Source organism: Coloeus monedula (assembly GCF_965178545.1).
Source record: "Coloeus monedula genome assembly, chromosome: 27".
NCBI classification, from domain to species: domain Eukaryota; kingdom Metazoa; phylum Chordata; class Aves; order Passeriformes; family Corvidae; genus Coloeus; species Coloeus monedula.
This window is the reverse complement of record NC_138807.1, coordinates 1112360-1176427: the sequence shown is the minus strand read 5'-3', so window position 1 is coordinate 1176427 and position 64068 is coordinate 1112360. Positions and strand designations below refer to the sequence as shown.

At 46.3% G+C, this 64068-nt stretch overlaps 3 protein-coding genes across 4 annotated transcripts; 1 reads left to right on the top strand and 2 right to left on the bottom strand.

The window, feature by feature from the left end:
• Nucleotides 1–3685: 3685 nt before the first annotated feature.
• On the top strand, nt 3686–18713 carry TMPRSS9 (transmembrane serine protease 9; the record flags this gene model as incomplete). Its single annotated transcript, XM_082298056.1, has 18 exons — nt 3686–3809; nt 5580–5707; nt 6124–6191; nt 6625–6800; nt 7922–7963; nt 8949–9120; nt 9336–9610; nt 9799–9935; nt 11109–11418; nt 12254–12425; nt 13888–14159; nt 14862–14998; nt 15471–15828; nt 15917–16033; nt 16666–16837; nt 17152–17417; nt 17935–18071; nt 18552–18713. 18 exons carry the CDS (start codon nt 3686–3688, stop codon nt 18711–18713), a joined length of 3225 nt encoding a protein of 1074 aa, XP_082154182.1.
• Nucleotides 18714–19927: 1214 nt separating this feature from the next.
• Nucleotides 19928–21619, bottom strand: TIMM13 (translocase of inner mitochondrial membrane 13). Of its 2 annotated transcripts, none has more exons than XM_082298128.1 (3): nt 21422–21619; nt 21221–21289; nt 19928–21145 (listed from the first exon to the last, which is right to left on the bottom strand). In XM_082298128.1, the coding sequence occupies exons 1-3, from the start codon at nt 21545–21547 to the stop codon at nt 21047–21049; spliced, it is 294 nt and encodes a 97-aa protein (XP_082154254.1). In that variant the 5' UTR covers nt 21548–21619; the 3' UTR covers nt 19928–21046. The 2 variants fall into 2 exon arrangements, with proteins under 2 accessions (XP_082154254.1, XP_082154255.1); XM_082298129.1 differs by having other exon boundaries at nt 19928–21142.
• A 5577-nt stretch (nt 21620–27196) lies between these two features.
• On the bottom strand, nt 27197–60028 carry LMNB2 (lamin B2; the record flags this gene model as incomplete). The annotated part of the gene is made up of 12 exons (XM_082297871.1): nt 27197–28085; nt 29187–29288; nt 30679–30798; nt 31616–31723; nt 32247–32538; nt 33104–33324; nt 33523–33648; nt 36759–36929; nt 39333–39458; nt 40166–40322; nt 51143–51279; nt 59792–60028. The coding sequence occupies 12 exons, from the start codon at nt 60026–60028 to the stop codon at nt 28044–28046; spliced, it is 1839 nt and encodes a 612-aa protein (XP_082153997.1). The 3' UTR covers nt 27197–28043.
• Nucleotides 60029–64068: the final 4040 nt, after the last annotated feature.

The following is a 64068-nucleotide window of genomic DNA, read 5'->3' as shown; positions in this document are numbered from 1 at the left end:
CCAACCTCTCACAGCACCACCTGAGTGGACAGGAAGTGACCAGGTGAGATGTTCCTCAGCAGGACAGATTTTGAACTGAGGAAGGAAGACCTGTTGAGGGTTTAATACTCTTGACACTGTTGATATCAAGCCAGAGTAAGTTTGAGAGGTAATAGTGCCTTGGCAAGGCTTTTCTGGTGTCTCCTGTAAATCTGAGTTTCCCAACAGTTAGAGGTTGAGTCCTCAAAAAACGCACTCTGAAGCTGAGCTCTGGACCCTTGGCCAAGAAGGTTGGACTTCTGTGGATTTCCACTCTGACCACACAATTTTTCTGAGGCAACTTTAGCCTGCCAGCTGGAACAGAAAGATTGTGTGTCTTCCTCCTGCCTGTGAGGGAGAAATAATAATGCAGTAATTTATTACATTTTAGGACCACAGGAAATCAGTGTCCCTCCTTGTCTCATCAAGCTTGCTGCAGATACTAGGCTGTCTGAATGATAGAATAACAGTGGATATTCCAGGCTGGTTTCACTCCTAGTGATACCCAATTGTTGATGATGTGCAAATAAAGGCCAAATACAGTCTGGCTTGTACTAGCAAGACTGCAGACAAAAAAACCCCTAAGATAGATGTTTCTATTTTTGGCATTTTTGAATTCACACTTGGAGCACCATATCCCATCTGGGCATCTTCAGTGCATGGAAAAACATTGACATATTGAAACCAGTCTAGCAAAGGCCAGGAAAAGGTGGAGGCAGGAAAGGTGATGTGAAGGGGCTTTGCTTCTTGTGCAGGACCACTTGAGGTAAAATACTAGAAGCACCAGTGCCAGTGCTGGCCACAGGGAAGGAGAATCTGCTCATCAGGGTAGCAGCATAGCTACAATTAAAGAACATACTAATTGCTCTGCATTACTAGGCATTGGGAGCTCTCAGCTAAATGCTGTAGTGGGCTTTGCCACCAACTGTGATTTTATAATTCATCCAGAATTCCTGCAAAGAATGTGGAATAGCATTGGGCTATATGAAACCTCATCCTGGAATCTGCCTCATAAACAACTATCTTGTTGAGGGTGAGGTTTATTACTTACAGAGTTTTAATCTATATATCATGCACCTTGGGGATACAAGTAGCCTAATGCCAAGACTTCCATAGCCAGGTCAGAATGGTCCAGCAGGAGCAGACAATGATTTCTGATGATTTCAATGCCAATTAGCTCTGGTCCATTCATGAGCCAGATTCCCAGGCAGGTCTCTCTCCACAGCTGTCTATTCAGACTGCAGTTTCATGTTTAAGGATGTGACTGCAGTCTAGTCGTCTTTGCAGACCTATAAGATTACTCTGAGATAAATGTTGAACTTTACAGCTCAACTGTTCTGCCTGTTACTGCAGCTCCATGACTCCTGAGCAGCACCAAAGCATCCGCTAGTGACACTGGCTGGGTTTAGGATCTTCATGAGGGGTGATGTCTAAGACACAAGGAGCAAGCCAAGATGTCAAGCCCCTTGCTACTCGGCCCTTGCTAAGAGCTGAGGTACCTGTTCACCCTGGCATTGTGGGCAGTAGGACCTTGAAACCCTGCTGCTAAGCAGGTAGAGGGTGCTGCTGGGCAGGTTCTGTGCTCCTGGGACACTGGCTAAGCATTCATCCAGAGCCTGTGCAGAACATGGAGATGGAGGCATCAGGCTGGTTCATGCTCACATCAGCCATAGCTGTTGTGAGCATGAACACATTGGACACCACCACTCAGTGGTGGCCTCCTAGGAAGACAGAGAAGGGGAACCAGGCAGGGAGGAGTCACTATGGTTGAAGTGCTCAGGTCCTACAACTTGAATCTGCTGACTGCAGCCTGGGGCATATTCAGAGGACACAGTGTCTATCTACCCTTTCCCTTCTTGTGGCAACGCACTGAGAAATATCTTGGCATAAGGGTCGACCCCTGGACTGGTTTTGCTGATTCAGGTTTATCTGAGAAAATGGAGAATTGGCTCCATCAGATTGGTGATTCACCACTGAAACCTGTTCAGAAAGTCAATATACTGAAGATGTATACCATCCCAAGATTGGTATATCTGGCTGACTACACTGAGGTAGGAGCTGGGCTTCTCAAATCCCTTGACCTATTAGTTAGAATTTCAGTCAAGGAGTGGCTTCACCTACCACCAAATCCATGTGATGCCACCTTGTATTCGAGTTGTAAGGATGGTGGACTAGGTATCATCAAACTGGTGGTGCTTATTCCAAGCATACAAGTGCGAAGACTGCACAGATTGGCTCAGTCTTCAGATGTGGCTTTGGTAATGTTTTTGAGAGGGGAACATCTGGCACTGTTACATGAGAAGTTATGGATGTGAGCCAGGGGGTGAGAAAAAGTCCATCCTGCTGATTTGGGAGCCTATTCCAATGTCAGAAAGTCTTAACGGTGGTGGTGAGGATACATCTGAATGGGAGGCTCCCATTCCCAAAGTCCACTACCCGAGACCTTGTAATTGGCAGAGAGTTTAACAAGTGGAAACAACTGGTTGCCCAAGGCCACAGTATTGAGAACTTTGAGAATGACAACATCAGTAATGGATGGTGAACATGGTATAGAGGCCTACCTCACGGGAAGTTGATAACTGCGTTGCAATTGAGGGCTAATGTCTACCCCACAAAAGAGTTCCTGGCCAGGGGTAGGCATGATGACTCCATCTTGCAGACATTGCGGTGCTGATTATGAGACATCTGCCCACATAATCGGGACCTGTCCAGTTACTCAGGATACCAGGATCAAGAGATGCAACTCCATCTGTGAGACCCTTAGCCGTGAAACTAAGAGAGAGAATTGACTGTGTTCCAGGAACCGCATATAAGGGACGATGGCAATGAACTGTAGAAACCTGATTTGATCGTTGTTAAAGAGGGAAAGGCATTCGTGGTTGACATGACAGTTTGATATGAGCACTCTAACCCGTCACTGAAGGATGCTGCTGTTGAGAAGGCTAGGAAATATCAGTGCCTTCTCAAACAGATTCGAGACCTTACAAATGCAGCAGACATTGAATTCATGGGCTTTCCCATAGGAGCACGGGGGAAGTAGCACGATAAAAATTCTGAGTTGCTGTTGGTCCTAGGTCTCTCTAAGACAAGGCAAGAGAAGACTGCCCAGGCGCTCCTCTCCTCTGTTGGTATTGTACATATGTTTTCTAGCAAAGCCCGTTCGACTGTACCCGCTTAGTAAAATATATCTTGGCTGTTGACATCGCTTGGACAGTGGGTTGGACACATGGGAAGGGTCTGTTCTTTCACTCATACTGTGTTGCCCATCGCCCATATTTGGGTCTAAATTTTCCAATTTGGACTAGGTGGATGTGCCACCTTTACTTAACCCGGAAAAGAAATGTGTAATTTTATATGTTTATTAAGTAGCCAAATGCCTCATCATCTAATTAGTGATGCGCATGAACGGATGAACGAGATTCCCACTGTCCCTACCTACTATCCAGCAAAACCACAGCCAAGGGAATGGGCTTGGTGAAATCAGCAGGGAAAGAAGAGCCTGTGGAGCTTGACTCTAGTCTGGTGCTGTGAAGAGACATGAGAGGTATAGAATAAGTGGGAATATCCTGGGGTAACCTTAGCTGGCATGACAGATTTCATCCCAGTCTTGTAATTTTCCTCCTCTTCTTTTTAATCACAGAACCATCTGTAGAGCTGCTCTAAAAGCATGGACCAGATAAAGCCAGGGCAAGGTACCCAGAGAAGGAGACTGGGGGCCTGCTGCTGGAAGGTAACCGCTGCTGCTGCTGTGGCAGGCAGCGCAACAGCCCTTTGCCTGGGGATCCTGCTGGGTGAGTGTGCAGCCAGGTGCATTCTTTCAGTTTATCAGCTCCAAAAGAGAAGTGGTCTGCGCTGCTTATAGCAAAAATCCTCAAAATCCTCCTACTGAGGACAAAGTGCAGACACCTTTCTGCATGTATGCACAAAAACTGCAAGGGCTGTAGTCAGCTCATGTTCTCAATATGTGACTTTGGAGCACTTTATCTTCAGTGCTTCACGATACATATGCGCTATTCCTTTTCTCCTTGACCGGTCTGATGTCCTTCTATGACAAGATGACCTGCCTAGTGGATGAGGGAAAGGCTCTGAATCTGGTCTACCTCAACTTCAGTAAAGCCTTTGGCACCAGTTCCCATAAACATTTTCTTGAAGAAACTGGCTGCTTATGGCTTGGATGGGTGTGCTCTTCAATGGGTAAAAACTGGCTGAATGACCAGGCCCAGAGAGTGGTGGTGAATGGAGTCCCATCCACCTGGAGACTGGTGACCAGTGGTGTTCCTCAGGGCCACTTTGGGGCCAGCCCTGTTTAATACCTTCTTCAATGATCTGGATGAGGGGATCAAGGGCACCCTCAGTCAGCCCCAAGCTGGGTGGGATGTTGATCTGCTGAAGCAATAGTGTGGCCAGCAGGACCAGGGCAGTGACTGTCCCCCTGTGCTGGGCACTGGTGAGGCATTTCACATCCTGGGTTCAGTTTTAGGCCCCTCATGACAAGTAAGTCATTGAAGGGCTGTACCATGTCCAGTGGAAGGAACAGAGCTGGTGGAGGAGTTGGAGCACAAATCTGATGAGGAGCAGCTGAGGGAGCTGGGAGGGCTCAGCCTGGAGAAAAGGAGGCACAGAGGAGACCTTCTCACTCTCTACAACTCCCTGACAGGAGGGTGCAGCCAGGTGGGGGTCAAGCTCTGCTACCAGGAAACAAGGGACAGGACAGGAGAAAACAGCCTCAAGTTCTTCCAGGGGAGTTTAAGATTGGATATTGGGAAAATATCTTCACTGAAAGGACTGTCCAGCCCTGGCACAGGTTGCCCAGAGCAGTGGTGGAATCCCCATCCCTGCAGTGATTTAAGAAACATGTGGATGTGGCACTTGGGGACATGGGTTAGTGGTGGCCTTGGCAGTGCTGGTGGAATGATTTGACACGATGATCTCAGAGGTCTTTTCCCACCAAAACAATTCCATGATTCTATGATTCTATCCTCTAATCTCTCCCTGTGACTTTGAAATTTCTTGTCACTGGACCTTGCTACCTCTGCCATTTTCTATCACAACCACTTGCAGTCACTGATCACTGCCTGTTTGACTGTCCCACTCCAGAGCATGACCAGCATCTCCTTCCCTCTCCCACCTCTGTCCTGCTGCTTCTGCTGCCCCATGGCCAGATGCCACCTCAGGCCAGCACCCTGGTGAAGACCCCAGCATGACATGAGTGACAGATTCCACAGTCACAGCTTCTGAGCTGGCTTCAGTATCCAGCAGAACTTTACCAAGGCTGTTCCTGCCGCCAACCTCACGTTGCCAGGCTGTATCCATCTGTTCATGAATTTCTGTCTCAGGCTTGACAAAAATCCACTATTTTCAAGTTCAAACAAGTTCACTGCAAAATGCTATTACTGCACATGTGCAGGGTATCCCAGTTCAGTTATGGGGCACCCCTGAGGCAGTGGGGATGGTCAGGGACAGTCAAGTTGCTAAAAACAGGGTTTAAAGGACATGATGAGATCCATGTTGCAAAGCAGTGAGGAAAGCTGCCTCTGACAGACACCTTCCCTCTCTGACAGCCTGCCATTCTGCTGGAGAGGCCAGCTTCGAGCACACAGTGGAGCTGCAAGGAATCATATTCAACAGCAGCTTACAGATGGAGAACTCGGACTACTATAGGGTGCTGACACCTGCTCTTGAGAGGCTGGTGAGTTGATCGGGGCCTTCTGAAAAAAGACTTGTGAAATACTGTGGTGGTAGCACCAGCAGAATCTGTTTGCCAAGTGCAGGAGGAAAACCAGGACTTCTTAAACATCAGCAGGGTACACTGTAGGGCTGAACTGCACTTCGAGAGGCCTTGTCAGGGCCCTGAGAGACATTTGTGGAGTGGGAAATGTGTGTTCAGGCCTATTCCTTGCAAATGAGGTAAGAAGGCACAAAAAAAGGATGCCCTAAAGCCAGGGTGGGAAAAAGGTTACACATGAGCTGGACATGGGTGCTTCTGCTGCCTGCAGAGGCAAGAGACCATGCATCAACAGCTCCAGATTCCAACAAAATCCCAGGTATCATCTATTCCCACCTCCTTGGGGGTCCAGTGTGTTACCATCACTCTCTGCTTTGCAGTTTCTGTCCAGTCTCCAAGAATCCCAGCTGGACTGGAGTTGCACCGGTTGCACCATCCTGGGCTACAGGTGAGTGTAGGCAGCTATCTCTGCAGACCCTGCAGCTCATGTTTCAGGGCATTCTGACAAGCCTCACCAGGAAGATGAACTCTCACCTGCGCTCTTGTTCAAAGCTAGTACAAAGAAAAAATGGTTTTTGGTCAAGGCTGGATTTTCATCTGGGATTGCAACAATGTTCTGGATTCTTTCATTTGGAAATGCAGTCAGAAAGGCAGAGGAAAACAATTTTGTTCAACCACAGCTTTGGGCCAAAGGAAAAAAGAATTCAAATGACCACTTCAACACAGAGCACAACTCCAGAGAAACCTTAAATTATTAAGAGCCAAATTACTGAGAATAGGGTTTGTTTCCTTTGAGTTCCCTGTAGACAGCTAGCACAGGAACCTGTCCCTTGTACTGATCATGAAGCCAAGGTCCCCGTTCATTCTCTGTCTCCCAGTAGGAACGGAAACTCCAGTGTGATCGTCCATTTCCGCCTCCTCTTCACTCCCCAGGATTCCCAACCCCTGAGCTCTACCTTGGAGGAGGAAGCTCTCAGGCATGGGCTGGCGGCTGCCCTGCACAAGCAGGGGCTCTCCCTGGCTGCCTACGGGACCATCTCCTCAGCTTCTCTCACAGGTATGGCCCTCCTGCCACTGCCAGGCAAGCAGAGCAGGGTGCCCTGTGCCGGGGCTGCTGGCACCCAAGCTCACACAGCTAAGGCACCATATGTCTCAGCCAAACTGCTGCAGGGCTTCAGCTCTGGATATCCAGTCAAGGCTTCATGCCCAGCAGCAGTGTTAGAAATGGGGGTGCTGCCAGGCACCCAGCAAACTGATAAAAAGGTCTGCCTGGCTCCCAGCTGCTCCAGCTTCACCAGACAGCAGCAGAAACCAGCCTAGATCTTGGCTGCTGCTTAACAGACATTTGTGGGGTCCCCAAATACCCCTCCAACACTACTGCTGTCCTGCTGCTCTGCCCTGCAAGAGCAGCTTGAGGGGCCACAGCAACAACAGAACCTTAAGCAGAAATTGCAACTGCTTTGGCTTTTCTTGCAGCACCTGGAACCATTCTGAGGGACAGGGGATGAAGCTCCAGGAGGTTAATTGCTGGGTTGTCAGTACCTACCTGTGCACAGCAGCCCTCAGAGCTGTAGCAATAACTACAGCTCAGGTTGCTATTTCTCATACTTGAATTACTCTCTGAAACCACCTGACAAGAAATTCTCCTTTCCTTCTGTGACTGTGGAGTTGTGTGTGACCATAGGACTTCAGGTTCAGCCAATTTAAAAAAACATGTGCCTGGGAAACAAGAAGGTGTGGGCCCCTCTGCAGCTCCCTCCACACCCTCTGCCACAATGGGCAGGATCCCTGGATCTTTGGGAGCCTTGTGGTGCACAAATGGAAGGTGCCTAGAGTCCCCTTGGCTTTAGGCAAACAGCCTTGCATAGCTTCAGGCCCAGAGTCTGCTCCTGAGAGGCAGCTCACTGCCACAGCTTTTGGGAATTTCCCTCTGCATGTGGAGTCACCCCAAAGCCTGCAGGGCTGTAGGAGGTTGCTCCTCCCCTGCCCCATGGCAGAGCACGGGTCCCCAGCAGGGACCTTGGCCCCGCCTCGCACTGGCCAGGGGTGGGCAAAGAGATAGCCTGGCAGGAGAGGAAGATGCTGCAAAGCCTGTGGCAGCCCCAGCCCAGGAACACAGCTCCAGGACCCGAGGCTGGGCTGCCCTTGCTGATCCTGATTCCTTCCTCTTTGTCTCAGGTCCCAACAAGGTTCCTCCCCACAGACCTGGACTGAAGTCAGGTAAGAGCCAGGCAGCAGGAAGAGCCACCTGCACTCTGCAGCCTCCTCCTCCTCCTCTTCCTCACCAGCAGCCTGGATACAGATACAAAAGGTGCTTGGGCCCCATCTTGTTCATAGCCTCGTGGCCCAGGGCCCTGCAAGCTCAAAACAAGCTGCAGCTCTGCTCTCAGCACCATCCTGCAGGGACTCTGGCCCAGACAGGGAGCAGAATGACAAGGATACGGTGGTGGTTGCCCCTGGGGAAGCCAGGGGAGAGCTGCTGTGTGGACTACAGAAGACACGAGTGAGTAAAGCCTCGCTGTCCCCAGGGAGCTGCCCCTGAGACACAGGCAGTCACTTGCTCCCAACATCCAGTATGTGAAAAGAAAGCCCTGAATGTGACAGCCAAACAGCTGATGCCTCTGATGGAAAGGGCTGTGCTGAATCTCTCAAAGCAGGTCTCCTGGATATGGGGGCCAGCCACAACCCACTGCTGCAGACCTTGACAGGTGGGACACCACTGGCTCTCAGGCACTGAAGAGAGCCAAGGATATGGCATGACTTTTCAAGCCAATAGTAAATGGCTGCAACAAGAAAGGGAAACTGTGCCCTGGAAACACCTTGGTCCCACCAGCTGTGATGGGTTGTGACAAGATCCACCTTCCTGGTGGGTTGGCACAATGGACAAGAGCCACATGCCCATGAGCTGCTGGAATCTGATCATGAGGCAGTAGCTGAGCTCGTCATACTAGTCAGGATGCTGCTCTACAGTTTCTCACCCTAAAAGAGTTTCAGGGAGGATGCTGTGGTGGGCCAGTGCTTTGCAGTGCTCTTTCCAAGCCTGCAGGTTAATAGCTGCCCTGTGACATCCCAGGTACCATCCTGCTGTTTGAGCATATGCAGCAGCACCCACAAGCTGAGGCAGCTCTTCCCACTTGCCCCCAAGAACCTGTTGCTGGGGTGCAGTGGCAGGATCCTGATGCACTGGCTTTCTCCTCCCTTTCAGACTGTGGGAGTCGCCCTGCCATGCAGACTGCCAGCAGGATAGTCGGAGGCTCAGAGGCGTCCAGAGGAGAGTTCCCATGGCAAGTCAGCCTGCGAGAGAACAATGAGCACTTTTGTGGTGCTGCAATCCTCACAGAGAAGTGGCTGGTGTCTGCTGCTCACTGCTTTACTGAGTAAGTTTTGGTCACGCCACCTTCCACCCTCCATCCCCATTCCAAAAGCTGCCATGTCTGCTCAAGCTCCCACTGCACCACTCTGCCCCATCAGGGGAGAATGAGGAGTTTCCATCACTCCTGGAGTGGATGGCAGGATGGGCAGGAGGCAGCTTGGGTTTGCAGGACAGTGCTGTGGCTGCAGGCTCACATGGCCCGCACTGTCTCTCCTCCAGGTTTCAGGACCCAGCCATGTGGGCAGCTTACACAGGGACCACCTCCCTCAGAGGCTCTGACAGCAGTGCAGTGAAAATGGACATTTCACAGATCATCCCACACCCCTCTTACAATGCTGACACAGCTGACTATGATGTGGCTGTGCTGGAGTTGAAGAGACCTGTGACCTTCACTAAGTACATCCAGCCTGTGTGCCTGCCAGATGCTGGCCATCACTTCCCCACCAGCAAGAAGTGCCTTATCTCTGGCTGGGGCTACCTCAAGGAGGATTTCTGTAAGCAAAGCATGGCAGCCAGCAGAGGAGACATGCTGGGGTGTGAGCAGGGCAGGAGGCATTGGGGAAGGGAACTTGGACCTTGCTCTGGCCAGCCGGGGTGGGCTGTACCCTGAGCTGCTGATCCTGTGCAGGGCTCCCTGCACTGAGCTCACAGTTGTGAGCTTTCTCACGTCTTTCTCGTTCAGTGGTGAAACCCGAGTTCCTGCAGAAAGCAACAGTGGAGCTCCTGGACCAGAACCTATGTTCCAGTCTCTACAGCCATGCTCTCACAGACAGAATGATGTGTGCTGGCTACCTGGAGGGGAAAGTAGACTCCTGCCAGGTAAGCTTTGCCCAGAGAAGATGGCACAGTTGCCTGCACAAGGCTTTTCCCTCCCAGTATGCACCAAATGACACTTGAAGAAGCAGAACTGACACTATGGTCACTGTTTCCCTTTGATGTTTGAGGCCCTGCCTTGGACACAAGCACAGATCAATGACTGCAGGAGACACAAATGAGGATATGTTCTCTACTGCTTAGAGCAGGGCACTGTTGTTTAAGGGGCTCTTTCAGCTAATTAACTACTTTTCTTCCTGAGCTGTCATCAGGGCTGGCCATACTAATGTTCCACACATGTCTTCAGATCAAAATCCAGATAGGTAAAGGGCAGCAGTGGAAACTAAAACATACACAGCAGTTTTGGTGACCAACAGTGGTTTTTTACTTAGCCTTTATCCAATCTGGAACTGCAAGTGATCAGCTGGTGACAGGCCTGCCTTTCATAGTATGGAGAGAGGAGAACTGTGATATGCGAGGAGGACTGTGATTTCTAGGTCTGTCTCTGTGGTTTGGCAGGACCATTCAACAGAAACCAGCTAAACAAAACAGCACTTTTCTGGTGGTAGTGCTTCATATTTCTGCACCAAATACAGCACAAACACCAGAGAAGGGGCCAAGAATGGAAGATTCAAGGTTGGGTGATGAACATGACCCATCCGGTTATTCATTACTGGTCTAGAGCAGCTTCACAGACACCACATGTCCATCAGTGATAGTCACAGGGCCCCACAGTAACCAGGAACTGACCAGGAAACCGTAGACCAAATCAAGAAAAGCTGATGCAAACATTAATATGGTGTCCCTGGGTTGTGTATCAGGCAATGAACACCCATCATCTGGCTGTGTACAAGCTTCTAGGATTAACCTTTATGAGGTTTAACAAATTATTAAAGCAGTAGAAATGCTAAATCCTAGATTTTACAGATGGTATCCTTTGTTCTTCTGGCATACAAAGGGCACAAGGCTACTGCGTAACAGCAGGACAGTGTTCCCACATGGAGGAACACCCAAAGGCCAGCACAGAAATGCTCCACTCATCACTAGGTTGGAGCAAATATGAAGTGAGTTAGGAAACACAGGGACAGAGAGACCCCAGCTGGCAGAGGGATGCTGAGGGTGGCCAGGGCAAGCTCAGTGCATCCCCAGGGAGATCTCACCATCTGGCTTTTCTTGCAGGGTGACTCTGGTGGGCCCCTGGTTTGCCAAGAACCATCTGGCAGGTTTTTCCTGGCAGGAATTGTGAGTTGGGGTATTGGATGTGCTGAAGCCAGGCGGCCTGGAGTTTACACACGTGTTACCAAACTCAGAGACTGGATCTTGGATGCTATTTCTGCCTTCCCTACCTCCGTAGCCCGTACTGTCCCTCCAGTACACTTCGGTACTAACGTGGTCAGCGCTGAAGAGGTCAACACCATCACCGGAGCAACCCCTACCACCTCACCAGCCCCAGCTGCCAGCAGGCCAGTGACTGCAGCAAGACCACAAGGTATGAGCACCCACAGCAGGTGCACCTTGGCAGGCAGAGTGACAGGTACAGGTCCAAATGTCAGGTTTGTTCCTCTGCTGACCTAAGCTGACCTTCTGTAGGGTGAGCCACACAACTCTGCCTAAATGCTAAGGTACAGGTGATACTATAGGGCTGCCCTGGCTCAGTCCAGAGCAGCCTGGCAAAGTCACTCAGTACCTCTGCAGTTCCATGCGCTCCTTTGCTTATGTGACTGTCTGTGTAATCTTGCCTGTGTAACTGGTCTGCTCTGGCAGGGCCAGAACAGGTCACTGAGGCACAGCAGCATCTGACAGTATTTAATCTGTTGGTTCCTTACTTTTGCTTGCCACCTGAGGAACTCCCAGCAGTTCAAAACTGATGGCTGCCCCTTCACAGCAGCCATGCATCTCTCCCTGAAGGGAAGGAGGCCATGTGTCTGCAGGATGACCTGTCCACTCCAAGGAGCCCTCCCAGCAGCTTTGCAGGGAGATGCAGATGAAGGGTATTTTTCTAAATCTAGAATTAATATTTTATCTGGAATGGCAAGGCTAAGAGGCACAGAGCTGCTGATTACTCTGCCTTCAAGAAGGGCCCAGGATTGATGACTTGCCAAGAGCAAGATGCAGAACAGCAGTTTGTGTGAAAGCCCAGCTGTACATGGCCACCATCAGGCACTGCCACTATCAGCTGGCAGGGCTTGGGTAGATATCTCACACCTCAGCCCTGACCTGTCCCTGCTAAGGCTAACTGGTTAGAGAGAGCAAAGTCTCCCCTTGCTTGGCTTCTGCTATTCTGGTGAGGAATACTCACAAGTCCTGCTTTGACTTTTGTTCAGAGTGTGGAGGACGACCTGGGTTCTCTAAACCCAGCAAGATTGTGGGAGGAACAGATGCTTCCAGAGGAGAGATCCCTTGGCAAGTCAGCCTGAAAGAAGACTCAAGACATTTCTGCGGAGCCACCATCATTGGGGACCACTGGCTGCTGTCAGCAGCTCACTGCTTCAATGAGTAAGAGCCCATCCCTGCCCCTGCTCCAGCTCACCTGCCCAGCGGCACAGAGCTGTGCAGCCAAATCCACACTGCGGCACTGGAGTCAAGAAATGGAAATCAAGAACACATGTGGGACATCAATTTTTGCTATAACTAGACATTCACAGTAAAAAGGAGTTTGTGGGGAGGTTGGAATGAGGCAGAGAAAGGTTAAAGCAGCCTGAGCAGGGAGCAAGGACAACACATCTAAGAGGAGTGGAAAAAGGTGCAAGAAACAAGATTACAAGACAATAAATTTATTAAAGAAATTAAAGAAACAAGAGAGTTTCTTTAATAGATTTAATAAATTTAACCTTAAAAATTGTCTGCAATATATGAAATAGAGATGTGGTCAGCTGGTAAAGGGAAAATGCTCAGTTCAATCCTGCATATTTCTGCTAAACTGCAAGAGCCCAAGCTCAGATTTATAAGTAGCCTAGATAAAGAAATGAGTACCAAGAAGATAATGCTTGTCAAGAATAAATTCCTGAAGGCAGAAAAGGTGGGTGACTAACTCTGAAGGATTTTAAGACAACCTCATGTGTTAAACAGATGGGCAACAAAGCAGCAAGTGAAATGCAAGGTAGACAAGGGTGAAATGAGGCACACACCAAAACCAGCAGTGCTGTCTGTCTGTGAATGAGGATGAGTCTCCATCAGCTGTTGCAATTCAAAACAAGAGGTCAGAAACATGTGGATATTGCCCTGAGAGCAGCAGTCCTGTGGCAGGGGCAGTTAATGAGCACAGGAATGCAGTAAAAAACAAGGGAGATGAGCAGGATGTTGCTGGTAATGCACAGCACACCGACTGCTCCAACATCACAGGGAGGGCGAGAGTAACACTCACTGTGTGAATGTGCACACAAGGCTCAGGGATGAGCTGGGTGTGGAGCAGCATCATAACAAGCACAACAAAATAGATCAGACTAGACCTGGGAAAAAAACCAACTGGTGGGAAGACAGTGTTTGATGGGACTGTACAATAATCAATGGTACAAAGAATTTAGGGAATGCCTTTTGACTGTCTTGTTAAGATAGCAAATAACCACCAAGAGCAGGTGGAAAACAATCAAAAGGAAGCAGTTTTTAATAAATGTCATTAAACTGAATATTAAAAATTCACCTGGGGTTAAAAAAAAAAGAATAAAACACAACTTTAGAAAATTCCAAATAAAACCAAAAATCCAGCAAGACCTACTGAATACAGAGACACCACCTGTGTGCCAGAACACTCAGATTAAGAGAGGATTGTTATTGCATGTTTACTTGCTCTTCAGGTAATATCCAAGAGGTGCCACTGCTGGAAACAGTTCTTTGGGCCGGACTTAGCTGGGCTGCTGTGCTGTGTGCTGATCACATAAAGCTGTCTGCAATTTCAATGTCAGAATTCATGCCAGGCATAAGTGTGTGAGTATGCACATTTAGGTTTATGCATTTGCAGGACAATTCCAGAAGAGATTGAAGCCTACGTGGGAACAACATCACTAAATGGAACAGACGAGAATGCAGTGAAAGTCAATGTAACAAGAGTGATCCTGCATCCCCTCTTCAACCCCATGATCCTGGACTTTGATGTGGCTGTACTTGAACTGGCAAGACCTCTTGTCTTCAACAAATACATACAGCCTGTGTGCCTCCCATTTGCTGTGCAGAAGTTTCCTGTTGGCAAGAAATGCCTCATTTCTGGATGGGGTGACCTCCAGGAAGGGAACGGTAAGCAGTAATGCATTACCTGCTGATTTGCCGTGGAGCAGTGATACCCTGAGCAGCAAAGTCCATGTCACTGTGACCCACAGTCCTGGGAACGTATAGGACAGGGGTCAGTAACAGGGACCGTGAGGAACTGACAGAAACACAAGAATAAGCAAGAACAAGGCACACAGAGCACTACCTTAAACCACAGTTACCTAGGAGTCACCAGCAAACAAGTAAACGGAGAGAGCAGCTTGGTGGGAACCAGGAGAAACCTCCTGGACTGCCCTCAGTAGCTCTACCATGCTAAGCAAGTGCCAGGCCTTGCCTCAGAGCCTGCTGCAGCTCTGGCAGGACAGTGTGCCAGCCACAGCAGCCACTCTCAGGCACAGAGATGTTCCAAGCAATCAGCGTAAGCAAAGATCCCGCTATAGGGAGAAGGCCTGAGAGTGGCACATGTGCTACCAAGGAAGTCCAGCTGACAAGAAGCTCACAAGCTCTCAGGACCATGGGACACAAGCTGCGTGCAGAATCCTTAACACAGATACTAAACTGCACCCTGGGGTGAGCCACAAGCTTCAGGGCTGCTGAGAAAACAGGTTATATAGGACTCAACTCCCTTGTGGGATTAGACCTGTTTTCCCAAAGTATATGTTGAGTCAGTCTAAAAGCCACTAGTTCCTTCCCTCTGCTGCACTCACTAATTCTGTGGTTTTCATGCAGACACCAAGCCTGAGATCCTGCAGAAAGCATCTGTGGGCATCATAGAACAGAACACCTGCAACTTCCTCTACAACTTCTCCCTCACTGACCGAATGATCTGTGCTGGCTTCATGGAGGGGATGGTAGACTCGTGCCAGGTAAAAGTGTGGTATTTCTCTACTCTCTAGATTGTTCTAGAAAGCTGGGCTAGCTCTGCCTTCAGCAGATCCCTGTGAAATATTTACTGAGCTGCTGTAACCCAGCTGTGTAATTCCCATGTACCTGAGCACGAAAAACCTCAGCCCACTACTTGGGAGATTTAGAAAAGTAAATAAAGCTCCACCAAGTTGAGAATGACATCCCACCATTCTGTCTGGCCAGACAAATCCTGGACGAAGCAGATCTCTGGGGGCAGTGAGTCAGTGGCAGTTGGTGGCAGCTGTGCTGACAGGAGCCAGGTTGAGCCACTGACCCTAGCTTCAACCTCTGCACACTCATGCCCTGCATACACACTGCGTGACAGACCCACAGGGCTGGAGAAAGAAGAGCTGGGGGTAGTTAAGTCCTTCTGGTGTGACTGAGGGGCAGAGCTGATTGGACTGAGCAGCCATTGTCTTGCTTCTTCTGCAGGGAGATTCAGGTGGGCCCTTGGCCTGTGAGGTGACCCCAGGAGTGTTTTACCTTGCTGGCATCGTGAGCTGGGGATTTGGTTGTGCCCAGGCTATGAGACCTGGTGTGTACTCTAGAATTACGAAGTTCACAGACTGGATCCTGGACACCATCTCCCAGCTGCCCAACGCTGGCACAAGCATCCCTTCCAGTTCAGCCATTCCTAGAACTTCTACCACAGCCATTTTTATCCAGCCCAGCACAATGGCTGCAAGTCCAGCCAGCAGAACCACCCTGGGAAAAAAGATGAGCACAACCGCCAGTGAAACCTCCACAGCTCTGAGAACAACCGAGACTGCCAAGCCCACCCAAACGCCAGGTAAAACTGATAACTGATGCGTTGACATGTTGGTAGGATGCCTCCAGCATAGAGGGTACTGAGCAGGCCATGGGTTATTGCCTTCCAGTGGTGCCTTGTACCAGCCTCACTTTCAAGTGCTCCAGCAAGGTGTGTATTGGAAAAGAAAATCCTGAATGTGATGGTGTTGTGGACTGCAGCAATGGCTTCGACGAGCGCAACTGCGGTGAGTTCTCTTCTGCAGCCCCTGGCTGCTGCCAGCTGTGCTCTACATGACCCAGACTCCACAGTGGCACCCACCATATTCACACCAGCTGTCTTGGGCCCAGACACTGGGGGCCTGGACCAGCCCACTGTGGCCCGGATCATACTTGCTCTGCCAGAGCCTAAAACAAGATAAAGCTGGATGAGCCAGATCCAAACTTACTACCAGAAAGCGTGGCCTCTTCTACTGTGCTACAGACACCAGAACCTATTTCCCAGCACACTGGCCTTCTGGCCAGTCAGTCTGGTAGCACAGAGTGGCAAGACAGCTCTGCACAACATGGCAACCCAGAAAGTGTCCTGTCATCCCTGGGACTGCTCTTTGGGCTGCACATTCCTCGCCATGTGACAGCTCAGCCAGTCCGTCCAAATATCCACTCCTCACATACCACATCCCTGGAAGGTGTGATCTGCGATAATAAGTCTGCAAAATATATTCTGTCTGTCAAGCCTTGCCTCAGCTGGGGGAACTGAATTCATCACATGTACATGCTCTCCTAGAAGGTTGTCCCACAGCACAGGTTATGGAAGGCAGGCAGTCATTCCTTTCATTTAAGGTTACTTAAAACCACGGTGCTTCTTCCTCTGTTCCAGACTGTGGCTTAACAACTGCTCTGGCCTTCAGCAAGATCGTGGGTGGCAGCAGCGCGGCTCGAGGAGAATGGCCCTGGCAAGTCAGTCTCTGGCTTCGGCGGAAGGAGCACAAGTGTGGGGCTGTCCTCATTGCTGACCGGTGGTTGCTCTCTGCAGCTCACTGCTTTGACATGTAAGTCTGAGATGAGCTAGTTAAGCCAGCTGGCTCTTGGCCTCAGTCCCATCAGCCCACCTGCCCTTCCCCCTGCCTCGCAGTCCAGCACCCTGGCTGGGATGCTGCGCCCTGCAGGAAGCACACACCCCCTATCAGAGATATGGCCCTACAGGTAAGTGTGAAGAGGAACGAGTGGAGCAAAGCCTGAGTCTACCCACTGTTCTGGAGACAGGGGTCCTGACTTCCCAAGGTGTGGCCAGCTCCACAAGTGGAGGGATGGCCCTCCTTGTGAGGCTACGGTCCTAACAGCCAGGTCTGCTGTCTTTCTGCAGTTACGGTGACCCCAAAATGTGGGTGGCCTTTCTAGGAACACCCTTCCTGAGTGGCATCGATGGCAAAATGGAGAAAATATTCCGTATCTACAAACACCCTTTTTACAACGTCTACAGCCTAGACTATGACGTGGCACTACTGGAACTGAGCACACCTGTCACGTTCAGCAGCACCATCAGACCTATATGCCTCCCAGACAATTCTCACATCTTCCATGAAGGGACCAGATGCTTCATCACAGGCTGGGGCTCCACAAAGGAAGGAGGTACTGGCTGAGAGGGCCCTCCCACATCCATGATGGCTAAGCTCAATGCCACCTTACACTACAACACTGCAAGCCCAAACATCTACAGTCCCCACACCAAGCACTCCCATCCCAGGCCATATGCTGCAGAGGATACCAAGCTGGGCAAGGCCTGGTGTCACCATCATCTCCTCCCCGGCTACTAATCCTCCATTTGGTCACACCTCTGCCCTCCTGGAGCCTTGGCAAGCTTCCTAGATGCCAGCCACTGTGCTCCCCACAGCAGCTGCTCCAGCTGTGCTCCTGCAGTACGAAAACCACCCCAATACCATTTGTGTCTGGTCAGTCAAACTGCCTGACAAACTACACACCCAAGGGACCTTCCTGTGTTTGCTCTGCTGAACCAGGCCTGATTCACTCACCCAGAGCAGGTCTCTCCCTCTGGCAAGCAAGTAAGGCTGCAGGGACCCCACTTCTTCACATGCTGCTATTTCTCATGTGCTCTTCAGCCAGCTAATAGTAATACTTGTCTCCTCAGGTCTCATGTCAAAGCATCTGCAAAAAGCAGCAGTGAACATGATCGGAGACCAGGCCTGCAAAAAGTTCTACCCTGTCCAGATCAGCAGCAGGATGCTGTGTGCTGGTTTCCCACAGGGCACCGTCGACAGCTGTTCAGTGAGTGCAAGAGCAGCAAACGCTGTGCTTGGGACAGAGCAAGCTCATGCCAAATCCCTAGGCTATATTCTCTCAGGAGGGCCCTGCCCTGCCTCCCCTAGCTCAGCTGTCTGTTCATCCATCAGCTGGCTGCTGCTTCTATCCACATCCATCCTGCACACACCTCATGCTGCTTGCCCCACCAACCTGTGACAGGTCAGGGAAACACAGAGAGGTGATGCTAAGCGAGAGACCACAAGGATACCATGGAGCCTGTTCCATAACCCTACTGGACCTCCAAACACACTATGTTCCCGAACCCCAGTCTCAGATTGTTCATGCAGGTGCATCACTGAGCAGTCCTCCAGCTTAGAATGAGGCTCCTGGGGAAGTGGGGAACAGGATGGCAAATGCCCATGACCCAGAGAGAAAGAACATTTCACAGCTGGGGGAGCTGCACTGCCTGTGGCTTGATACTGGATCCTTTTCCTCTCTCTGCAGGGCGATGCAGGTGGGCCCCTGGCATGTAAAGAACCCTCAGGGAAGTGGTTTCTAGCAGGAATCACAAGCTGGGGCTATGGCTGTGCCAGGCCATACTTCCCTGGTGTCTACACCAAAGTCACAGCTGTCCAGGGCTGGATTGCGCAGAACCTCAAGCTCTGAAACTGCATTTCACCACTCAGGGAAGGTGACGAATGAGAGGAATAACTGCCAGAGGATGCACTAACCCCTCAGCTATTGTACATTTTTCTGATGTTGCAAAGGGGTGAAGATGGCCTTGCAGGTATTAAGCAAATGCCAGTTTTGTGTGAACCGGTGGTTGTGATACCGAGGCATTTGATAACTGCTTTGCATAGAAAGGTACAAATTCTAGACATTTTCTATAAATAAATGAGGCCTGTCCCATCTTAAGACCTGGCCAAACATACTGTGCATTAAAACATGACCTTTCTAGTTGGATGGGTGCCGGAAACATCTGCCAAAGATTCATGGAATTTGGCTGACCTCTGCCTGTGAGCTGTCATCCCAAAGCCATGCCAACAGACTTGTGAACTTCGCCCCAGCACAAAGTTATGCCCTTGCAGAAGCTTCAGATCTCACTGTCTTGATGGAGCTGTGCTGTGCAGTGGCTTTTGGGAAGGGTGTGATGCTGTTTCCAATTAGTGCACGGTACTGGAGAGCTCAGTGATGACCTCCTGGCTCACCATTTGATCCCAAGAGAATGCAGGACCAGAACAATTGGGAATTTAGACTGCACGGGCCCTCATCTGTACTAGAGTATTAGGACAGGCTTCTCACACAGCCCCCTGCAGCTCCTTTTGCATTAGGTAACAGGTGATGGAACTAGCGAAGATTAAGGCACGGCCACAGAGACCACTGTCTACCTAAGCTAGGTGGGAAAAATTTAAATTGCTGAGATTGTGGTGCCAAGTATACTTGTCAGGTCCCACCAGCCAGCATAAGACATGTAGACAACTTTGTTCACAAGAACTGCTGCAGAGCTCATGTGCTGAGTCTCAGGCAGAGCAGACTTAGACAAGTCCCCAAAGATTCAGCCACCAAAAGTGAACAGCTGCTCATTCCCCAAACCCCTTCCTCATTTTTGGTGCTTTAAAGTCTGCATCTCGGTATAGCAAGAGGTTTCTTCTGTCCCAACCCACCTGGCAGCGAGATCCACAACTTTCCCAGACAGAGCACCAGGCTAGGTGGGAGACCTGGCTTCCACACATGGCTCAGCTCCAGATGGGTTCAGACCCATGGCTGGAACACTTGTGGGATGCTCCCATAAACAAAATGGGACTACTGCACAGCCAGTGCCACAAAATTCATACAGCCATAAAGAAAAGTAAAAAGCCCCCTAAGCAAACATGTCTGAAAGCACTTTATTTTCAAGTAGTCATTCTGACAGTCTGGAAAGGAAACTCCAGTTTCAGTAAGTCCAAATACCCAATTATCTCCTCATAGTTTACCTTGTGTGAGAACGCTTTAGGTTCTATCACGTCCCTCTGAATGTCCTAGCAGGTATGGAGATGTCATCCTTCCAGTCTGTCTCTGCGTCTGGCAAGCAGTGAAATCTTTTTATAAAATACAGAAGACTTCAAAAGAAGGGATTTGAAAAAAACTCACTACATGGGCACTGTTAATCTCCAGCACTCTCCTCTTCCAAATGCTGTATCCACTGCTGACCACATAGCACAAACCCACCTTTTCATGAGTGGTGTTTAAGCAGAAAACAATAGAGAGCTGCACCCCAAAGCAGACCCACATTCCCTGTTGCAGACATGCTCCTCCATCAAAAAAATGACACTTAGAATGTAGGCTCCAAGATGGACTGTGTGCCAGAGTCAAGCCAGAAACTACAGAGTACCACAGCCACACAACACGCTTTATTCCATACAGAAATGAACCTAAGTACTTCCCAACACTGTTCATCCCTCGCCGTGCTTGCACAACTATTTGCAAGGCTGTCCTGCTCCCCAACACTGTGCCTGAGCTGAGTAAAAGCCTACAAGCCCAAAGATAGCCCACATAGTGCTATACAGATACAAGGAATGAAAGAGCCAAGGTTGCATGTGGAGAATCTTCTGGCAGCTTTTCCACTTATGAAAAGGGACCGGGTAACTTCCTGATAGATAGGTCCATGCTGGAATCCCGAGCAAGGGCATTGTGCTGCTGGCTTGGCTTGGCCCCTGTTTTCCACAGAAGGCTCCTTGCCTGTCGCAGCCCTTTTGGCAGAGATTTATCAATTGATATAATGCCTTGGGCCAGTCTGGACAGTTGGGAAGGGCAAGAAGTAAACCAAGCAGCTCATGGAAAAAATCACTCTCTCCTGGAGCTGGTGCTAATAAAAGCCAATGGATGCAAAAGGTTCAGCGAGGTTTTATTGCTCTGCCATGGCAGGGGCTGGGAAGGCAGCAGGATTTACCCCTAACCACCTGGACTGGCCGCTCGTCCCTTCCCCACATGGTCCCTCTCGGCCCGGAGGCTGGCAGGCGTCACATGTTGGCTCTCTCCCGCTGCAGCCGAGAATTGTAGGCTCGGGAAACTGTGTTCCAGGAGTCCATGTACCGGTCCATGCACATGGCGATGCACTTCTGCGGGACATAGAGCCTTAGCGGCCGCCCCGAGCTGGGGAGCCGCGAGTCCCCGCTTCTCCCGCCCGTCCTTACCTGCTCGGAGTTGTCCAGGGCGCCGCCGGGCTTCCCGATGCACTTCCGAAAGCACTTGTCCGTCATCCGCTGCGGAGAGAGCCCGTGAGCGGGACCGCGGCCCGGGGGCTCCGGCCGCAGCCGCCGCCCCCGCTGCGAGGGGAGCGGAGCGGCCTGGCCTCTCCCGCGACCCGCACCGGGACCGAGCCCGCCCCCTCTGACCTGCAAGAGCTCCTGTGCGTTGGCCACGGCGATCTGCACCTTCACCTGCTCCATGATGAGCCCCGGGTCCAGCTTCCCCCCGCCGCCTCCTCCGGAGCCGAAGTCGGAGCCGAAGCTGCTCTCCATGCCCAGAGACGCCGCGGCCGGGGGGCCCTGCGCTGCCGAAGGGAGAAATGGCGGCGCCCGGGACTGCGGTTCCCGGCGGGCCCCGCGCCGCCTCCGCCCCCGCGCCGGGCGGGACCGAGCGCCGCGCGCCGCCGGGGCCGCCTCAGGGGAGCCGCCTCAGCGGAGCCGCTCCCCGGCCGGGGATGCCCGTCCCGCCGCTGCTCGTGGCCCGTGTCCCCGAGCGCTGGTGTCACCGCCGGCCGCGGAGGAGGCGGCCCCGAGCGAGCTCCCAAGGGACTCCCCGGGGCCGGGCCGGGCCCGGGTCAGACAACAGCATTCGAGTACTAGGGCTCAACTCAGCCCCACGAACTGAGGCAACGGGAAGGGGCTTTAAACCGGTAGCACCCGAGACACAAACGCTGCCCAGCTGCACCCCGTGGTGAAACACCGGCTCTGCTGGGATCCCCGCAAACTCCCCTGTGAGTTGTCTCCGGAATTCATCCCTCTGTTCTTCGAGGCTTCCTTCTGCCTTACATGACTCAGGTGAGAGGCCCATGCCCTTAAAGTCTGCCTCAATTCCATTACACTTACCTCCACTAAGTAAGAATGCTGTGGGACGAGGTAGAAGCAAATGGAAGAGGACAATGCTACGGAGTTCTTTTTCATGGGTGAGATGTGATGTGCAGGTAGGAGATGGCATGAGAGGAGGGGACTGAGTATGACAGCAGAGCTAAAGCCAAAACTGGGCTCATCTTCACTAGCTCAAGCCTACACTCCAGAGTATTGCAAACCATATCATCCCATCTTTGGATCTGCCCACTTCAAACAGAATTCATTCCTACCACATTGCAGAAGCATCATCAGCTAGCACTAACAATGGGGCAGCTGCCTAAGATACAATTTTAAAATGAGTACGGACTGGAAAATGGGCTGGAAGCTGAGCCAGGCTGGCAAATGCGTTAGCTTGTGGCAATGCTTCTGGCCATCCCTAAGAATCCATCACTGCCAGGGATTGATATCTGCTCTCATTCTTATTTAGCATCATGTACGTTAAATCGAAAAACCCCTTCAGTGCAGGGGTGATGAGAAAGCAAGGGAAGGTTTATCTGCTCCAGCTCCTGATATTCTTCCCCCTGCTTTTGTTGGTACTGATCAGAGAGGACAGCACGTTCTACCAGCGCTGTGTCACATTTACGGAAAGCGTTCGCTTGCTTCTGGAGCGCGCCCCACGATCCCCAGAGCACACTCTGTGATTCAGCTGATCACTGTTAGGAGCACAGCTCTTTGCGTCCTCTCTCCACACTTACTAAAGGCCTCCTTGGATGAATCCTCTCAAACAGCCCACATGACCTGTGTGTTGGTTAATAGACAGAAGGAAACCAATAAAATGCAAAACATTTATTCGAGTGTGTTGTACAAAAAGTTTCCAGTCATAAAATGTATATTACAAATCATTGAAAAAGACAAGACATTTGGCATGCATATTCTAAAAAGAAAAGAAAAACCACTTTGAAATGATAAAGTCTAGATCATGATGTAGTTTTTCTGAGTTTCAAGTGAATATTTTATAATTTTGCCTTTGTGTTTCTGTTACCAATCTTTTTAATAATTCCCTATTTAAAAAACTTGAACCTTCCAAAAACTCATCTGCAGCAGCTGACTGGAGGTGGTTACTGCAGTGCCCTCAAGCCAGACCTATCTAAATCAAAATTTTGTTAAAAAATAAAAATCATAATTCAAGTCACAAGGCATCACTGCTATGAAAATAAGAGATCAACTGTATTTTGTGCCCAAATGGAAAGCAGTTTGGCTTAAACTTGCTCAAAATAGATTATTGCTTGTAATTTTAGTGTAATGATCTGGGTAGCTGAATATACAGTAACATCTGCCTTACCAAGATGGACTTGTCACGTCAGTAATAGCTAACTAGAAAAGCTGGAAGTTCAATAAACCACATCTTATTATCTCGAACTCCAAGTCAATTCACTGCTTGTGCTATTCTGAATGGAAGCTTTGAATATCGAGCATCCTTTTCACTCTAGACCTTAGCATTTCAAGAAAGGCATGTTTACAAATAATAATTGCATGTAAATATGGTCTTGTATAAAAAAAACCAACAAACACCTTTAAATAATTTTAAAACTGGTTTAAAGCTAAGCATATTGAAGGGCAAATAAAAATTCTGTTTCCCAGGCCATTTTAAATGAGAAAACAATCTCTCCAATATAATTTCTCCCGACATTCAGCTAAAACAGTGCTTTGAAAAATGCAATCACTATCTCACCTTCCGCTCACTGGTTCACAAGGCTTTGCTCACACAGAGTTTGGACCCAACAGTGTCAATAAAATGCAGGATCAAATATGGATATGCCTTTGTTTAGAGATAAGACTTTCAAAAGAAGATACACAAAGAAGAGATAGAATGGTTTAACAGTGAAGACATGAGAAAAGTGGCTACAAGAGATCTAGAACATACAGCATGCATGTTTTCCTACAGCATCAAAACCTTTCTGATGCACATAAAAGTAACAGATTCTTCAATGCCCTGGGATGCAGAGAGGATTTTTATAGGTCTGTTCTAACCTGCAACCTCTGTTCAGGTTGCAGTTAAAGGGCCTTTATACAAGATGACTATTAAAAAAGAAAAAAAAGGTGTATAAAAGCCAGTAAGATCCCTGAACTGAACATGAAGTGTCCCGTTGCTCAAGGACAGACACCACACGAGGTGATCTTTCACAGTACAGTACTGCTTCACACTGCAGTACAATTCCCACATTACTGCCAGCTTGCACACATGCTCAGCTGGCTTTTACATCACAGGAAGCAGATATTTATATTCTTCCTGAGACTTTTGGTTCCTGCTACAAACACAGACTATGCAGCCAACTCCCCATCTAATGGCAACACAGAGCTGAAGACAAGTGAGCAACATGTCAGTGCAAATGATGGGTTCTGTCAGAGCCAAGCTGGAGCCCTGTGTAGGCATAAAGAGACCTGCTGGGAAATAGAGCTGTAAAGCAACAAGGGAAATTGGAAATACAGCTGTGCAGCAGCAAAGGAATCACAGGAAATATGGAACAAGGGAATCCCAGCCACGCCCGCTCCTTGCAGTATGTCACTGCAATGCAACAGTTAAAAGGAACAAATGCAGAAGCAAGGGAGACAAAAGTGGCATGAAATGCCAGGGACTCTGAGGCTACACCTCACTCCAGAAGACACCACATTCCTGACAGGTCTGCAGATGGATGGACTTGTTCTGAGACAAGTATTTTCATGTGGCATGAGCTTAGGAGGAGGCAGGATACATCTGTTGTATTTTATATGATATTCTGTTATGATCTACACATAGGAAAAACTATTTACTATTTCATCCAGAATAAGGTTGTATTTCTGGAATAAGAACATCCATTTGGATAGTTATGCTCAATTAACTACTCTGATAAAAGCTTCATTTCCCTCATCAGGGACACCTTAAAATCATTTTTCTCCAGACAAGTCAAATCTATTTCTCCTTCAAGCTTTATGCCAGGTATCAGCACTGGAGTAGAACTGCTGTCCACGTTCTAATTTCGTCAAGACTGGTTCATATACAGGATCAAAGAGAAAAAGGGGGAAAGGTGACACTGGATTTCATTTGGACAAAAAGCTTTAAATATCCTGAAAATTGAAAGAAATCCTTGAAAGATGGAAAAAAAAGAAACAATGCTTTTTGGGCTGGTAAAGCTACAAAACTGCCTCCCAGTCTGGCCAGGACAGTGCTGTTAGACTGAAGCTCAGCATCAAAAGCAAGAGGCTGGGATGGTGGCTGGAGAAGGCGACACACAAAAAAGAAAGTACATGGAATACAGTAGTTCTTCTGTGTCTTGTAATTTACAGCTAGGAGTTATTTATCGTATTTTTAGTGGCCTATTAAAAAGCACTGTGGTAACAGAATCATCCACATTCAGACTGTTGGCTTTTCCCACAGTGTCAATAACAGGTTTATTTGACCTGTATATACCTAAACATGGTCCTGAAGAATCAAATAAACTGTTTCCAAAGTTAAAGGACACAGTTCCAATTCTAAGGACAAATTCTGCAGGCTGTTACTCAAGGGCACAGTGCTCATCACAAGAGATCTGCAAGCACCAGTTCTTAAGGCTACAGGAAGACACATTCCCCATACAGTAGCTGCTAAGAAAACTATGGCTCAGGTAGCAAGAGGTTCTTCATTCGAGCTGCCTTTCTGAGGCCATTCTTTACAGGAAACAAACAAAGAAAAAACCACAGAAAAAATGCAAATTAACTGCATGTTCATTGCTTTAGTATTTAAGATCACAAAATAATCTTAAATTTACAGGACAATCATAAAGGAATAAGCAGTCTGAAAACTGGCCAATGTAAAAAAATAAATATAGATCTTTAGGGGAAAAAGCAAAAAGCCCTCAAACACTATGTCAGTAGAAGCTGTGGGTCAGAAAGGGAAATGGTGTCCAGTGGTTGGAAGGTGTGTTGCAAAAATAAATTTACACTGATTGCATTCATTTGCATAACAGTGAATTTAGAAACGGTAATTGTAACAGTATGTCTGAGAAACATAATTTCACTAGATACATCTTACAGAGAAAGAGACATGATTTACTACATATTTAACCTTCTACTCAAGCAGAGTGGGAAAATTACATTAGAAAGATGGCCAAGTACATCAATGCAGTTATCCCATCAGCCCAAACAGCCAAACCTTCATCCTGGTTTTTTGTAATGGGTCTTCTGATAATGGATTAAAATGTAGTTCTAAATGTCTAGTCAGCAACTCAGTCATCCCATTCAAACGGAGAAAAGTAGCATCTTTGATTTATTTTTAAATGGTAAAATAAATCCTGAAGCTTAAAGCCCCTTTTGTTCCCACCCTGCTTGCATAACAAAGCCATCAGCCAGAGCCACTAAACTGACTTTCTAGGTTATATCTGTCAGTCACGATACTGTTCAGAGAACATAATGTCCGAAAGCCACCGAAAACATCCAAACCTTGTCACTTGTCTGATGAGTCTTAACTATTTGAATGACAAGATCAGAGTTCAAGAGTGCAGGTAAAAACAGGATTCTATGCTGGAATCAAAGGGTATCCAAATTTTGTATCCAAACTAGTAGCTGAAAAAACATTTGCATTCTTTGGAGCAGTCAAGTATTCTCCCTCGTGCTTAAGGATGAACACTAACCCTTAGGGGACTCAAGAGTTATCTCCAGAGAAATGCAGCAGCAGAAACCTTAAGCTAAATGGACACTGTCAGATAAAAAATGCATCCTATTAAAATAAAAATCACGTGCTGCCCATACAACACATATAGAAAATGTGTTTTTTATTATTCTCCTTTCACTCCTTGTTAGACTTTGCCTTGAGCACTTGAACGCTGCATCACTTTACGTCCTTAACGGAGGCAGTTCCTTTGACTATTTAAAAGGCATTGAACTATTTCTGCCCTATTTTGCAAATATTGCTCCTTAGGATATCTGACAATGCCCCTTTGAACACAAGAGAAGTATGAACAAGCTGTATCTAGCTCTGATTAACGAAGTCAACATTTACATGGGATAACCTTTAAAATTCCCAATATTTATCATTGCCAAAAGTATAAATATGTTTTACTTCTAAAATCTTAATCAAATATCCTTAAAGCTGAATATGTCAAAAGGATTAAATCATAAATACTGAATATCACAATTTGTGTCCATGATTTAACTTGTGACAATGGCAAAATCCCTAAAAATCAAACATTGCGAACTCCGGGTTTGACACTTCCAACTTAGGACGGTGTGTATATTCAGGAAGCAGAACCCACCATTCTCCATCTTCTGAAATGATGACATGGAGCTCAGGTGTGACAGACCCAGATGTTTTACCATTAGGCTGTCAAATCTTGGAGAAAGACACGATGGCAAGGTCCTGAGTCAAAAATGCCTACAATGAAGCTTCCCTGGGTCATTGCAATTGTGGAGCAGCACTTTAAATGAATCTGGGGTCTAATTTTCCTAAGCTGGGAATTGCTGAGGGTACCAGGCAGAATACTAGCATTTCTACAACTGTGGAGGAAACACTCTGTGAATCTCTCCCAGGGCCCTGCAGATGAACACACTTCACTGAACTTCTTTTCTGGGGGTATTATACTGGTTGTATATGTAATTATCCATTTACCATACACTCAAGGAGTCTCATCTCATTTTAGCTAAAAATCTCTTTTCTGCTTTAGGTTTCTATGTAAGACTTTAAACTCTGTATGGGGAAAAATATTGTATTCCAATATAGCGTTTCAACAAAGAGGGAAAAATAAAGAAATCTATTAAAAATTCTGGCAGTTTTGTTCAGTAAAGTTTTTTTCTGAAATTTTTTTTATAAAAATGTACCAAGGAGTAAACGTCAAAGAAATCAGGTGATGCATATAAAAATAGTTTTCAGTGGCTCTGGAAGGAAAAAATAGCAAAAATAAAAGGAAATAAATGAAGGGGAAAAAGCGCAAATAATAGTTTCTTTCTTCTTTTTTCACATCACTGAGCATCCTCTAGAGGTTGTTCTGGGATCCCCCTAAAATAAGATAGGCAGAGTTGAATTCAATTCTTACCAGCTATTCAGATTGCAAGCCTAGACTGGTTATCATCTCAGTTGTCAAAAGCACTTTTTTAGTAGTTTAGTTATATTAAGGGAACATCACTACTTTAGAGGAAGGAGAGCACATGCCCCGGTCTGCTGCCAGGACTGACACACTGCCCCTCTGGTTGTGCTTTCCTGCAATGGGTTGACTGGTTAGTCCCCATATTTCCAACAGTGATACAGATGACAAATTAATGATGTCATTAGCTCGAGACCAGCAAGTTCCTTTATTTCAAATGCTGATTCCATTTGAGAGAGATCCCTGCTGTACAGCTGCTTTTTTGGGTAAGAAAAATCAGTTGCTTTATACTACAAATACACTGCTCAATCTCTTTGGGACCAAAAAAGCTTTGAGAACTCAGCTGCAAACCTGCACAGAATGGGTTCTTTGTGAAAAGAGCTACTGATGGCCACTGATCAGAGGAACAAATCACTTGAGTTTCAAATTTAAAATATTTTCTGATATCACCTATATATCTTTCTCCTTTTTTTGCTCTGTCAACTGCTGGTCACTTATTTCACATTATTAAACTAAGGGTTATCAAAACATTGAGGTGGTATTATTAAGAAAAAACAAGTTTACTTCAGGTGTAGAAGATATATTGTATCAGAAAATAAACCAATAAGCTGAAGCTTGCAGCAAGAGAAGTACCACGCATTCCTGGTTTTCAGTGGTTATCTGGTAATATTCTGCTTCCAGCAAGAATGTCCCAGCTCTGTTGTACAGAGCAGCAGACACTGAACAGGAGGAACACTGCCTGCTAATACTGCAAATGTGTGATCTGAAGCACAGATACCCTGAGCTGGCATCAGCCACTGCCTGAGCTGTACCAGGATGGATCCCAGCAGTAACTCCTGGCAGCACCGCTCACATTGTCCTCTCTCTGTGCACTGCAATGTTGCAAGCAACCATTGGAAGAAAGGACCAGGAAGCTCAGAGCTGACAAAAGTTGAACGGGACCCCCTCCTAAATCTTATGCCTGATTGATCCAACTAATGAGGCACAAGTTAAATATCTTGTCTGCATCTGATTACCTGTTGGTTGAAAAGGTCTTCTTCTCCATATTCTGCTTCGTCTTCTTCCTCTTCATTCTCTCGCATGACTACTGATTTAGTAACGCTTCTCACTGCAACTTCCTACACAAAATGACAGATAAGGAGAGGCCAGGAGTCATTATCTATCCATTAAGTTTTTGCTATACCACCAATATAATATCCTTATTAAATTTTGGAGAGTTTAAAGCAACTTAGCCTAGATTTAACACTAGCTATGCAAGCAAGTACTGGTAATATCCTGCAAACCACAACATCATTCCTATTTCTGTGCACTAAAAGGCATGGTAATGTAATTCACTCACTTGAATTCTCTTTCATTACCCTGGGATTTAAGAGGAAGCAGATGTGTTTCAGGTGATTAGTAGTCAGTTTTACACAAGGTCACAGCAGACACAGGTACGAGCTGACTGAAACACAGTGTAATGTGAGAAACTAAACTTTCTCAGTATGATTACACAACATTAAGAATATTTGCAATTTCTAATAAATATTTAGTATCAATTGCATATGTTGGTTATCAGCACAGTCTTACAAGCCAGGCACTAAAGAGAATTCTAAAACCCCAGGAAGCTTCCTTTATTACTAAATTATTTTTAACACTTCTAACTAGTAAGAAATTCTTCTGCCTAGTTGCACCATGGAAATCACAGGTGAAAATCTCTAGTTGTGGAAAATGTTTCCCTTAACATACACTCCTAAGGTAAAGGTAACCATAGTGAAAACAGACATGAGTTTGAAATTTTTTCAGATACTAGTTTGACCACACAGTTTGAATACTGAGTGTTAGCTTTCTATTTGTACAAATTACCCCCACTCCTACCTCATCCTGCACACAACGTTGTTCTGGAAAACTGCCAGCGAGAAAGGCAACACAAAAACTGATACAACTGTGGTCTGTTTCCTTTTCCTACTGCTATCAGATTGCTGGGATAATGGCATGGTTATGAGTAACAGCCAAGGCACGATTCTCTCTTGCAAAAGTCATCTGCAGGGATGGTTTTAAAAAAATTAGCTGTGAGCAGATGTAAGACAATGCAAAATGCTCAGGAACATCTGCCCAATGAGAACTTATGATATGCTTCTAACATGGAAAGGACAACTATTTTCCTACATTTACACTGCACCTCAGAACACCATAGGGACTATATAATGGAACTTCAAATTGCCAGAAATGCTTCTTTTCTTTGTCTCTTTTGAAAGTACATACTGCAATTCCAAACAAATTCTCTATTAGCAGCATATTCTTCTAAAACAGGAAAAAAGTGTCTATGGGCATAATCATGACGATCACAGTCTTCAAAAATATCCCAAAAATGTCAGAGATATGTACAGACTTAATTATTTCAGTGTTATAAACTGTCATATTAGAAGACAATAGGGGAGATCTTACAATCAGGATCTTGTCATTGTGTCATGTCACCCCACCCTCAAATTAAGAGTGGGAGATAACCAGCCCATGGACACAACCTACCTCTCCTTCAGAGTTTATGAGGTAAGTGCGGATATTTCCACCAGTGCCCCAGCTGCCTTGATTCTTCCACACGAGAACAGAAGGGGGGCTATGAGATACGCCTGCATCTGCTCCCCAGATCTAGTGAGAACAACAATCTGTAATTAGCTGTTTATCCAACTTTTTCCTTTAAATATACATATCCCCCTAATTCTCCTACTTCACTCTACGTACCAAGTTTTTTTTCTGAATTCCAATGGCAGTTTTGCCCTACTTTTAACTACACTATTACTTGTAGTAAGGTATTAAAAAAATCAAATATTGCAGTCATCAATTCTTTTCTGAACAAATTTCTTCTACCACTGCCTCAATAACCGTACTTTATGGAGCCAAGGCAAAAAGCAGCATGTAGTGTATCAACCTAACCTTTTATATGTATCTGAACAATTGATACTTAGAAATAGCTGCATGTGATTAAAAGATACATTTGTTTCTCCTTAAAAGAACATGTTGCGGACTGAAAATAAAATGTAAAATTACTGAAAAGCAGCTGTTCTACTACAGTTAATGCTGAGAAAATCCAGCCTTAGCTACAGTCTACTAGTCTGGATGAATCCTCTGAACTATTCCCATTTCTTTAAGAGGTTGACCAGGATTAGGGTTCCAAACCTGGGCAAAGTTATTTGGAAACAAATAGTCCTTGATTAATCCCCCAAAATATCTTTTTATTCAACTTTCTTTGTGTCCAAAAAAAAAAAAAAGTCTTAAATACTTAAGTACTAATACAGAAATTCATTTTTTGTTCTGCATTTTTATAACTGAAATCCTGCTCCTCTAAAGTGAGATTCATGAACCCCGAAGTTACACCCCAAATCAGGCTGTAGCAAACTTCAAGATTTCCAATTGACACAGCATCAACAGAAGAATATGTTGTTGACATACTGTAAATACAACTTACTGTAACAGTCTGCCCAGCTCTGAGGACATACTTAGGAGTAAATTTGTAAGCAATTTCTTCTCCATCTCCAATTTGTCTTTTCAGTCTCCAGTTACCCAAAGACTGATCCTAACAGAGAGAATCAGAAAGTTATTCAGAGAGAACAAAACAGAACAAACAGGCATCAGAGTCTAGGTCTTTGTTATTAAAATAATGGGAATATACATTTATTTATATGGTTGTTAGACATTTGCATTCTACCTTGAATGGTACTGGTTATATCCAGTTAGAGTCTAAAGTGTAAATCCCATAAGGTCATTCAGCAAAATTTTAAAAGATATCCATTTCACACAACAAAGTTCTGCTAGACAGCAGGCTGTTTCTGTGAGCAATGTCCCAGCACACATTTACACATTTGGGACACAAATTGTGTTCTCTTCCTGCAGCAAACATTACACTCATGTTAACCAACCATTATGCTCAACTTTTCAAAGTTGATTCCTGGAGCTGATTCCCATTAATTCTTGGAGGATGCTGCACCTTGAGATGCTGCTCCTGCTCTCCACATGGGTGTACCTACTCATGCTGCAAAGGGCTGTTTAACATCTCAGTTTAGCTCCTCCTTGTTTTCTATGAGATCTGTGATGCTCACCTTCTCCGAGTTGTTCTTAAGCTGAACATATTTGCCCTCCAGGTCTATCTCTTCTATGCTGATACTTCCTGTAGCTGAAGCTTGCTGGGACATTTGAAAACTACTGCTACTGCTGCTGCCACTGATACTTCCAGTGCCGATCCCGCTTGTTCCACTGCCGGAAAGCTCCTCTGCTTCAATACGTTTTCTCTTGCCTCGGGAAGAGCGAACAAGTGAAGTGCTGCTGCTGCTGCTGCTGGAGGTAGCCCGAGAGACTGTGACACGGGAGGAGGGACTTGGAGAGAGCTTCAACCTTAACACAACCAAGAATGCATTTTAATGAATTCATCCAGAGAACCACAGACAAAGCTACAATATCCCCAAGTAACCAGACTGTAATGTGCTCCGAGGCTGACAGCAGCCTCAGTCTCAATGTCAAGAGGACTTCATACACAAGGAGGAGGGGGCTACCCATCCCTGAGGAATGTTCTGGCAGTATGACCATGTGATGCAGAAAGCAGTGCTACTGAGAGCAACACAGATCACTTAACCCCTCCCTCCAGTACAGCTACTACTAAACACACTATTCTCAGGCCCCATGATTTAAAACCACAGAAGTACAAGCACTTGAGTAAAAAGATGGTATGAAGACCAAGCACAGAATGATATATTCCACTGTACTCCAAGCCCATTATAAAAACCCAAAATAAAGACAGTGTTCAGTTGAGAACAAGTGTTCCATGCAACACACTGTGGTGTGAAGCCAACTTCAGTGAAAGAAAATCTGGGCATTCCTGCACAAGTGGTAAAAAAAGAAGTGCAAGAAATGAAAATAACACTTGTAAGTCCTGAGAAAAGAAAGTGGAATCTGTATGTACCTTTCCTCTTCTCCTTCCAGGAGTTTTCGGTAAGCACTGATCTCCATGTCCAATGCTAATTTAACATCAAGCAGTTCTTGGTACTCTGTAAGCTGAAGCTGCATCTGGTCCCTCATGTCTGTCATTTCCCTCTCCTTTGCATCCAGCATCTTCCTAAACTTCTCCCGTTCACCAGCCATCATTTCCTCCAGTTCCCGAATGCGATCTTCTGCTGCACTGGCCTAGGCACACAGCACAAGGGAAAGACCACTTGGCATCCATGCAAGTCCACTCAAAAAGTTAAAAGCCTTCTCCCTCCCAAATGAACATAACAAAGATTTCTCTATGTAAAATTCAGAAAATATGAAGGGTCAGAAATGTTAATATATTCACACAAAACAGCTGTGTGTTTGACCCAAAAGCAAATTTAGTCCCTTTACCTGTTTCTGAAGACCAGAAAGCTGGTAGCTGAGAGCTTCTATCCTCATGCGAGCCTCCTTCAGCTCCTCTCGAGCTGCACCAGCAGCTTTGTCATTTTGGTCAGAGGACAATTTGGCATTCTCCAGCTGAAAGGAAAGTTTTATACAGCTCACTTGTACTGAGTTAGAAATCCAGCAATATACTTTTGGTAAAAAAATAGCAACTGTTTAATTTTAAAAATTTTAAATGGTCTGGTAAGTTTAGGATAAGAAGTGCATAACATTAAGAAATGCTCTAAGGACCAGGAAAATCTATTTCAGATCTGTTCCTAGAGGATTTGCTTATGCTGTTAAAAAAATACTCTATTAGCCCTTCCATTATACAAGCAACCTTAGTTTCCAAAAAACTGACCACGTGCTCTGCTTGTTTGTCCTAAGGCAAATCACACTGGGTGACAGCAAAGGCTGCCTACCTAATTCCTGTCCTGGTCCAACAGTTCCCTGGATGCCCAGAGACTAACTCAATAAAATATTCCACAATTATTATGTCTCTGCTGGCCATTTGCAACTCAGGGACTTCCTAAGTCAGAGACAATATTTTGCTGCTTACTACCTCTCCATGGATTTCTCAGGCAGGAATTTGTCTCTGCCTTTTGAATTTTTGGGGCAAAGAGTTTAGCTCTATATTAAAGAACAATCCTTTTTGTTTCTTCTCAATCTGCCACTGGACATTCACTGTTCCTGCTCCTACTGAAAAAATAATAACCCATCACTCCCCATTCACCTTCCCCCATGCCATTTATCCTTTTACAGACATCCATTCTATCTTCCACTTCTCTCAACGTGTCTCTTTTCCAGGTGAAAGTTTTATTTAAAGTTTTCTCATGCATGACTTGTTTCCCACTCTAAATTGTCTTTGTCAGTCTGGTCTGTATTACTCTGTAGTACCTTTGCAAGAAGGAATAAAACTATCCACGGCACTCCAGACAACATCCTGTCCCAGAGGCAAAACAATGGGTTTGGTTTTATTCTCTTTCCCTAATAGTTGTCAATATATGATTTGGTTTTAATTTTTGTTAAATTCACCTAGTGAACAAGCTTCATTTCTAGTGGTTAATTTTAACCAAAACAGAGAGAGCAAAACCAGAACTGTTACATGGTACGTTTCATGAAAGCAGAGAGCTAGAAAAAGCATCCTTTGCATGCCTTGCAGCTGGACTTCAACAATTTTGCCACACCATGGAATCCACTCAAAAACTAAACCGATCCAATTCTAAGAATAGTTCCAGGGAGAAGATGTTCTTTAGCCACACAGCACAAAGCTTTATAAAATCAGTCTTCATTAGCTCTGCTATTCACTAGGTTCTGAGCAGCACACACAGAGCCTTCTTTAGGCTACAGATTTTGAAGGAACTTCAACTACACACTCCATTACTTCTTGTAAAGTTTAAAATTAAAAAATATTTGAAGTCTGACAACCATTCACAACCTTACAGTCATGCTGGCATAGTGCCAAATACTCGGAATTTCTATTGCTTATTATCACAGATCATGATGATCTTTCTTAGAAGCCCCTCTTAAGTATTCAAAAGTCACAATAAAGTGACAGGAGAGTTCTCCTGTCCAGGCTGAACACCCCATCTCTCTCAGCTCTCTCCATAATAGAGGTGCTCCAGTCCTCGGAGACCTCTATTATTTTGTGGCCTTCCCTGGACTTTCTCCAGCAGCTCCACATCTGTCCTGTGCAAGAAGTAAGCTTTTACCCAAGACGGTCTCATCCTGGAACTGCTCAGTAGCTAAACCTAATGATTTGCTTTGACATCATATCCCTTCCCAGCTTTGGTCCTCCAACAGAGACACATCTTTGTTCAGAAATCACAGAACGAAGTTCACAGCTAAACCCTTCCCTTCATATTCCAACTTCATCCATAACAACCATCTTTTATGCAGGGAAAAAGCAGCTTAATTTGTTCATTCCCCTATTCAAAGCTTGCACTTTTTCATTCTCTAAGTCTGTATATTGCAGCCTTTTCTTAAAATTTTTTTTCTAAGCATCTTCTATCCTGGATCCCCTTCAGACTGTGACAAGTCAATCCAAATAGCTCCTTGTATAAAGTATTACATGTTCCAGAGTTCTGTGAATAATTCCAACACTGCCAACTGTACTTAATTTTGGGGTTTTAGTATCTATTATCTATAGTGTTGCTGCTGTAAGTTAAATATTTGTAGATCTGTGTTTCTCAAACCAAATAATCAACCTGAAGAATTCAAAGGGAGTCTCAGTGAAGGGTGGGGAGAACAATGTTAGCAGTACCATCATTCTTTCAGACAAGAGAACAAGAAGTGGCTGTAACTATCGACAATAGCCAGAATTGCCATGATGGGGCTCTGAGCAGCCTGGTCTAGTTTAAGACATTCCTGTTCAAGGCACGGGGCTAGACTAGATGGCCTTTAAAGGTTACTTCCAGCCCAAACCACTCTACAGTTCTATGATTTCCAAATTATATACCATGGTTTTCATCACCAAAGCTGGTCAAGAAAGGTCTGATGTCTTGCCTGAAGTTTCCCTGTCACCAAAGAAATCACAGCTGCATCTAGTAATTTTCCAGTCCAGAACTAACTTAGATCATTGAAATGTAGCCAGGCTTAGACATATTCCTAAGTGTATTGGCATGATTAAGAACACTGCAAAGACCACAGTAAGAGCAAAGTGACAATGCACCCTTAGACAAGAAGGCCCTTCCAATGTGTCTATATTAGTTTGCAAGCTCACTGCATCCAAGCAAAAGCCCATACTGAAACACATCTATTCCCAAGCTCTCCAATCCCCCCCTCCAGCTCTTATGCACAACATATTGCACATGTTGCAAGTCTTCTCTACCCCCTCCATTTGTGAGGAAAAACTGGATCTACCGACATAATAAAAGAACCCTTACAGCAGAAGACATTGTCTAAACACCTACTGCATGACATCCACTGTTCCCACTGTGTCTTCTGCAGAGACCAAAACCAGCCACACATGTTTGCTCACTAACTGACCTCTCTTGACTAAAGCTATTGCTTGCTTTTACCTCCGGCTATACCCTCCCTGGAAATGTACCAGCACACAGGTCCCAGGGAAGGCATTTGAACACTGGGACAGAACTTCCTCAAGTTATAGTTACTGGTCTCCTTAAGAGCAGTAGAGCTGGTAGAAGTGGTTTTTATCTCACAAACTGTGCTTCCAGTCTGACAGTGCTGTGGACAGCAGTTGTTACCTTAGCCTGATAGGTCTGCTCCAGCTCCATCTTATACAGTTTGACTTGTTCATCGTGTTGGTTTCGCAGATCCTCCAGAGCCTGAGTCATTTTGGATTCATACTCCTGTTGGCGGCTTGTGTCCACCTCGATCAAACGATGTTCATGTCGTTTTCTTGTTTCCCTTATTTCCTACACACACACAAAAGAAGAGGGACAAATTCCCAGACTAAGGTAAACAGTACAAGCAGTTACAGTCAGACAACAATTAACTACTGCAGCACTAACTATTTAGTATAATGGTGCTAAGTACTACAGGCATTTAAGCCTGGGAATTGCTGCATGCACTAACAGATTCAAGTATTCTCATTTGTCAGGATGTAATTCTTAAAAGTGATCCAGCTTAAAACCAGCTTCAGAAATAGCCATGTACTGTCTAAGTAAGGAGCTGGTTTATGCTACAAAAGTCAAAATGGGGGGAAGGGAGGTGAAAAAACCATCAAGTTTTACATAGCAAAGAGATTCCATACGCTGCACTACAAACTCTGTCCTTAATAAACATTCTGACATCGCAATAGCGGTCTACACAGTCAGATGAAAATGAACACCTTTTGTGAACATTATATATATATTAAAAAATCATTACAGGGATAAACTGCATCTTCAAATTTCACTCTTAAGCACATGCTGATCTCATATATTTTCTATATACTTGATGACCCTTCTCATAAGATTTTGATTAGAGTATTAATAAAGTAGCAACCCAAGCAATCCTGAGAACACAATTTTTTATGATTAGAGTTTGTACTAAGAAATTTTCGTTTTTAGAAATGTATGAGTTTTCTGTGCCTAAGAACACTGGTTCCAAACTAGTAAGGTAAGGCTTACTCATGCACTTATTCATGCAGAGACCTGGCCAGGTCTGAATGTGTGGTATGAGAAAAACAATTTCTTCCTTCAGGGCAGGACAAACAACCAAGGAGTGGTTCTGAGTACTGGGAGGAGGCCTGAAGTTAGCAGCAGGGCCATGAGGAACAACAGCAAGTGAAGCAAGGCACAATTTTGCCAGACTGGAGTCATAACAGGCTAACACAAATTCAAAGCAACTTTACTAGCTGTTTTGCAGAAATGCTCTACATCTAAAGATAGATCCCGAGAAACATGTCCTTTTACTGGCAGCAATGTGCTCTGAAATGATATGGAAGAAGCTTTCCCTCTGTGGTTAATTTTTACACCAAGAAAACTAGCAAGCAGCAGTCTCTCAGTAACTGTAGGCAATGACAGGTCAGAAGCTGAAGGAATGTCGTGGGGGACTACAAAGGATCAGGTGAAGGGCTGAGCTGATCCAGCAGCTCAACACCACTAGAATAAGCAGGCCTCACTTGCCACACTTCCAATCACAATGTCTTAATTCTAATGGAGACTTGGACCCTTCAGTGAACCAAATCAATTCACTAACGTAAAGGAAAATCAATTTCCTGTAAAGCAAATCAATTTCTTTATTGCTTCGTGTGTTGGATTGGTGCATACAAGAAACAAAGAGCTTCAGGGATGGCTAAAGAACACTCACCCTTGGGCACAGCAAGCTTTAGCAATAGCTTCTGCTGTTTCATTTAGCTTCACCTTCAGTCAGTAGTGACACATTCTCCCCAAGAAAAAAAGTTATTTTAAGGTCCTACAACCAATCAAGGGTCTGTCACTGCAGTCAGTGTACCAATTCAACCACTCCAGGGGCATGGAAGTGAGACAATGGTCAGTACATCTCAGGGTGATCTTTGGTTTCTTTGCCCTGCTCCAGCCCCTGTCCCCTGTCCTTAGCCACACAGCCCTGTCGCATCCCTTAAACCAGTCTGAGCACTCCTTTGGATTCTGTGGTAAAACATAACTCAGCCACTAAGTGGTTAAAAACTCAACTCAACCAAAAAAACTTAAGTATCTTCCTAGTTAATCTGGTTGAAATGGTTTGGTGCATGGTGAGCCAAGCATCACACCTAGAGTAGGTGAGAGAATGGCAGAAGCATGTGGAGATTGCTCAGCAGCCACTCACTGAATGAGCTCGCTGAACCACCAAAGATGGAATAAACAGACATAACACTTTGCATGTGGTACAGAGAGAAGGTCAGGCTTCCCTTTCCCAATTCCCACTATTACAAAAATTTTGGTCTTCACTAGAACCATTCACTTAACAGGCAGAAAACTATCTCTGCAATAAGCAAGGCAGTTGCATACTGCTCTTGTCAACAAAAACAGGTTATAATCAGGTCCAGCAACCAAAGCTGGTGCAAGTAAAGAGCAGGGCCATGCAACCAGGTCCAGAGAGAGAGAAGAACAACCCTTTCCCACAGCAGTTAGCTGGCTCCATGAGTTCACCTGCCCATGGAACAATACTCTTGTCACCTGGCTCTCATACTGACTCCACCACTGATTTACCATGTAAAAAGGTGTAAAACCTTTAACTATTCTATTACTCAACCCATTTATAGGAAGGATAATACTGATTTTCTCTACCTGGACTAGTTACCAGTTGCTCATAGTCAGTTTGATTAAACACTACATTAACTTTGGACAGTGGCAAGATTACTATGTTGATAATACCTCCTCAAATACATTCTTCCTGAAATCCAGATCCTCTTGCAAGCTCTGGCACCGATTTTCCAGGTCCACACGCATGAGTGTCTCCTTCTCCAACTGCTTCTTTGCCACAGCATGACCATCTTCAGCCTAGTAAAGAATTTTAAAGATAATTTTGTCTGGATTCCTATCTTCCATCCATAAACCTTTTATGGTCTTCATTTGATGTCTTTGGACCAGTTATCCACAGTAACAAATCTAATGTCAAGCCACTGATTTAAAGAAAACCAACCCACACCACCACCACCAGAAAGAAACACAATAAACAAAAGCCCCACCAAAAAAAAAAAGAGTAAGTGCGTGTGTGTGTGTGTGTGTGTGTGTGTGATATTTAAACCAAGCATATATGTTTGCATACCAGCTACTTAAAATGTAGGATCAGTTCAATACATTTTGATACAGGAGCCAAGGATTATTAATTCCTCAAGCACAGTATGTTGCACTTTCTTTTTCTTGGTAGCATGGTCCCACTGGGTACTCCAGCACAAGTGTAAAATTATGCAGGACCTTACAAAGGACAACATTTGATAACCCAACATCCCATGAGTATAGAAACACCAGAAATTTTTTAATAAAAGCTTCTGATGAGCAAAATGTCTAAAATAATGTGTTGATTTGGTTGTTTTACATAGATTTTTTACAATGTAGTTTTGTATCCAAGAGGGGCCAGGCAAAGGTTCAGCAGTAAGCAAGGTGGATCATTGATAATCAGACTATAAACTAACTGCAAAGAAAAAAGGGAATTTACACTACACAACCTGTCTTGTGCTGAAGCAAGAGAGCACTCCCTACCATACCTTAGCAAGCTGGGCACGCAGATCAGCCACCTCTGCTTCCAGACTGCGTTTCTCATTCAGGACAGTATTGAGTTCTGCTTCACTTCTGTGGAAGAGAACTTCCAGATCCTTGATGCGACCCTGAGCCACAGACAAATCTGCATCTTTCTTCTTGTAGCTGGAAAAACAAAAGTACATTATACTTATATGTGGGTGCACAGCCATCCTGAGTATGTCCTGGTTACAGCCACAGGTATTTTGTTATCACACACCTTTTATCAAGCCCAGCTCACCACTACATGGCTCCTGCAGTAACCTCCAAATGCTGCTGATCCTTGACCTGGAACACCCCCAAAACAGTACCATGTGCAGCCAGTACCACGTTCTGTAAATGCATGGCACGGTAAAAAACATGTCATGGACAGACAAGGGAAAAACAGGTGGCAACTCTGGCAGCCAAGAGATGGTAATACACACAGGTGCAAACAGTACTTTTGCATCTGGCAGCTACACAGCTGCTATCCTTTACTTTGGAGTACAGCTCATGAAGCAAAGTACATGCAATGGCCAAAGAGGCCTGAACGTCCCCAGGGTTTTATATCTGATGTGGTCAAGCCTATTCCTCATTATATATTCCCACACAAAGTAGTAAAATAAAACAATCCACTATGGAAATGTGTTCACCTTTCAGGAATAAACCAGTATTTCTTCAGCAGCATTCATTACGGTCAAAGCATGTCCAAGTGCTTTAAATATCATTATTTGAGCTGTTATATCTAACTTGCAGATATCATCAAGGTAATCTTCCTCCTGCCCACCAAGTATTCATCAGCCTTTTCAACTAACATAGTGACTTTCTGCAGCTTTTCTCAGCATGTATCATTATGTTATTAAAAAACTGTTTTGTTATGTGCTGTAATCCTTCCATGTTGCTGCTTAAGCTTGCTGTTCTAGTCTCACACCACACGAGGTGCAGGGAACAATTTTTTTATTTTTTTCTCTTAAGACATCTCAGACCTAATTTTTCTCCTTTCCTTTCCTCAAATTTCTAATCTATAGATCTGTAGTTTGCACTGTGGTACGTAAGCTGCTTTTAAGGGCCCATAGAAATAACTTTGAAGAGAATTCCTACTACATATAGGCTCTGTATTCAACCTGCAACTCCAAACATGGAAGAAAACCATTATGTTTGCAAAGAGAAGAAAAAAAAGCTGAAAACCACTGCTCTAGATTATACAAACCTTAGTGACCAGCCCAAATGCTGAGGCTGGGTTCCCAAACTCCTCAGCACTCGTACAGTCTTCTTGAATTTCTAATTTGCCTGAATTGGCTAGAATTATTTTACAAAAATCCTCCGTTATGGGGTATTGGTGTGCTCTACATACAAAATTTCTTTACATGGTTCAGCACGATGTGCACCTTTTTCTAAGTTAATACCTTTATTTTGTGATGCATGCAGCTTGTGTTTTCTCTCTGCATTTCATAGTGAAGATCTTGGAATTTGTTTTCATTTAACTGTAAACAATTTTTCTTATCGGTCCAATCTGTCACTGTGAATTCTGTTCTGCAACATATGTGCAGTGTCTTCAAACTCAGCAGCTTGCTGGAGGCATATAGACAAAACATGGCTTCTACTTAAAAGACATTTATTCAGCAGCCATCAGAAGGTCACAAGCACTGTATTACACATGTTGCAATGTAAAACAAGCCCCTGTGCCTGTGTCACAACCAATCAGACCTGGGAGCCTTCCGCCTGTGCAGGACCCAAAGGGCAAATGCCACTTCACTCTGAGCATGAACAGCAGTATGTGCTCACACAGCCTCCTACTTCCTCCCACCTGCAGAAGCCAGGCAGCAAGCAAGTGCTTCCAGGGATGGGAATGAATACAAGTGTTTGAGTACAGCTTGACAAAGAGCCATAGAGAATTCTTGACAGTGATAAGTAACTTTGGCCCCCCTCAAGGACACTAACAACACTGCAAGCCACTTTCATTCACATTTTTATTTTCACTTATAATTTCAGCCTGGCTTATTGCTTTCATGCAAAAATGTGACACAGGTTTTACAAAGGTAAAACTGCTTTTGGGGGTCTCTGAGATGTTAAAAAGTTCCCAAAAGCAGTCAACGCATCTGGTGAGTGTGTCAATGCTTCAAGGAACACCACATCAGGGTAACTCTTGAGAGTTCTTTGTTTCCAGAAAGTGCCAAGTTTGCTCAAGGGAAATGTTTCAGTGACCACAGAATCACAGGATTGTTTGGGTTGGAAGGGACCTTAAAGCCCATCTCATTCCACCCCCATCATGCTCCAAGCCCTGTCCAACCTGGTCTTGAACACTTCTAGGGATGGGGCAGCCACAACTGCTCTAGGCAACCCGTGCCAGGCCTTTACCACCTTCACAGGGAAGAATTTGTTCCTAACATCGAATCTAAACACTCTCTTTCAGTCTGAAGCCACACCCTGCTGTCCTGTCCCTACACATGGGGTAGGTAGCAGGCAGAGGAAGTCCCAGCATGACATTCACCCCTCTCAGAGCTGGGAACGTGCAGCTCCAGCAGAAGTCTGCTACAACAAGCAGAATGATGACACTTGACAGATACTGACCTCCAGACCTGGCTTGACCTGGGGAAAAGTGATGCCGGTAAAGATACGAACAGACACTTCATGAACACCAGGACAGGAGACTTTCCTTAACCATGCCATCAGTTACCTCTGCTATCAATGAATGGAGCTTATTCACTTCACCAGATCTGGTTCAACAGTCTTGTGGGAGGATGGCGTTCTACCCAAGCAGAAGTGTTGTGCACCTCATCATCCATACCTCCTCCACTTACCCCCTCCCTCCAGCAGTCAAAAGTTTTGTCAAACAGCCGAAGATGAAAACACAAACACTGGAAGCCGTTACACAGCATATAGGACAGAACCATACCTGCTACAGAATAATATGAGAATGGCTATTTTTACAACAATATTTTAATTCTAGATTTAAAAATATGTCCCTACTCCTGATACAAACATCTTTAAAAGTTAAGCTGTTCCTTACATAATATAAATGGTGTTCAAACATCCTAAAGATATTTAACTTTTTATTAAGTGAAACTACCCAACTGCTTTATGAACCTAGTTACAAACTTGGTTCAAAGGAAAAACTTCTACATTCATGAGTTGCATTCAAGGTACAAATAGCACATATATGTATGTATTGTATATGTTAGAAAATACACAGAATGGGTTGGGTTGGAAGGGACCTTAAATCTCATCTTGTTTCACCCCTCCCATGGGCAGTGACACCTTCCATTAGACCAGGTTAGCTCCAAGCCCCATCCAGCCTGGCTCTGAACACTTCCACACAGATGGGGCAGCCACAGTTTCTCTCAGGGCAACCAGTGGTTGGATGTTATGTTCTTCCCCCAGAGGGTGGTGGGGCACTGAACAGGCTCCCCAGAGAATGGTCACGGCCCCAAAACTGCCAGAACTCCAGGAGAGTTTGGACAAGACTCTCAGGCATAGGGTGGAATTTTGGGGTGTCTGTGCATGGCCAGGAGTTGACTTGATGGTCTTTGTGGGTCCATTCCAGCTCCAGATATTCCATGATTCGATGATTCAGTGCCTCACCACCCTCACACAGAAGAATTTCTTTCCAATATCCCACCCAATGCTGCCCTATGTCACCCCTGTCCTACCACTATCCGCCTTGTATAAAGTCCCATTCTGTCTCTTGGAGCCCCTTTAGGCCCTGGAAGGGGCTCTGAGCTCTCCCTGGAGCCTTCTCTTCTCCAGGTAAACACCCCAGCTCTCCCAGCCTGGTTTCAGAGCAGAGGGGTTTCAGCCCTCAGAACATCAGAACACATGGCTGCTGGGGTTTTAGGAGTTTCTCTTCTGTTTTCTTTTTCTGTTAAAGAATTTTCCCCATACATGTTGCCAGGGGGACAAATTACTGGGTGCTGAAGAAAAACAAAAGACCTGTCCACAGGGGGAGGGGTCCATCGGGCTACTCTTTTTCACCTGGGTTTGTGGGCTGTTAGTTCCCGGCGTTTGGATGGAGAGAGAGGCTTGAAGGAACTCATCAGCACTGAAGACTTCTGCTTTTTCGGCTGCCTGCCTTCCTTCCTTCTGCCAGAGAAACCCTGGGATCCCAAGCCCACCTTCCCTGCCCCGCTGGGAGCTGGGCCGTGGCCGCCCTGCCCCCGCCGTTGCTTCGAGCCTTCGCTGCGTTGTAGCCCTGCTCACCCTGCCTGCCCAGACCTCCGGGGGGTTCCCACCGCAGTTTGGATACATCTCGTCTGCCACCCGGGATTTGTGCTCGTCCCTGCCGTTCCAGCCTGCTGTTCCCGAGGGTCCGGCCGGACACCGGGATCGGCTGCCCAGCGGTTTGTGAAGCTCCTTTGTCCCACCCCTTCCCGGGATCCCAGGGCACCGGTGCCGCGTGCTCCCCGAGCTCGCTCCGGAGCGCCCCCTGCAGCCGCGGGGGAACCATCGCACCTGCCCTGCTCACCGGGAGCCGCCAGCGCCCCTGCCGGCTGCGAGCGGAACTGCACCCGAGGGGAAAGGGCCCGACAGCCGAGAAGGCTGGCACTGGGTTTGGGATTGTTTGCTGTTACTGCCAGAGTTACTGCTGTTTGTTTGACTGGTTATACACATATCGATATATGATAGTAAAGAACTGTTATTCCTGTTCCTCATATCTTTGCCTGAAAGCCCCTTAATTTCAAAATTATAATAACAAGGAGGGAAGGGGGTTGCATTTTCTTTTTCATTTCAAGGGGGACTTTTGTCTTCCTTGGCAGACACCTGTCTTTCAAACCAAGTCAGTGGCCTCCTCTGGACCCACTCCAGCAGTCCAGATTCTTACGATGTTGGGTCCCCAGAACAGAACACAGTACACCAAGTGGGCTTGAGGGGGCAAATCACTTCCCTTGACCCACTGGCCACACTTCTTTTGATCCAGCGTAGGATATGATCAGCTTTCAGGGCTGTAAGTGCACATTGTTAGCTCAAATTCAGTTTTTGATCCATCGATTGGTTCTCCTCAGGGCTGCTCTTGATCCATTCCCACCCATCCATTCTGAGTCTGTGATGGGAATGACCCAACACATATGCAGGACCTTACACTTGGCCTTGTTGAACTTCCTAAGGTTCACACAGGCCCACTTCTCCAGCCTGTCCTGATCTCTCTAGGTGGCATCCCTTCCCTCCGGTGCATCAACTGCACCACACACATTTTGGTTGGCTGTTCTTTCTCATTAGAAGGAAGTGCTTCCTGCCCCTTGCCCCCCTCACCCCCCAGACTCACGTCCAGTTTCCAGTGGGTACTCTGGAAATCTTACGGAGATTATGAGCTGGTGGCTCCTGAGATAATAGGAGCCAATAGGGAAACACACGTGAAACACCTCCAAGAAATTAACGGGCATTCATATAAGAAGATGACACAGCTGACAGCCCAGCTGTATGTCTTCACCAATGAATGCAGGGTGGGCAACAAACAGGAGGAGCTGGAAGCCACTGTGCTGCTGGAAAGCTGCGACCTAGCTGCCACTGAAACTTGCTGGGATGAATCGCATGACTGGACTTCAATTATCAACAGCTACAGGCTGTTGAGAAGGGACAGGTGAGGAAGGAGGGGTGGAGGGGTTGCCCTCTCCAAGAAGTGGATTGAATGTGAAGGGCTGTCTCTGAAGAACAGCCATGAGCATTTTGAAAGCCTGTGGGTAAGAATCAGAGACCAAGGCAACAATGGGAACCCTTGTAGTTATACTCCTGGCTGACTGATCAAGTGGAGCCTTTTTTGCTCCAGCCACAGGAGGCATTGCACTTGTAGACTCATCCTGCTATGGGACCTCAACCATCCCAGCATCTGCTGAAAAAGTAGCAGGTGACCAGGAGGCTGTTGGAAAGCACTAAGGATAGCTTGTCAAGCCAGGTAATAAACAGCTCTACCAGATGGGATGAGATACTGGACCTGCCGGTCACCAATACAAGTGAGCCAATCGATGATGTCAGGACAGGAGGCAGCCTGGGCTGCAGTGATCAAGCAGTCCAGGAGTTTGAAGTCCTGAGAGACATGGGTCAAATGAAGAGCAATGAAGAATGAATTTTAGGAAAGCAAACTGCCTACTGTTCAAGGAGTTAGTCAATAGCACCCCCTGGGGAACTGCCCTCAGGGACAAGGAAGAAGATCTTTTAGGAAATTTTCTAGAGCACAAGAGCTCGTGATCCTCAGGACTGGAAGGCAAGAAACCAGTATGGATGAGTTGAGACCAGCAGGTCAAACTAAAAAGCAAGAGGATAATGCAGAGGCAGTGTATCCTGGCAATAGTACGGAGACGCTACCTGGTTGTGTAGGGATAGGGTCAGTAAGGCCAAGGTGCAGCTGAAGTTGAACTTGGCAAGGGACACCAAGAATAACAAGAAGAGCTTCCACAGGTATGTTAGTCAGAAAAGGAAGGTCAAAGCAAGTGTACTTCTTTGATGAACAAGACTGGCAAAGTAATAACAGACGAGAAGAAGGTTGATGTACTTAACAACTATTTTGCCTCACCCTTCAATGGCAACCTCTTGAGTAGATGGACCACAAAACAGGAACTGGGAAGGCAAAATAGCTCACCCTGTAAGAGAAGGTGAGGTTTGTGACCACCTGAGAAACCTGAATATACCCAAGTCTATGAGACCTGACAAGATGCACCCCAGAGTCCTGAAGAATTGGCTGATGTAGCTGCCAAGCCACTCTCCATGACATTTGAAAAGTCATGGCAGTCAGATGAAGGCCCAGGTAACAGAAAAAAGGGAAGCATTGCACCCATTTTTCAAAAGGGTGAGAAGGAGGACTCTAGGAGTTACTGACCTGTCAGCCACACCTCTGTACGTGCAAACATCATGGAGCAGATCCTCCTAGAAGCTCTGCTAAGGCACATGGAGCACAAGGAAGTGATTCAAGACATCCAGTACAGCTTCTCCAAGTTCTGTTTAACCAACCTAGTGGCCTTCCCTTGTCCACTGATGGAGTCACTTCATCATGGAAGGGCTACGAATATTGTCTGTCTGGACTTCTGTAAGGCCTTTGATAAAGTCCCCCCACAACATCCTTCTCTGATAATTGCACAGGTAAAATTAGACAAAGGCATCAATGAAGAAAAGTAGTGGGCATATGCATAAATAAAAAAATTCAAAAATTCAGATTCAATTTGCCTTTTGTAAAGGAAGGCAAGGAGCATAAGCAGGGGTAGGAACCCTGCACAGAAGGGCTCTGAGAGGGCCTTACTTCACCTCTGCCCAAAAAGGCCACAGCAAATCTGGTTACCACAAAACACTTTTGAGTTCTGTAGCATCCCTGCCACTCACTAGGGCCTTGGGAGACATCTCTGACTCTGATGTAAAATACTGTCTGGAGCTTACCCTTCTTGACACATCAGCAGCTCAGAAGCACTCAAAATGCAACCATGTTTCAGAAATTATTCATAAATAAAATAGAGAACAAAACATTGAACACTGTTACTGTACAACAGCATCTTGAATACTGGCTGAAGTTCCAATTCTGCAAGCCTTCCTTCCCAAGAGGATACACTAAAACAGGAAAAATTACAGAGGGGATAAAATGTTGACTGAAAGCACAGAGCAGCTTCAGGAATAGAAGCAGTAAAATGTTTCCACTTGAAAAAAAGAGATCATTAAAGAGAAAAGTCCTAGGAGATATGAAGGAAAATACAAAAATAAAGGGATAAATGAACCAATGAAACTGGGCAGGCGGATTGAACAACAGGTTTATACAACACATATACCTACAATACCTACAATATGTAGGTAAGCTCAGAATCCCCTTGCTATGTCTAAGAACTCCACAAACAGCTCGTCTCAGGATACTGGTCACACTTTGAAATGCAAACCTGTGATGGCTATTATACAGAATCCAGCTGGACATCAGGAAGTCCCTTAGCTGAAAGGAATTGCTAAGACTGGAAGAGTATTCCAGAGAACTGCTGCTATGCATGTTACATTCTTTTCTTCTCTAGATGAATGGCTTTTAACAGAGATCGATTAACAGGCTAAGTAGACCTTTGGTCTACAATCTACTCTAGAAAAAGCCTTGGGATGCTTCTTGTTGACTTACTAAGCAAAATTATATTCAATTATCCCAAACACTAAAAATCCTCCAAAAATGTTACAACATCAGTAACACAGTAAGAGAAAAAAAATCTAAACTAAACAAAATATGTGCCCCAGAATCCAAACCCTGGGAGCTGAATCTGCACTCACGTGGAACCCTGAGGTAGTGTCATCTGTCAGTATCTGAACAAGATACAGAAAGACATAAGCAGAAGTGCTTGCTCTCAAGTCCATTACATTGACAGAAAAACCTTGTTCTTTCTTAGACCACAGACACCGCCACAAATCCTCGTGTTCCATCCAAGGCTCTTGGATACAGCTTGGTCAGCTGCTCCACAAGCTGAAATTGTGCAAGTAGACAGCCCCAAGAAGGAACTAAAAGCACAGTAAACCTCAAGCTCCTTTGGACACAAACTAGGCCTGATGTCACCACCTCCAACCACACCCCGTGGCCTCCCTGGAGTATCTTCAGTGCCTTCAAGGCTTTCCATGCTCACAAACCCGGGTTTCGGGAGAAAAAAAGAAAGGTGGAATCTTCTTTTAAAGCAGTAGCTTGACTGTGTTTGGATCCTATGTCTTGAGGGAAGTCTATTATCTCCTGTCCCAGCAACCCAACCTATTCCAAGCAAACAATGGAATGACAGTGTTTGGGATCCCTTCTGGCCAGACTGTGGTGGCATCCTTAAATCTCTCCTCTGTAATGAGCTTGAAAGAGAGACAGAAGTAATAGTAGTGAATATAAAATTATGCAATAACCTACTCTTCCACTACACACAGTTCTCAAAGCAAATTTGGTCTGAAAGAAGCAACATCTGACCATCAGCATAGACAGGGAAGCTTCAGTAATGAGCTAGATGTCAAGTGAACACAGCAAATCAGACAAAAAATTAAAAGTTGCATTTGCAAAGTCATACTTAAAATGTGGCCACATGACAAGCCAGACACCCCGAGAACACTCCAAGTACAATACAGACTCAATGGACTGGAAGGAATTTGGTAGAAGAAACTCTGAAGCTGAAGAAGAATTCAACTCTACTGCTATGAACTGTAAAAACAGAGAGAAACCCAGAAAACCAGGTATTTTTTCCTCATCTATCGCAGAAGACAAACAAAGAGTTAAAATCAATTTGGTACAATTGGTCATTGAAGTGACTGGTAAGGGGCAACTCAGTTGTCCAAACAAAGGAATGAGGGAGGTGATCCAAGGGAAAACACCATCACTTTACATGCACAACTTTCTACAACAAAGGTATTTGTAAAATCTCTTACGGCTATCAAAAGTCTAAAGAACAGGAATCAACTGGATTCTCATTACCTACCAAGTGAAGATACTTCTTACAATGATACCTTAATCAAAACAGAGAAAGATCTTGCAGAACACAAGAGGCGAACCAAATTCCCAGTTACTACTGTTGTTCTCTTCTGGAGTTTGCTTTAAAAGCCAAGCAAGAAGAGCACTTGCTATCCCAAGACAAGAGAAACAACCCTAAAGGCCACATGATGCCAACTGCCATGCAAAATATACTATCCAAAATAAATGCCAAGACTGCTGGCCTGAGGCTTTGAAGGGGAAAAACAGTCCCAACAGGAACATCCCAGTAGGGCTGGGTGGGATTCACCTCACTGCACTTCAGGGGGTTTTATGACTGACCTAGTCACCAGAGGGGCTTTTCATGGTTGACAAAAGCTGAGCTAACCGAGTCCACAAACACCAGTGCACAGGTCGTCTGACCACATGCAGGCCTATGGTATTGGCTGTGCTTCAATAGGCTTTACACCGACTCACCCAAATGCAGATGCCTACACTACTGCTATTTCATATTTGGACAGCTGTTTTAGGGCAAAGTCCAAAAATATCTCCGATAGCTGACTTTAAAAAGAGGGCCCAGCATAGAAAATGAGTATCCAGTGATATAGTAAAGTTTACAGAGAAAACATGAAATACTTTATCATAAATCAACTAACTAGTCAGGAAAAAAAAAGACAAGGGAGGGAAACACTTAAGTCCTTTTATAACCACTTAGTTGCAAATGAAGAGAGATGAGAGACTTACAGTAGGCCTGTAGTGGCACCACCAGATTAAAACCTATTTTATGGCCGACAACATTGATAAAAAGGTGATGTACATAATGACCCCGCTCAGGAAAAATCTGTAATTCCCAAATCTTATCTATTAAAATAGGTACCAAAATTAAATTAGAAGCAAAAATTGATTTTTGCCACCACATACATTAATTTTAAAATGAAGTTTCTACTGCTAAACAGTATTTGATTACAAAGCTTCCCATGGGAATGGGAATTGAAATAATGGCTACTACTTGGCTTCAGGAACTGGTTCATTATGCCAGTTCTCTGTGAAGCAAACTGAACAGCAGTTTTTAAAAATTTAATCAGTACAAGGTCTTTTCCCAGCACATTTGCATTGAGCATCATGTATTTTCAAGGCAACACTGCTTCCATATTCCCAAACTGCTCATGGCCACCCTTTCCCTTTTCTTCCATTCCTCCCATCAGTCGTACAGTGAACCAGGCTACAAAAATGATGAATTAACCCTCCTTGGGTGGATCAATTTTAATCGAGATCATTTTCTCAATCCAGTTTACCAAGCAGCTGCACACACGCGTGTCCACGTAAGGGGAGGTACAACAGGACAAAGCAGGCACAGCCATTTGTTTGAGCCTCAAATCACATGATATCCATCTTACATCTACAAATACACTTGTGTATATTCTGCTGGAATTATGTGCTCTGACCAGCTCTACCAACAAGCTGAAGGATTTTCCCTGTGACAAGCCAGTATCTTCTCACTGATCTGCTTCCAAAAGGCATTTTAAGAAGCATCATTTGTATAATTTCCACAGCAAATATATATTTAAAAAAAAAGGAATACTCTCCTCACCTTTTGTTGAACTCCTCAAGTTCTGCTCTCAGTTTTCCTATTTCAATTTGTAATCTAGCCCTCTCTTTGGCAGTTTCATCCAGAACTCTTCGAGCATCAGCCAGTTCAGACTCATAGAGACTCTTGATTCCGCTCACCTAAGGGGAAAAAAAAAATGAGAACATCCCAACGACTATCAAAGAACTGAAACATAGGACCAGGTTACCCATAAGTTTCTTTGAAAAATGGTGTACGATATGATTTCTGCCATTTAAGAACAATCTATATTGAACATCTTCAATTAACGAGCAGTCCCAAAGATTTAGTTTTTATTACCATTGCAACAAAACATGCTATGCTTGAAATGTGCAAGCCTTCCCAAGAGACAAACTGAACTAGATCAGTGCACCCTACAATCTCAGCTTCAATTATTTGCCCTTATTCCCAATATTGCTGCTTTGAGAGATTGTTTTAAACACTTGAGGACAATTTGTGGACTATGAGGCCAAGGGCCCATTTTGACTCTGCTGCTCTTGCACTACAAAGCTACGGAGAATCTGAAACCAGATGAACTACAGAAATGTGAACTGTTCAGAAATGAGCTTCCACTCTTGTTCTCTACCTCAGAGGATAAAGAATTACAGACTTCTCCCTGTCCCAAAATAATATATCATATAATCAGTGACACAGACTGTATGAGGCACCTCAAAGTCTTCTATACCTTTATATTTTTTGGAACACAAGATTATTTGAAAGGTGTATCAGCTAAAATGTACAGACCATGTAAAATTGTTGCTTTTGCTTCTGTGAAAGGATACCAGAACAACTTTCACAGAATCACAGAATATGCTGAGTTAGGCCTGTCAGGAGCATCGAGTCCAGCTCTTGGCCCTGCACAGGGCACCCCAACAATATCACACCGTGCCTGAGAGTGTTGTCCAAATGCTCCTTGAGCTCTGGCAACCTTGTGAGCACTTCCCTGGGGAGCCTGTCCAGTGCCCAACCACCTCCTGGGAAAAAACCTTCTCCTGATATCCAGCCTAAACCTTCTCTGACTCAGCTTCATGCTGTTTCCTCAAGCTCTGTCATTGGTCACAAGACTGTACAGACTGGTACCTGCCCATCATGAGGAGGCTGAAGATGGCATTGAGGTGTCCCCTCAGTCTCCCCTTCTCCAGGCTGAACAAACCAAGTGCCCTCAGCAGCTCCTTTAGACCCTTCCCCATCCTTGTGGCCCTTCTTTGGACACTCTCTATTAGCTTAATGTCTTTTTTATATGGTGGTGCCCAAAACTATCCCCTCCCTCGCCAAGTTGGCCTGATGCCCCCCAGGACACGGCTGGCCCTCCTGGCTCCAGGGCACTGCTGACTCAGATCCAACTTGCCATTGACCAGGACCCCCAGGTCCCTTTCTGTAGCTCCTCTTCAGCCTCTTGTTCCCCAGTCCATCCACACAGCCACGGCTGCCCTGTCCCAGGGGCAGTATCTGGCACTTGCCCTTCTTAAACTTCACACAGTTGGTGATTTCCCATCTATCTGATTTGTTGATGTTTCTCTGGAGGGCCTCTCTGCCCTTGCAGGAGTTGACAGCTCCTTCCAATTTAGTGTCATTGGCAAACTTTCTTAGTATTCCTTTGAGTCCTGCATCCAAGAGTCATTGATGAAGATGTTGAAGAGAACTGGGCTGAGGCTGGATCCCTATGGAACCCCACTAGTGACCAATGTCAGCCTGACATCACCCCAGTCACTATAACCCTTTGTGCTCAACGCCTGAGCCAGCTGCTCACCCATAATGTGACATGGCTATCCAGCTGTATACTGGACATTTAGTCAGGTGGATCCTGTCTCTCTGAAGCAGTTGTGAATCCTGAAAGACAGTTCCATGGTCACAGAATTACAGAACAACAGGGTTGGGTTGGAAGAGACCTTAAAGCCCATCTCATTCCACCCCCTGCCATGTGCAGGGACACCTTCCACTATCCCAGGTTGTTCCAAGCCCCAATCTGACTTGAACATTTCCAGGAATAGGGCAGCAACAGCTTCTCTGGGCAACCTGTGCCAGGGCCTCGCCACCCTCACAGGGAAGAGTTTGTTCCTAATAACCCACATAACCCTGCCCTCTGGCAGTGGAAGCCATTCCCACTTGTCTTGTTATTCGAGACCCTTGTCCAAAGTCCCTCTCCAGACCTCTTGGAGCTCCTTCAGGCACTGGAAGGGGCTCTAAAGTCTCCCCAGAGCCTTCTCCTCTCCAGACTGAAGAATCCCAACTCTCTCTGCCCATCTCCATAGCAGAGACGTTTCAGGTTTTGAAGCATCTCTGCAATGTCCCCTGGACTCCCTCCAGCAGCTCCACGACCTTCTGATGGTGTTCCCCAGGGCTGGGGCAGCTCTGCAGGTGGGGTCTCAGCTGAACAGGTCAGAGGTGCAGAATCGCTCCCTCCCCTGCTGCCCACACTGGGGGCTCAGCCCAGCACAGGGGGGGTTTCTGGGGACCAGTGCTTATGGCTGGGGCAGGTTGAGCTTCTCATCCACCACCACCCCTAAGTCCTTCACTCCAAAGCTACTCTCAATCCATTCTCCACCCAGCCTCTATTTGTGCTTGGGGTTTGTTGTAGAATCCAAAACCCTGTTGCCACCAGCAGTTGTGCAATCCAGAGTTGCTCCGCAGGATCTGCTCAGCTATCCTCAAGCCCTTCACTCTCCCCACACCACCTGGGCCCTGATGCCACTGACAATCACTGTCTTGGTTTGAAAGACAGGTGCCTGCCAAGGAAGGCAGGAACTTCCCTTGGAATACAAAATGTGACCTCCTTCCTTCCAAATTATTGTAACTTTGAAATTAAGGGGCTTTCAGGCAAAGATATGTGAAAAGGAGCAGGAGTTCTTTACTGTGTATCTAGCTGTGTACAAGGAGATGAACAAACAGCGGCGGCAGCACCAACGAGCAGCAGCAGAGCCCAGGGCCAGCCGCTGCCGGCTGCCGGCACCTTCCCCTCGGCGCAGCTCCGCTCGCGGCCGCCAGGGGCGCTGCTGGCTCCCGGCCGGGCGGGGCGGGGGCGCTGATTCCCCCGCGCCTGCAGGGGGCGCTGTGGCGCGAGCGCGGCCGCCTCTCCACACGGCAATGGCGGCTGAGGCGGCGGCAGAGGGAGAGAAGGGGCTTTCCTTGACAGACTCGCTGGGGTGGCCGGGCTCAGCGGCACTCGGGAAGCTGAATGGACTGCAGCAGGAACCTCGCAGCAGCAGGCTGGAACGGCAGAGGCGGGCACACCCCGGAGTGACAAACAAAGTGTAGCAAAAAATCTGGAGCAGTGGGAAGGAACTGCAGTGGTCAGGCAGACCCAGGGTGTCGCGTTAAATCATAGCAAAAAGCAGGAAGCACCAGCAGAAAGCAGCGGGGCTGGGTAGAAGCAGCCAGGAGATGCTCCCTTGGAGGGGCTCAGGGGCCCGGGTTTTCCCCTGAGGCACCCACGTAGATGGTGAGGGTCCTTCCCAGGGAAGTGAGGCATTGATAAGGTCCCAGTGCAAAGGCTGCTCTTACGAGCAAAGGCTCACCCACAGTAAGGAGAAAGCAGTGCAAGACAGAGCTCTGCAGTGGCAGTGAATTCTCCCCGCAGTAGCAGCAGCCCAACCATCTCCCTTCCGACCCCAAGAGTGAGCAAGGAGCTGAGCCCAGCCCCTGACCCCCAGCCAAAACCTTGCGGTATCTCTGCATTTCCCAAGAGAAAGCCCCCCAGCTTAGAGACTCCAGCCAGCTGCACCCCTTCCGCCCATCCTGGCCACATCTTTTGTCTCTCAGGTATCTATCACTCTGGTCTCTTAGGAAACAAATGGGAGAAAAATTCCCTAAGAGAAAGAAAGAAAGAAAGAGAAAAAAAAAAAAAAAAAAAAAAAGGACAAGTCCTAACCTCCAACAATCAGCCAGAGCCATGTAGTTATGTTTGATACTCTTCAGGTCCCTCTTGTCACTAGCACTGGTCCCTTTGTGGAAAAGCAGAAGGGATAAAATCCATATGGCCATGTGAGCCTCAGCAGCCTCTCTACAATGTCCAGAACACAAGCCCTGGCAGGCAGCAACAAACCTTCCCAGATGACAGGTTCAGCCAGCAAATGGGTCCCTCCACTGTGAAAATGTAAACCGCATCTGATGATGATGGAAAAAGTAGAACTAAAAACTTGAAAATGGAGTTCAGCAGAAAACAGAAGGACATGCTGCAGCCCAATCCACTTCATGTCCATGTGCACCCAAACATAACTCTTCCTGCAGAGACCAACCTCGACACCCATATTGCATAACAAATGTTGCTTTCACTTTTCCCCCCCCTCTTTTGCTAGCAAAAGAGCCTGGAAGGTTTTAATTGGCCAACACAGGGAACAAGGAAATAGAAAAGAGAAAACAGAGATGTTTCCATAGCCAACTCTGAAAGACACAACTGCTGGATGCTCTCACGTACCTGCGCCGGGAGCATTCAAAGCTCACTAGGCAGTGGGTCAATGGCAGACACACCGACACAGACCCTCCCAAAGCAACCGCTTGAGAAAAGCTGCAAGATGTCACTCAGTGAAGACTTGAAACATGTCAAGAAGGCACTGAACCAACGTGCTAGGCAAGAAACATGCTCCAGCCAATCACAAGTGACTCCAGACAAATTTGGTGATGAAACATTAATCTCATTAGCACACATTAATGTGTAAAACAGAAGTGTATTCCCACCAGGTGTGGCTCAGTACAGTCTTATTTAGCCAGTTAAAGATTGACAAAGGACTGCCAGTCAGCTATGGCTCAGACTCTCCAAGAATATCAGTCAAGCTCTCAAGAACAATGAAGATGTGTATGTCACCTCCCAGATGATGTCTACAGTGCCAGAAAACCATTTAACCCAGTATTTTAGAGGCTGCAACTTGAGTGACCCAACATCCAGAGCAGCATCTGAGCATGTATTTTGCAGGTGGCAACTAGGCAACATCAGACCCTAATATCCTGGTCATGACAGTAGCTCTGGTCACCACACATGGTGCACACAAAAGGGCACGGTAGCACCAACACTGGCAGGTAAGAGGAAACCAGGTGAGATTGCAGCCATCTGCACTCACACCCACAGAGCTGGAAAGACACAGGCAAAGAGGGAACCCCCATAGATACTGCTTTTGTCACAAGGGCAATTGCTGTCAGCAGCTGACATTCCCAGGGATCTTATCTTATTTATCTCTCTAATTCTCCTTTCAGAGGGTGAGCACAGTGGGGTGTCCTCAGAACAGTGCAGTAATCCCTCCCATCCCCATCAAAACATCTGTTCTGGAAGGCTGCAACCATAAGCACTGCAGGAGAGGGCAGGGAGTTAGTAAAAGGGAATTGAGGAGAGCTCTAGGACTCTCCTCTTAGCTCTCCCAGTATCTCCCCTCCCAGCCTCACAAATCAGGTTATTGCAACAGTGACCCCAATAGTGAAAACAATATCAATCATGTACTAGGGATGTAGAAAAACAAGGGGATGAACTCAATTTCTCTTCTGTCACAGGCCAACCTACACAAGGGCAGTGATGGAGCAGAACAAACAGAGAAGGAATGAGGAGTTAGAGGTTCCCCCAGCTACATCTGCAAACTTTTTTTGCATTTGTCTGAGGGCTTACTGCATACACTTTTTATTTGTCTAGGCACCTATTGCATACAAGTAAAGGTAAAGCAGCATTGGACAGGGTAGGAAAAAGGCTATAATTGATAAAGAACTAAAGATGAATCAACTGCAAAGCTCCTTTTCTCTGCTATTAAGAGATGGCAGCCCTGTGTTCATCAAAAAGAACAATAGGAATGATATTGTTGAAAGGCCATGCTGAGAGTGCCACACAGAACAGCAAACGGCTGCTTTCTGCAATCTTGTTCAAATTGGTGGTTGAAACAAGGAAAAAGAACATCCTGATCAGCTAATGATTAAAGAATCTTTGGCAGAACAGTGACTACAGTCCTTGCCTGAGCAGCATCAGTAGAACTTCTCTCATCTAGAAGACACTACCCTAAACTAGAGTTTTGAGCACAGATCAAAACTGTTCCCATGCATGCAGGGCGGGGGCAGGGGGTGTCAGGAACAGTCACCCGTTACTCAGGACACGTCATGTCAGTCAATAACGATCTTACCCAGCTCAAGTATGGTCCCTGTGGGATACTGGAGTGACAAGCAAAGAACATCTCTCTCATGGTACCATGGTTCTGTCTACTGCTAGCTATAGCTATCCTCAGCCTTGAGAAATTCACTTTCGATCATGGACCCCATCATCTGCTCTCTAGGCAAAAGTCTCAGGTAGTAACCAAGAGCCCATTGGTGTGCAGCCCCTCCTGCCTGCCTCCCACAATGTGCATGATACCACCTACCACAGTGGCAGATGATGTTTTCTGCCATTACCAAAGATAAGCCAAAAAATACAGAATATTCAGTCAGCTTTTATAAATAATAAATAAGATCAGACTCAAATTTACACATAGCTGAGGACAAGCAATGGGAATTTTCCTCTTGAACACTGTGGAAAAAGAAAACGGTCTCCTATAAGCATGTAGAGCTTCGACGCTTGTGTATGTAAAGATACAATAACACAGAGAGAACTGTATGCGAATTTCACTGCACTATGTTCAGCTGTGCTTCTACACAGAAGTTAGAGCTGCTTTGGGGCTTGTTGGGAGGGAGTTGCGGGATTTGGAGGGTTTATTTTTAATTAATATCTTATTTCACACTAAGCCTAATCATTTTATGAATGCAAATTCCAATGGTTAATAAGAAAACTGAATTGTCAGCAGAAAATCCAGTTTACTAGGTTGGTCCCAAAAGTGAAAGGACAGTATTCTCCCATTCCAGTAAAACCAAAATCTGGCAGCTATGTGAAGTTTTACTGCTTCCACAGTCTTAAACCAATGTCCACTATCCAGCACTAAAACAATAAAACTACAAACTTTCATTTTGTGGATATATGTAAAGAATAAATAAACCTTCCTAAAGGGATGGGGAAAGTATTTAACAAAGGTGGTCCAGTGACAAGCCAAACAGTCAGTGTCAAAGGAGAGCTCGATGAAACTGATGAAGTTTGTTAGAATGTGTCTAAGGATTAAGACCTTTTTGAAGTCTGGATGAAAATACCTGAGAAGGAAAGCTCAAGGGCAAAGAAACCAAAAGGTTCCTATCAAAATTCTCAAGTTTATTTTCCAGTTACTGCATCAGAATACTTTTCGGAGTTGCTAACACACAGAACTGCTGTTAGGAGCTGGTTTATGCTCACGTTAAAAGTCTAATGAGATTATATCTACGTTGTCTGCTTGCCCTCTTACTCTTGCTACATGTGTACTGTCAACAGAATTACATTCTGCCTTCTGCATTTCAAAGGGATACTCCTTCTAGCCTCCAGCGATATACAGCTTAGAAGTTCCCTAAATTAGATGTGGTTATTTTGCTTATAGCATGATTTCACACGGCAAGTGATGTTTCACGCTTAGAAATATCTAGTGATTTGAAAGCATGGAAGTTACAATCATTAAGTGACACAAAAGGACTTTAAAAGTACTTCGGTTTTGGGCATACATGCACTGATGGCAGGTACTCCAACCACTCCCCAGATAAGATATTATCGTATCTGCTCTGCTTAAACTAAATTAAATCAAACCTTCCTCCCACCACCCCAAGCATCATCAAATCAGCATCTTAAGGGGTAAAAAAGGAAAAACAAAAAAAAAAATTAAAAGCTACACAGTGGCACAGCAATCCACCACATCCCAGAAGTTACAGTCCAGGATGTTTATTGATAGGCTTTCCACAGCAGTTTGACATCATCTCAGCGCTGGGACACCGCACCTTGCTGAGGGGGTTTGGTCTTGCACAGGACGGGACTATCCCCAGTGTGTCACCGACTACATCCTTCCGCCATAAGGGAAGGAGAGTCCTGGGGGCAGCAGACACCACAGAATAGGGAAAAGCAAGGCTTAGGAAAACGAATCATCCAGTTTTGCTTCCAAGATTCCAGGAAACAAATCAGAGTCGCTTACAAGGATTTGATTCCGAGTATTTATGGGGTCTGTAAAATATTTCCTACGGCGAGAGGCAAAGGCAGTCTAAATCCTTTCACATCTTCCATCCCATCGCATCAGCCGTCAAGAGGGAAGCCGTAGGGGACACCCAACACCCCGGCAGCAGGGTACGCGTGTGCTGTGGGCGCGGGGCATCGGAGGGCTCGGACCGCCCACGGTCCCGGCCGAGCCCCGCCCGCGGCCAAGGGACCCGCGGCGGATCCACGCTGCAGCCCGGCCGGCCCGGGAGCCGGCAACACCGCCCGCAGCGCAGCGCAGCGCAGCGTCCGCCCCGCTCCGCTCCCGCCACGGGCTCCTGCCGGTGCCGAATCCCGGCCTGAGCCACCTTGAATGTGTCGCCAGTGGCCTCTCAGCCCGACACCGCGGCCAGAGAGCCCCGGCAGCCTCGAGGGGCCGCGCGGGTAGGCGCTGGGTCTGCACAGCCCCCGCTCCCCGCCCGGCGGGACGCGCATGGCGCGGCAGCCACACGGAGCCGCCACAACGCGCCCCGAACGCGCAGGGAACGGGCGGGAACTGGCCGGGCGAGCCCCAGGCCGCGGACCCGCCCCGGGACGGAGGCGGGGGGGGCGCCCCACGGGCCGTCGCTGCTCGTCCCCTACTCCGGCCGTACCTCCCGGGTGGTGACCTCCTCCTTCTCCGAGATCTTCAGCAGCAGCCGGTCGTTCTCCAGCTCCAGCGCCCGGACACGGTCAATGTAAACGGCCAGGCGGTCATTGAGCTGTCGCAGCTCCTCCTTCTCCTGCAGCCGGGAGATGCGGGTCGGCGACAGCGGAGTCCCGCCGGGGGTGCCGCGGCTCGGAGTGCCTGACATGGCGCTGGGCTGGCGGGCGGGCGGGCAGCGACTCATTCAATCCCGCCGCACCGGGGGGAGGGAGCGCTAAGATGGCGGGCGGGCAGCCCCTCCCGCCGCGGCGCCGCCTGGGACATGCAGTCCCGGCGCCAAGATGGCCGCGGGGTGGAGCGCTGCCCGCCATTTCGCGTCCTATCAGGGAGCGCGGGGGCGGCTCGGGCCGCGTGGCAAGGACAGAATCGGGCGCGGGCCCGGTTCTGAGGAGAAGAGGTTTTGGTGGCAACAGTGGAAGGGACCGGAGCGACCGACAGGACTGACCCTCATCCGCTCCCAGCGGAGCAGCAGCCCGGGTCCACATACGGGGCTCAGGCCTGTGGGGTGATCGGTTTCCCTGACAGGGTGTATTTGTGTGTTTTCACTGTAGTTCCCTAAAACATCGTCCACAGCCGCCTGTGGGCTGTGTGATTTTGCTGTGCTTTGCTGTGAGCTCTGCACAGGCCAGGGTCCAGCTCTGTGCTGAAATGGAGAAAACATGGATTGGACGTTCCCAAGGTTGATGTTTTTAGGAGTGCCTGAAGAGTGATGTTTTTTGGCTATGTAGTCAAACTTTGTACAAACTAAAATCTACTGAGAAGTTTTCTCTTCCTAAATATTTGGAGTACTGTTTTTCCCAAAGACCCCACATTTTGTCAGTTCTTGCACATTAACTAGTATAAACTGGATTACCATTCCCAAAGCTGTTTCTGGCCTTGTGCCTTTCAGCTACAAGGGAGGGCTGAGAAAAAGGAGAAGTCGGTAAAACAGACAAAAGTCTGTCATCTGTATGAAGAGCAAAGAGAAACAGTAGCAAGAGCATTATGCAAAGGTGGGGGTACGGGTCTGGATAGAGAAAGGGGAAGACAGCAAGAAAATACAGCATACGATGTGAAAACTTACGGACCCACGGTGAAAAAGTAGGTGTTTGGCCTCAAAATAGAACTAAAACAATCTTCATGTGAAATCCTAGTATCAAGTACACTTCAAACTGGAAAACCTTGGAATAAACCCAGGAATTCTGGATGGTCAATATCCATGTGGGCAAATAGCTGTAAGTCACTCAATCACTGCATAAATCACAGGTTTTCACCTGAATGCATTTGTCTCAAAATGTGCATCTGATAGGAAAGGATTTGTCCTGGCTGCTGTGAGACAGCAGAGTGCCTGTCTCACCTGCTCGGGCATCACCTCTCCTGGGACAGCACTGAGCCCCCCTTCACCTCCATCTCCTCCCGAGAGCCGAGAGCGGGAATTTCCACAGCCGGCTGCGGAGCTGTTGGTATCAGTGGCTTTCCCCAGGGCTGTTTATGAGTGACAGCTAAAATGGAAGCAAGATCACTCCCCGTGCGCTTTCTGAAAGGCACAACCTCCCTGCATGAGGGTCACTGCCGACAGGGCGCTGCCAGTGAGATCTGATTATATGATGTGCGACTTGGCGTAAATCTCAGCTTTCTGACTGATCTGGAAAAGGAAGCAGAGAGGCGACTACAAATCCCAGGGTGCTGTGGTCGCTGCTCGCAGGGAGGTCGGATCCTGCCCCATCCGCCTCCTGCTCTTTGTTCCAGCCACACTTGGGAGTTGCAGTACAGTGCAATGCGTGTTTTGAATTTTGGCGCCTGTCTGCAAACTGTAACCCAACTGCTGCTGGACCGGCTCCAGCCCCAGCCCCTTGTCCTGCCCCTTGTCCTGTCCCACGCAGTCCGTGTCGTCTCTAACGGCACTGCCTTCCCCGGAGCAAACAACAAAAAAATAACCCTGAGCATCAAGCCGTGCGCTTAGAGTGGACTTTTTCTCTCTTTAACATTCAGTTTCCAACACTAGCAAGTTCGTGGAAGACCAGCTATAAACTCTGGTTGCGTTAAGACAGGAAAAAATATTTTAAGAATGCTGAAAGCCTCTGTCTAAACATTTTTGGGTTAGCTCGTTTTTACTCTTCTGATTTGATGTGATAATCTGTGCATCTGTCATTTTTGAAATTATTTTAAGCTTTTTGCCTAATTGTGATTGGTCATGTAAACCGGATGTAAATCCCCTTTGTTCATGAAGTTTAGCCCTCAGATTTTTTAGATAATGGCTTAGAAACTTTGAATGTTTCAAGAGTTTTTGTGTTTTGGGGTTTGGTTTGGGGTTTTTTTTTTTTTGCCTTCTAGTGTTACTGGGTATTTTCATAGTGCTGCTATCAATTGTATTGCAGTAAACTATTTTTTTTCCCAAAATATACTTCCTGAAATATGCATCAATAATAATGCCTGATAATTTCTACATTTTTTAGAAAGTCCTTTTCTTTAGCAGTAACCCGGACACTTGCACACTTTCATTCCTGACACCAACCTCCCCTTGTTTAACAGAATACGTATGTTCACTTTTCCAAAGAGAATGGTTTGGCAGTGAGATGGGGAGAGGAAGCATCAAGGAAGAAAGGGAAGTGCACAAGCTGACTGCCCACTCACCAGCTGTGTTTTCCAGGGAGTGCAACACGTGTTTCAGTTGTGGTATTGGCATCTGTTCAAATACTGGTCCTCTTGGATCCCTACTATGAGAGGGATTTAGTATTGAACCAGGGTCAATATGGTTATTAATCTCTTAATATTTAGCAATTGGTTTTTCATTAGAGACCTTGACAGGACTTTGCTACCCAAAACAATTTTACAATAAACTCCTTCTGTACAATAAACTTCTGAGCAAGTAGAATGGATTTGTTATCCCAAGACAAAATAATTTAGTGTTTGACAAAGGGACAATATAGGGATGTGTCAGTCTTACCTGTCTGGGAAAACAGAGGATCATGGCAATTCCTGGGGCTGCATTCCTGGGCATTCAGATTGGGAACCTGTTCAGAGTACACTGAGGCTCCTGTCTTGCCCACTCTCCCAGAATTTCCACTTTGTGGAAAGTAGAGCAGAGGAGGAAGCTGCTGCAGGTACAAAGTCAGGAACTTGGAAGAGCCTTGGGCTCAGTATTGAAGCTCTAGCTCAAAGACACTTGCAATATATCTGACTGTGCGTAGGATAAGAATAAATTTTTGGGATGTCAGACACAGACAGTAGGGACAGGCTCTGTTTAGCTCTGGAGTGCTTCTACCACCAGGTAAATGAAGGAATTGCTTCCAGTACATAATAAAGACAAAGGAAAACCTTGTGTATCCTTTGATACAGAGCACCTTGTCATTCGTTGATCAGTTTCCTGTACATTTGTGTCTAACAAGTTTTCTGAGGCTATCTGGGATTTCATAATGACTCTGACATTTTCATAAATCTGGAGATACAGGATTTCCGCTGCTATTTCTTAACTGCTTTGGTTTCTCAGCAGCTGCTGCCATGCTCTCCTCTTTCTCATTTTACACTCTTTTATTTGTATGTCTTTAATAGAATTATTTCTATATTTACTGTAGTCACCTAACTCCACCTCTGCATCATGTTCTTCACCTTGCTTGAACAGCCAGACAATGTTTCATTGATTGTCTCAGATATTGTCATTAATTTCAGGAAGGAGCAAGGACTGAATATATATCACATAACATTTTCCTACCAGTCCAAAATCAATTTGGCCTCAACATTAGTGCTCAAAAAATTGCTAGCAATGACTCCAAGTCTGGAAGAAGCACTCATACCTCACCATGGAGTTCTCCTCCTGAATTTCATCTTTCATTGAATAAAATTGCTTTCCAGCAGTGTCAGGACAGAAAGCACTAAAGCAAGTAGAGAAAATGAATGGTATGCCATGAGTCATGGATGAAACCTTCCTCATCCACTATGAGAAAGTTTGCTGAGATGTAAAAAAGAGCAAAGAGGAACGTGGCACACAATTGTGGGGTTAAAGCAAACAGACAGCAGACTGTCTGTAGGACAAGGGGTTTTTTCGAGACAAGACATCACTGTAATGTGTAGAGGGTGTATTTGTTTCTGAATCTAGCATCTAATGTTTGACAGGAGTTTTGAACAATAATAATCTTTTGCTACAGCATTTACCTCCTTACTGAGGCAGAATTCAAGCTGTTATCACACTGAGGGAAGTGTTAACAAGTCTGGACAGAGAGAATTCTGGTCTGTGCTTGGAATTGT

Excerpts from the sequence above, each read along its gene's own strand:
- TIMM13 (XM_082298128.1), bottom strand. The coding sequence starts at position 21,547 with ATGGAGAGCAGCTTCGGCTCCGACTTCGGCTCCGGAGGAGGCGGCGGG. Across the intron at positions 21,290-21,421 it reads ACGCACAGGAGCTCTTGCAG|CGGATGACGGACAAGTGCTT; the intron begins GTCAGAGGGGGC and ends CTCTCTCCGCAG. Across the intron at positions 21,146-21,220 it reads CCCTGGACAACTCCGAGCAG|AAGTGCATCGCCATGTGCAT; the intron begins GTAAGGACGGGC and ends TATGTCCCGCAG.